This window comes from Papaver somniferum, chromosome 3 (assembly GCF_003573695.1).
Source record: "Papaver somniferum cultivar HN1 chromosome 3, ASM357369v1, whole genome shotgun sequence".
Lineage (NCBI taxonomy): Eukaryota > Viridiplantae > Streptophyta > Magnoliopsida > Ranunculales > Papaveraceae > Papaver > Papaver somniferum.
In genome coordinates this window covers 161149747-161221835 of record NC_039360.1, presented here as the reverse complement: position 1 = coordinate 161221835, position 72089 = coordinate 161149747, and the positions used below count along the sequence as shown (strand labels likewise).

At 36.4% G+C, this 72089-nt stretch overlaps 3 protein-coding genes and 1 pseudogene across 3 annotated transcripts in view; 2 read left to right on the top strand and 2 right to left on the bottom strand.

Moving 5' to 3' along the window:
* LOC113357845 (macro domain-containing protein VPA0103-like) overlaps window positions 1–1814 on the top strand; it is a 3201-nt gene extending 1387 nt beyond the window's left edge. Inside the window, exons 5-7 of the mRNA XM_026601336.1 lie at window positions 79–153; window positions 782–851; window positions 1204–1814. Coding sequence (XP_026457121.1) covers window positions 79–153; window positions 782–851; window positions 1204–1272 — 214 coding nt within the window. The 3' untranslated portion in view covers window positions 1273–1814. The remainder of the gene's footprint in view (window positions 1–78; window positions 154–781; window positions 852–1203) is intronic.
* Window positions 1815–2804: 990 nt separating this feature from the next.
* On the bottom strand, window positions 2805–3566 carry LOC113361782. The gene is made up of 2 exons (XM_026604912.1): window positions 3438–3566; window positions 2805–3183 (listed from the first exon to the last, which is right to left on the bottom strand). Exons 1-2 carry the CDS (start codon window positions 3502–3504, stop codon window positions 2915–2917), a joined length of 336 nt encoding a protein of 111 aa, XP_026460697.1. The 5' UTR covers window positions 3505–3566; the 3' UTR covers window positions 2805–2914.
* A 1729-nt stretch (window positions 3567–5295) lies between these two features.
* On the bottom strand, window positions 5296–5925 carry LOC113360246. The gene has a single exon (XM_026603776.1). It carries the CDS (start codon window positions 5923–5925, stop codon window positions 5296–5298), a length of 630 nt encoding a protein of 209 aa, XP_026459561.1.
* Window positions 5926–13502: 7577 nt separating this feature from the next.
* LOC113360244 lies at window positions 13503–21206 on the top strand (annotated as a pseudogene).
* Window positions 21207–72089: the final 50883 nt, after the last annotated feature.

Genomic DNA, 72089 nt, shown 5'->3' with positions numbered 1-72089 from the left:
CTTTTGCTGTGCTTTGTTTATATTTCTTTATTTTTGGCTGTAGTTTCTAATGGCAATTCGTAACTTAATTTGTTGCAGAAACTGCATAAAGCTTGCAAAAGAGAGCAACATAGATTATATTGCTTTTCCTGCCATATCTTGTGGTGTTTATGGGTAAGTTTCATATGAGCACTTAAATGTTGTGTTGCTGATATTGTATATAATATAGCTCATTCAATATGTAGTGGTGTAGTAATGGGCCTAACAGTTGATAACGATTTTTATGAAGTACATTTGAATTCTCTTTTGTTGAGCAAAACCAGAAGAAAGTTGTGAATTCTTATGGATAAAATGTTTGAATTTTGGCTGCTCTTTTCTCCTTCAAGGTCATCCAAACGACGGAAATACTTTTTAGAGCTAAAATTTTATGAAGTACTGTTTTTGAGAGCTTGAATTCTTATGAAGGTACTGTTTTGAGAGCTAAAAGTTCTTGTGACGGAACTGCTTTTGAGTACATCTAACACTGTTAAGTTGAATGGAATTTTATTATCGGTAAAACAAATCCCTGGTAACTCCAACTAAATGACTCAGTCACCTTACTTGAGCTGTTGAACAGGCTATGTTTTATAGGCTTGTAGCTATGTGTCCTTCAGTTCTCAAGTCTTAGTATCGAGGTGAAAGCAGTTCAACAAACATTTGAACATTGTTGCACTCCTGTTATAATCTTTTACATGAACATTTTTGCACTCCTTTTATAATCTTTTACATATTTTCTCCTAATAAAGTGTCATTCTCTATTTAGTTATCCATATGAAGAAGCTGCTACAATTGCCATATCCACTGTAATGGAATCAGATGGCGACTTTAACGGGGTAATGTTTGTTGTTGGTGTTTGTTTCGCGCATTAAAGTTCTTCAATCATATGTCATCTGATTTTTCTGTTCGAGATTGACTTTCCCTATGTGACATGCTCAATGGATTGTGGTAAAATTATAATCGGAAAGAAAGTTGCTTTTATCATAGTTTAGGGCATTGCAGCTTGCTATTGCTATCTGAAACATATACTAAAAACATCACAGCATGTGAAATTGAACATGGATCTCCATCTTGGAAGAGGCATTTCCTTGCGATTTTTGTTTGGGGAGCATGTAGTTTAACAAGTTTCTATCCCCCTCTTCTTGAACTGCACATGTTACTCATCAAACTCTTTCTGTTTGATTGTAGGTGCATTTTGTTCTATTTGAAGATGACGTTTACAATGCTTGGTTGGAGAAGGCAAATGTATTGCTTTAGTTGCTGGACACACCCAACAGTTTATTAAGTTAGATAGAGCTGTAGGAGTAATGTTATGTAATGTGTGGTGAACCTTTGTACGACATGAAATTAGTTGATTAAGGTAGACAGATTTGTAGGAGTAATGTCGAAAATGCTACTTATACACCAAAACTATACCCCGCTTGCGTGTCAAATTTTGGTTGGTCCATTCCTTAAAAGGGACCCCTGTTTTTTCTGGTGGGGTTGGGTGGGGAAGCGATGAACGGTGGAGATTGCTGCCACATTGGGGTGTATCTATCCGGTGCATGAATCCAGTAGATATGTAGCAGCTTCGGAGTAATGTTATGCAATGTACATAGGGGTGTATCTATCCGGTGTATGAATCCGGTAGATTTGTAGGAGCTTCGGAGTAATGTTATGCAATGTGCAGGTAACCTTTGTGCGGCATGAAATCAGTTGACTTTAACTAGTACAAAATTTTCATTATCCGTTTCTTTCATATGTAACAATTGGACCAGTTCCCATCCTTTTTCATATATAACAATTGGACCAGTTCCCATCCTTGGTTGCTTGCCTAAGTTTGACACCAAAGCTTACATGTTATGGCGCGTCTGGATGCTCATCTAGAAGTAAAAGCAAGTAGTTATGTTGGAAGCTACAATAGATAATTCGATCTCTGTGGAGAGGATGTATTTCTGCTGGGATAACGAAGAGGACGCAGCAGTGATATTGAATGTTGAGAAATCAAGCCACTAGATACGGAAAACGGGCAGACGCGGTTGAAAATAGATCAAAAAAAGAGCAAATGCTACGGCCATGATGAAGAATAAATACAAAGGCACGAGGAATGTCCAGAAACAACAGATGCAGCAACTTGATGATAACTGGGCATGGGTATTTCCGGACTCAACGATGAATCTGGCAAAGGCTTGGGCTAATAACTGCTTGTCTTGCAATGGTAAAGTGGTTTGAGAATTTATTCCAGCTGTTGTTGTTTGGGTATTGTGGAGAGAAAGGAACTGCGGAATTTTTGAGGAATATTGCTTCAAAACAGAGAAAGACCTTTGCTCTGATGCTAAATCTCTTGTTTTAACTTGGGCAGCTAGTTCAGGTAATAGGAGTGCATAATTGGAATCCTTTTTTTTGCTTAATTTTCGTTTTTTCTCATTCATCTTTTTTTTTTACTACCTCTGTCAGTGACAAATTTTTTAAGCAATACGTATACCGATACCGATATCTTAAAAAGGATAATGAGCGAATTGTAAGAAGACTTATTTTGATTGAAATTGTTAAAAAGATTTTCAATCACATTATTCGAACAAGCTTACAATAAAATTGAACACAGTACATACATCACCCAAGCCAAATCAAATCAAAACAACAATTACACAATTCAAAAGAAAAAGAAAAAAAAAAGGAACAACACAATCACAAACTCCTAGTGTACCCCCTAAAAGGGACACCATCCAAACCGTCCCCTCACAAACTCTCACTAAGCACAGCCCTCTGCAAATTCCGTCGGGTAAGGCCTACTATTATGTGAGTGGGCGGTTTCTAAGGTGTTTGCTTCAGACGGTTGGCTCAGAACTGTAACACAATACAAATCACTTTATGCAATGGATTATAGGTAGGGTGGGATGTATAGGAGGAATACATATTGCTATGGCGCTAGATCATCCAAATCAATTCTAGCAAGTTCGTACAAAGGATCGGGAACACAACACTGGCACAACTTACCGTTGCATTTACCTCTACCATCTAGTTCATCATTACCATATAGTCCATTTTTACCACAAAAACGGTTACAGTAGCGTTCACAAGCAGGTACGTTTTGAAACGTGTATCTTTTTGTTAAGCTACCACCTACGTTTGTAGTTTGGCACTGTATGTCTTCCTGCGCAGATACCAACTCCAGTGCAGATACCATCTCTGAACATGGACAAGTATATAGAGGTTAAATTCGGTTTTTAACTAATAATAGTATTAGGTTTTTGTCAGATGGAAAAACGCCAAATAATATTTGAGAGATGCTTCTCCATTAAAGTAATACTACTCATAAATACAGTTTTCATTTTTAAAAATCAACATTCATCTCCATTTACGCTAAAAAAAAACAAAAAAAAAAACAGGATATACGTAAAAAAATACAAATCAAAGCAAAAGAATCACAAGTATATACTTACTTGGAGCAAAAGATGACATGATAATCAAAACAATCAAGGAGCAATGTAAAATACTGATCTTGGCCATGACTGATCAGAAAAATGGTATATCTTCTTCTTCTTCTTTAAATATTTGTGGATGGTCTAGATTTTTATGGTGGAGTACTAAAAGTATAACATCTGTTTATAGGCACCATAATAATACAGATTAATCAAGAAATAGTCCTAATATTCTAAATTAATTACTGTATTATCTACCAGCTACAAATTAGCTACACTGGTAATGATTCAATATACCATGACATGCACCCCTTTATCATGACTTGGATACCTTAATCTGAGTGGAGTGCACGTCCTGTAATAACATTCGACTGGTTTGGCAGGTGTGTCATACAACATCAATTTGTTACTTGAAATTGCCAGCCAAAGTTCTCTAAGAATTAATAAAAAAATGAGTTCTGCCCGGCCAACACTTATCTTAGATGTAAGAATACTAGAAACCCATGGATAACAATGACACACATATCTTATGTGTTTAGAGAGGGGTGGAGCTAGAAATTCTATAAGCGGAAGCAAAATATTATCAGGGTGCAAGATAATAAAAATGGACTTGAAAGCTTAAAATCTTTGCAAATTTAGACTTTGGAGCCAGTTTGGCAGGGTGTGCAGTTGGACACCCCTTTTTTTAACTGCCTCCGCCACTGACAGTTGAGACCAGATCTCATGAATCTTAGAAAATGAATTTCTAACCACTTCTTGGTCTTCACAAAAACCACTGTTGCCGGGAAGCTGTGACTATAATTGATGTGAGCTATAGTCGGTTTAGTAAAACTAGTCTCCGATACGGTAATCAACACACCGCGTGTATTAAGGTTGAAGTTCACATGATTTACTTGAGATACAAATTATGCATTCCATAAATTATTACAAGCTTGTGGGTCTCTTATGCAAGTTGTGGTGTCAATTTGGAGAAAGCTTCAACCCTCCAAAGTAAGTAGATTCATGGGTATCAGAATTTAAAGTAAACTCCATTCATTTTTGTGCCTCTATCACGCGATAATGGCAATCAAAGTCTACTGAAACAAATTTGTTTTGGCAGGACTTGTACCATTGTGTCTAGGATATTTAGAAATAAAATGGTTGGAGTTCAAATTTTCCTAACTGTATAGGAAGTCAGGAAAAATTACGGTTGGGAAAACCATGAAGATTAACAACCTACAAGAAAATTCAGATTTTTTTCTTTCAAAATCTAGTGTTTGGTCAGGTTTCATAACCGTAAATGTTATATACAACATATTCTCCCCACCGTAAATAAATTTTACGGTTGGAATTCCATAATTTTCGCAATGTAGAATTGGTTTACGGTTGGGAAATGATGATTTCCCAACAATATTCAGTTCTGAAAATGATTTTTAAATCTAATTTAATCAAATCTAACTTGTTTATGCAATCGAAAGACTTAAAAAGGGATGGATTTTCAGCTTCTTGCTGAATTGAAGTTATCACTGGCCGAAAATCGATGATTAAACATCGTTGAAGAAAAAATATGAAAAAAGGAGACGAAGGAGGAGAAAATAGGAACAAGAAGAGGTTTCATTTTTTGTTTGGTTTGGGTTTAGTTACTATTTTTTGATTTAATTTTGATAATGAAATTAGTTATGAAAGGGTATTTTTGTATTTATGATATAGATTGGGTCCCCTTATCCATAATTAAGATTTTTAAATCCGTAAGTGCCCTCAAAGCCAAATGCATGCAGCTCTGTAATACGCTTTAATTTTTATTTTTTTTATTTTTGCTAAAAGAGAACAACAAAAACAACTCAAAGAAAAGAGATATCGTCTTGTTACATATTAGAATGGTGTGATAAAGCATATTTAGCTAGAGTAGGACTACATTATTCCCATCTCTTGTGATAAACGTAAATTTTACCTCCGTCAGTTTTCTAGTCTGAGCTTGGATCCGGAGGATTGGCTCGCGAAGTCTCCAAGGGATGTTGGCGTGTTCCTTAGTCAGCATTTTGATCACTTTCTCAGCATCACTTTTAATTATAACTCTTTGCAGGCCCATTACTTCTGAGAATTCAACTGCCAGGAGAACAGCTCTTGTTTCTACTTCAATAGGACTCAAGACTTCACGAGACTTTGTGCCACAACCTTTAAAAGAAGCATCGGGATCTCTTGCAACAACTGCCCAGCCTGCGTTGAAATTATCATAGGCTGCATCCACATTCAGTTTGGTCCAATTAGCTTTAGGGAGTTTCCACTCAGTAGCACTTGCGCTATGTTGATTGGTGTATGTTTGCAATTCCTCCTCCGGAAGTACAGGGGAAGAATAGTTAAACCAAAAAACAGCTTCTTTGATGATGCTTTGGATGGAGTGATTCCGACAATTGAAGATTTTATCATTTATGTTCTTCCATAGAGCCCACATAAGACAACTGCCCATTTTAAACACTTCATAATTCCCTTTCTCAGCAAGCCAACCAGCTATAATTTGTTTGCAGCTCATGTGTTTTGTAGTTCTATGTTCTGAATCCTAGAGGTGAGCCGAAGAAAGCTGTGATAGCCACAGGGCAGTTAAAGAAGATGTGCTCGAGGTCTTCAATTGCAGAGTTGCAAAATCTGCACCCTTGGTTTATACCTGTGATATGTTTCCCTAGGTTCTTGAGACTGGCTAGGCCCTCATGAAGCACTCTCCAAATGAATACAAGAATTTTAGGGGCTAAATCTTTTATGTTCCAAAATCTTTTCCATGGGAAAGTGTCATTATGCGTACTTGAGGTGCTTGGTTCTTTTTCTTTAATGGTTTTTATAAAAGATTTGCAAGAGAACGTACCATTTGGATGGGGTTTCCACGGTATCTGGTCTTCAATGGATTGATCTACATCTGGTAGGTATGTGTTCAGAATATGAGTAGCTGAGTGACCTTGGAATAGGTGGGTAATGATCTCTTCATTATATCTTGTAGGTTCTTGCAGAATTAGGTCTTCGACTTTGCTACTGTTTCCCAGGGAGATGTTTTCTTTCGGATCAGGTACACTGTTGACATGATTGCGAAGCCATGGATCTTTTGTGATATGAATTCTGTCACATTTTCCAATACTCCATATGCAGTTGTCTTTGACATCTTCTCTGCAAGTAATGATGGCTTTCCAGGTAGACGAGCTTCTTGTATTTGCATAAGATTCCCAGAAAGAGATGTCCCTGAAATATTTGGCTTTCATGATTGCACCCCAAGTACAGTTCTGATCACCAATTAGTCTCCAGACCAATTTTACGATTTGGGCTCGATTGAGATGGGTTAGAGACCTTATTCCTAATCCACCATTTTCTTTCTCATCAAGAAACCTGCTCCAGTTTATAAAGTGAGTCTTTCTTGTGTTGTGATTATGCCCCCACCAGAAGTTACGGATGATTCTGTCAAGGCGCGCAATGACCTTCTTTGGTAGGAGGGAGTTAGCCATATAATACGGTGGAATGAGACCCAACACATGTTTTATCAGCACCATTCTTCCTGCGTGATTGAGATGTATCCTTTTCCAACCTGCGAGCCTGCTAAGAAACTTTTCTTCAGAAAATCGAAGGATTTTACTCTGTGGGATGACTTTAGGAGTTGAAATCCTAGATATTTATTATTAGTTTTCATTTGGGACACTCCCAAGGTCTCAGCGACAACCTTTCTTCTTTCTTCTTTGACACCTTTACTGAACAGGATCGACGATTTCTCGAGGTTTGCTTGCTGACCAGAATATCTAGCATACACAGTTAATACATCTCGTAGACTCTGAATGGTTCTATCATCAAGAGTGCCGAAGAAAAATAAGCCGTCAAGGAACATTAGATGAGATATGGATGGGGCCCATCTGTTAACTCTATAGACATTGTAGATGCAACTTGCTTCCATCTTTATTACCAACCAAGATAAGCTCTGAGCACAGAGAATAAAAAGGTAAGGTGAGAGAGGGCATCCCTGTCTCAGCCCTCTCCCCTTAACAAAATGCCCTTCAGGGATACCATTAACCAAAATGGAGAAAGTGGCAGTTGTTATACAGTTCATAATGAGATTGTAAGTGTCGCCAGTTATTCCGTAAGCTCTAAGACACTGACCTAGGAAGGACCAAGAGACTCTATCATAAGCTTTGCTTATATCGATTTTAAGCGCGAAGGCACCTAGGACAGAATTAGACTGACTCATAGAATGAATAAGTTCTTTGGCCGTTAAGATGTTATCAAGGATTAACCTTCCCGGCACAAAGGCAGACTGAAATTTATCTACAAGCCTATCGAGCATAGGTTTTAGTCGATGTGCAATAATTTTAACCACAGCCTTATAAAGAATATTACATAATCCAATGGGTCTATACTCAACAGCGCTAGAGGGATTTTTAACTTTAGGTATAAGGACTAGATTCGTATGATACAGACCGTTGGGGAGATTAGAGGAAGCAAAACAGTGTTTAACAAGAGAGGTTACCTCAGTTCCAATTTTGTCCCAACATTTTTTGTAGAATACATGGGGCATACCATCCGGTCCCGTAGATTTAAGTGAACCCATGCTCTTGAGAACTTTCCAGATTTCTTCCTGAGTTGGGATTGAGTTTAGAGCTTTGCTGTCGTACTCAGTGATCTTGTGGTTCAAAACGAAGTTGACAGCTACCATGTGGTCTTGCGGGTCTTTCTTGAAGTTGCTAGAGAAATGATGAATGACCATCTTCGAGATATTGTCATGGACAGAGACCCAGCTGTTGTTACTGTTTTGAAGAGCTTCTATTGAATTCTTCCTTCTTCTTTGTTTAACTGACATATGGAAGACTTGAGTATTTCTGTCTACATTAGGGATCCAGGTATTCTTGTTTCTTTGGTGCCAGAATTTTCTTTCCACTTCCATTAACTCTTCAATCTTCGCCTTTAAACTGTTCTCTTCACTTCTAATATCCCTAGTATGGGCTAATTTCTGCAACTCAAGAAGTTCTTTCTTAGCGTCTTCAACAGTCGTGGTGACATTACCAAAAGTTTTCTTGCCCCAAGCAGCTAGACTATCCCCTGTTTCCTTAATCTTCTCCAGTGTGTTACGGCAAGAATTTTCCCAACCCTTCTGAACTTCATCATTAAATTCAGGGTGATCGGTCCAGAAAAACTCGAATCTGTTACATATTCTATGAAGATTAAGATAGATTGGTGAGTGATCACTACCAAGTCTCGGTAAATGAAATACAGCGGCCTCCGGAAAACTCAGCCACCAGTTTGGAGAACATAACACCCTGTCAAGTATTGCATAGATGGGAGTTGACACAATAGCACTATTGGTCCAAGTAAAAGCTGGTCCGCAATAACCCATGTCGATTATGCCCTTGTCTTGAATCAAATTGTTGAATTCTCTATTGTGGTTATTATTACCATATCTACCACCACTTTTTTCCTTCATAGATTTTATAGAATTAAGATCACCAATGATGCAGTAAGAGTCAAATAAACTTTCAATGTAGCTAGATAAGGAAGACCAGAAACTGTTTCTTTCACTCCTAACAGTGGGACCATATACACATAATAGCTCCCATGTTATCATCAGAGTTTGACTAACTTGGCAGTGGATGAGATTGATATTGTTTCATGGCATGCCCAAATAACCCACGATAATAACATAATCTGGGTAGTTTCTCATATCTAAATTGAGCAATACGTATTTTCTTCGAAGCAAGTGTAACCTTCATCTCTTTTGGCAGGGGTTTTGTGATATCAATTTTCACTCTTACTCTTGCATATCTTCCCCATTTGGCAGCATCTTCTTCTGACATTTCTTGAGGGGTTCCGAATTTCTTTACCATACCCTAGTTTTTCTTTGTGTTTAACATACTAATCGGTAGTCCATGGATTTGTATCCAAAACCAAACATATTTGAATTCATATTCTTCTGGCAGGAGGTCTCCATCACATCTTTCTAGCACCATCAATTCATTATTCAAAGCCCAGGGGGAGCTTTTCAATGTGGCCTCCATATCACACAGATTCTCAAATCTAGCTTTTGTAGATGTTACTCCCTAGATCTGAGATGGAGAACTCACCAGATGTTCTCCAGGATTTTACCAACATCTCTTTCAGGATGAACAATGCATACCCTCTCCCTGGAACTAGTTTGGACACTAAACATCTTTTCCAGTCTTGTATTCTTTCCTGTTGAGTGTCTTCCTCTTCGTACGTTAGGTCATTATTGTTTTCCAGTAGGTTTGACATCCTGTTGATTATATCTTCAAAATCTTGTGTCTGTGATGATGAAGTAGCCATTAGGTAGGTAAAAGTAGATTAAATGGGGAGAAAGAGGTACAGAATGTTGTTTGCAGGATAAAAAATCTGAGGTGGTTTTGAAAGTGACCACACAGGAGGTGAAGTACAAAGATTTAAAAACCAGATATTAGAAAAGAAGAATGATCACAAGGATGAGATCAATAAAGGACGTAAGAATCAACTGAAAGAAGCTCAGAAGAAGAATCTCCAAAGAGGAGAGGTCAAAATGTTTAACCAATGGTCAAAACATCGCGGCTTTAAGAAAAAAGCACTATTTTGCTCTGGGAATTTATATCCCAAAATTGTTCAAGTCGTTGACTGAAGCACGAAACTAGGGCTGCACAAGACCCGCCCACGATACCCAAACCCACCCGTACCCGCTAAATCCGTGGGTTTTTAATCCATACCCGCCCGTTGTGGGTGCGGGGTTGGTTATGAAAAAAAAAACCGCTGTCTGTGGGTGCGAGATTGGTTTAAGCTAATACCCGCCCATACCCGCCCAAAAAACCCGCAGATTATATACCATTAGATAAAACTAATCCTAGTCGTCCATTATGAAACCCTAATACTAGTAGATAGGATAACTGATAACCCTCATTCACTTTCTACACTCTTCTCTCTGTTCGACCTCTCCTCTTCTTCCTCCTCAGTTCTTCTTCTTCACCTACGAACGACAATTACCAGAAATCTTCACCAGAAATCGACAACAACAACTTCGAATCTTCACCGGAAATCGACAACAATCGAAAAATCAACAGATTCAACACTTAATCTTCATCTGTGAACTTCCTAGATATGAATATTTTGGGGGTTTTGGTTTTTTTTTTTCTCACTTAATCAAGGAGAATAGAAGTTACTCTAAATACTTGAATATAAAGCGGGTTTAAACCCGTTTAAACCCATACCCGCCCAACCCGTAGCCGGCGGGTAACAAAACCCGCCCGCTGTTTGTGGGTGCGGGGTTGGTTATGAAAAAAAAAATCGCAATCTATGGGTGCGAGGTTGGTTTTAGCTTATACCCGCCCATACCCGCCCATGTGCAGCCCTACACGAAACGTTTCCAACTTGAAGCACCATCTAGCGGTTTGGGCCTTCGCAGGCTGTAAGCGCCGGTACGGGATATGAATAGGGGAACTTAGGCGCAGGCCCAAAAAAAAAAGTTCTTACCGTCAGGCCCACAATTAATTTCTGATACAGTCGCACCCATAATTATTTAAAAATATTGAAAACGTACTGAAAGACTCTATTACACTTCATCGTTTTTTGGCATAATTTTTTTTCTTCTCCGCCGGTTTCTTTCCCTATTCCTCCATTAATCTCTGTAACGGATCTGCAAAGATTTTTTCACTATCATTTAAAGAAATAAATCATTTAAAATCGATGATTCAAAGAAGTAAATCATTTTTGACTAAACCCTAGAATACATTTCAACAAAAATGAATGAAACAAACGAAGAAGAAAAAATCAAGTAGAAGAAACAGAAAAAAAGTTATGCAGCTAAATTTTAACTGCATAACAAGTTATGCAGAAGTAATAATATGTTGCATAACTTGTTATACAGTTAAAAACTAGTTTATAACATGTTATGCAGAAATAATAATATGCATAATGTATTATGCATCTAAACAAAAATGATGCATAACCAGAAAAGTGAAAACAATAATGCATAAGACATTATGCAGCTAAAACAAAATAATGCATAATGTCTAAAAAACCCTAGAAAATCAATTTCATACTCTAAAAAAAAAACCTAGAAACTACTTACAGTTTACAAATCCTAGAAACAACATTTCGAAAAAATGAACGAAACACAAACAAAATGTGCATAACAAGTTATGTATAATAGGTCATGTGTTTTACTTTTAAATAACAAATGTTACGCAGGAAAAATAGTGTGCATAACTGCTTATGCAGTAAAATCAACTATGCATAACTGCGTAGCTTATTATGCATAACTGGTTATGCAGTAAAATCAATTATGCAGAACTGCATAACTTATTATGCATAACTGCTTATGCAGTAAAAACAACTATGCATAACTGCGTAACTTATCATGCATAACTTGTTATGCAATAAAAGCAAACATGCTGAACTGTGTAGCTTACTATGCATAGCTGGTTATGCAGTAAAATCAACTATGCAGAACTGCATAACTTATTATGCATAACTTGTTATGCAGTAAAGACAACTATGCATAACTGCGTAACTTATCATGCATAACTTGTTATGCAGTAAAATCAACTATGCATAAATGCGTAGCTTATTATGCATAACTGCTTATGCAGTAAAATCAACTATGCATAACTGCGTAGCTTATTATGCATAACTGGTTATGCAGTAAAATCAACTATGCAGAACTGCATAACTTATTATGCATAACTGCTTATGCAGTAAAAACAACTATGCATAACTTGTTATGCAATAAAAGCAAACATGCTGAATTGTGTAGCTTACTATGCATAACTGGTTATGCAGTAAAATAAACTATGCAGAACTGCGTAACTTATCATGCATAACTGGTTATTCAGTAAAGACAACTATGCATAACTGGTTATTCAGTAAAGACAACTATGCATAACTGCGTAGCTTATCATGCATAACTTGTTATGCAGTAAAATCAACTATACATAACTGCGTAGCTTATCATGCATAACTGGTTAAGCAGTAAAATCAACTATGCATAACTGCGTAGCTTATTATGCATAACTTCTTATGCAGTAAAATCAACTATGCATAACTGCGTAGCTTATCATGCATAACTGGTTATGCAGTAAAAACAACTATGCTGAACTCCGTAACTTATCATGCATAACTGGTTATGCAGTAAAAGCAAACATGCTGAACTGCATAACTTATCATGCATAACTGGTTATGCAGTAAAAGCAAACATGCTGAACTGCATAACTTATTATGCATAACTGCTTATGCAGTAAAATCAACTATGCATAACTGCGTAGCTTATTATGCATAACTGGTTATGCAGTAAAATCAACTATGCAGAACTGCATAACTTATTATGCATAACTGCTTATGCAGTAAAAACATCTATGCATAACTGCGTAACTTTGACTGCATGACAAGTTATGCATTGTTTAGAGTATCTGCATAACCTGTTATGCATATAAAGTTATGCCTTCCCTGATGAATGTTATTAAATCATGTTGCAGTTTCAGGAGAACTTTTAGAGATGAGTACAGTGCAATGGAGTTGGAACTCTGTGAAATCGAAACTAAAAGATTGAATCGAAAAGATCTACATTGATCGTAAATTCAAAAACAAGCTTAAAATATCTAAAAATAGATTCGAAAACCTAAATTAAACTCTGTAATTAGAATAATATATCATAATCTTAAAGAAACTAAAACCTAGAATCGAATCAAGATTAAACAAGATCAGAATCCAAGTTAAACAAGATCAGAATCAAAGATAAAACGAACGAACCTGATCTTGAATTTCAGATTATCTTTGTTGAGTAAATTGAATCTCTCAATCAGCTCCTTCTCAACTCTCGATAATTCAATACTTCAGCTCTCGCTCCGGCTCTATCTCAATCTCTCAGAACAAAATCTCAAAACATAAAGTGAGGTTAAACTTGGAAATAAAATAAAAAGAAAACTGAATTTTGAAAATTTTGGGTCTACTACGAATTTTTGACGGGAAAATGGGTGCGCGCCTGAACTTTTCTTTCAGTGGGTTTGACAGTGGTGGAAGTTGAGAAAATGGGTTTGTCTGTAGTTTTCACATATGAATAAGACCATAAGTCAACCGTAGTCCACTCCCTGGCTCTTTAACCATTTTCGAGTCATGTCACTGAATATGATGAGGGCAATGGTCATATCGGCACGAACTTATCGACCAAAAACAAACCCTATAAATTGGTTTCAAATTGAACAGACACAAAATCGCCACCTGAGAACTTCAATTTCATCAGCAGATTCAGCACCGATCACACTCAACTCAGTATTTACACTCTCCTCCAGCTTCTCCTCCGCTTCACTTTTCACTGCACACTCAATGGCGTCTAACGGTGGGGAGCCGATGATGGTAGTAAGGTTTTCAAAATCTATTCATCAAGTAGTCTCAAAATTCAAAGAGGTGATATCACAAAGTGGTCTATCAATGGTACTTCTGATGCCATAGTGAGTTTTCTTATTTTTCTCTCTTGTAGATCCATAAACTTGATTTCTTTTCGAGTTGCATCTGTAATTTCTAGGGTTTTGGCCACAAATTTACTGATTTCACGGGTTTATATCTAGTGGGTTTAATGGCCTAGTGGTGGTGTTGGTGGTCAGACTGTAATCCCCACTCTAGAGGTGGTGATGCTGGTGCAGGGGGGTGAAGGTGGTAGATTTGTGACCAAAAATTTAAACCTTGTTATTTGTGAAGGTGGTGGTCAGAATTGTAGACCTCAATCTGGAGGTTGTGGGATTGGTTGAAATGTTAACCTGATTGTAGAGGTGGTGGTGGTGGATAATAAGTGCTTCCTGTTAAAGATAATAGTTAATTTGTGATGTGTTAATCTAGATGGGCTTACACGATTAAACAAGATAATTCACCTACACTAACAAAAGCCCAGTACAACATTCTAGAGAATTCTCTCTAGACTATTCCAAGTCTAGTCGGTCCACAATCTCTAGAGAATTCTTTCTTTAGATTTCTCTTTTTTGGTTGGTCTCATGTAAAGAAGTCTCTAGTGTGTCCTAGTTAGTGGGTCATTGATCCTATAAATAGGCAGTCGATGGGTCGTTTGGGATCATATCAAAAAACCTCAAGTGAGTTGAGAGCTACTAAGAGTGAGAGATAGTTAGTAAGAGCCAAAGTGCCTCTTTGTAAACAACTAGTGTAAGCCAAAGTTGCTGCACAAGCCTCTTGTAATATTTTCATTTTCATATTAGTCAAAGCCTCACTTTCCAATTAACAAACCTATCATTTCCTAAAATCATTTCCATAAACTCATCACAATTTCGCATTGCACCAACAAATTTGGTATCAGAGCCAACCTAGCCCAGTAATCCTAAAACTCTATCCATGGCAATTAACCAAAGTATTCAAGGTTTCAATTATCCCAAAAGTCTAATTCCAATTTTTGATGGTGAGAGATATGATTATTGGAGTCTACAGATGAAGACATTATTCATTTCACAAGACCTATGGGATTTTGTAGAAGAAGGTTATAAAGTACCAGAGTCATCAGAAACTCTGTCGTCATGGACGGACGCAGAGAAAAAGGAGTGTAAGGAAAATAAGAAGAAAGATGCTAAAGCACTACTGTTTCTACAACAGGGCGTAAGAAAAGCTATTTTTCCTCGAATTTCGGTGGCGAAAACTTCAAAGGAGGCCTGAATATTCTCAAAGTAGCATTCCAAGGATCAGAAAAGGTAATCTCCATTAAACTACAAAATTTATGGCGAGATTTTGATAATTTACTTATGAAAGAAAATGAAACTATCCAGAACTTCTTCTCAAGAGTTACTGGCATAGTAAATCAAATCTGTAGTTATGGAGATACCGTTGAAAATAAAAGAGTGGTAGAACAGATATTAAGAAGCTTACCATTCAAATTTGATCATATCGTCGTTGCTATTGAGGATTCAAAAGATTTATCGACTCTCTCACTACATGAATTAATGGGTTCACTCGAGGCGCACGAGAAAAGAATAAATAGGTTCGCGGAGCAGACGTTGGAGTAGACGTTTCAATCCAAAATAAATTTCAGTGAAAAGAAAAATACGGTAGCCAGAAAAGAAATCTTCAGAGGGGGATCATCATCCAACTCGCAGTACGAGAAAGGGTCGACATCAAACCAAGGGCCCAAAAATTACTACCGTGGACGTGGAAAAGGAAAAGGAGGTTATAAAAACAACAACAACCAAAGGTATGGAAGAAATTACTCCTCAAATCTCCATTGTAATGTCTGCAAAAAGTTTGGCCATGCAACCGAAAATTGCAAATATAAGTGCACCAAGTGTGATAAATTAAATCACATGGAAAAATATTGTTGGCTTAATGAAGCCAATTATTCCGAGAAAAATGATTCCCAAAATCAAGTGTTTTATTCCTGCCTCACCTCGCAACAAGAAGCGCAAGGTATATGGTACGTCGACAGCGGATGCAGCATCCATATGATAGGAAACAAAGAATATTTCGTAAAATTGGAGGAGCAAGAGATTCCACCGGTCAAACTTGGAGATGGAAAGTTCCAGAATGTTGAAGGAAGAGGAGTCATATCCATACGTACAACGTCAGGTAAAACAAGATACATATCTGATGTTCTTTATGTTCCTGGCCTAGATCAAAATTTATTAAGTGTTGGACAACTTATAAGAAAGGGGTACTCACTACATTTCGAATACGGAGAATGCACAATTTATGATAAAATTAACAAGCAATTGGTGGCAAAAGTAAAAATATCAGGAAATTTTGTCTTTCCTCTATCTATGCCATCAATTGTGCAATGAGTACCAATCAGATAGATGAATGCAAGCTATGGCATTTGAGATACGGGCATCTCAACTACAGATCCTTGAAGGTTCTAAAATCTAAGAACATGGTAATTGGTCTTCCTAATATAAGCAGTGGAGATAAAATATGTGAAGGTTGTATTCTTGTGAAGTTTCATAGACTTCCATTTATAAAAAAATCGTGGAGAGCAAGAAGGCCCCTCGAATTGGTGCACGCCGATATTTGCGGTCCGACAAGAACAACCTCACTCAACAACAGAAGATATTTTCTTTTATTCGTTGATGATTATACAAGGATGATGTGGGCGTACATTCTCGAGCAAAAGTTCGAGGCATTCACTAAATTCCTAGAGTTCAAGGAGTTGGCAGAGAAGCAAAGTGGTCATCAACAAAAGGTTTTCCGTACAGACCGTGGTGGAGAATTTACTTCTAATGAATTTATCAACTATTGCAAAAAAAACGGCATTAAGAAGGAGCTTACCGTTCGATACACTCCACAACAAAACGACATCGCGGAAAGGAAAAATCGTACGATTATGGAAATGGCTCGGAGTATGCTAAATGCAAGGAAGCTACCCAACAGCTACTGGGCGGAAGCAGTCATCACGGCGGTTTACATACTTAATCGCTCGCCAACAAAAGAAGTCATCAACAAAACTCCATATGAAGCTTGGCATAACAAAAAGCCCGAGGTAACTTCTTTCATAATTTTCGGTTGCGTAGCATACTCACATATTCCATCCCAACATAGAGAAAAGTTCGATGAAAAAGGAGAAAAGCTTATATTCATCGGATACAGCGAAGAGTTTAAAGCCTATAGACTTCTAAAGCCACAAACAAAGGAACTGGTAATCTCAAGAGATGTTATCTTCGATGAATTCAAAGCCTGGGATTGGAATGATGAACCAGACAACTACGAGTTTCCACTACTCATCGAAGACGAGCCAGATCAGCCACATCAAGAAGAAAGTACTCCACCAGCAAGCCCGAGATCTCCTAGTCCAACACAACAAAGTCCAAATTCATCGGAAGCAAGTGCCCTACCGAGAAAGGTGCGTTCTATAAGAGATATTTATGATATATCTAATTTTGCATTTATAACACTAGAACCTCAAAGATATGAGGAAGCGTCAAAAGAAGAAAAATGGAGACATGCCATGGACGAAGAAATGCGAGTAATCGAAAAAAATAAGACATGGGAGCTTGTTAATCAGCCAATTGACAAAGAAATAATTGGTCTGAAATGGGTCTACAAGACAAAATATAATGAAGATGGGTCAATTCAAAAGCACAAGTCAAGGCTAGTTGCAAAAGGATATTCCCAGCAACCAGGAATTGACTACAGCGAGACATTCGCCCCAGTCGCTCGCATGGAAACAATCCGGATGGTGTTAGATTTTGAAACTCAATTAAAAATGAAGGTCTACCAATTGGACGTAAATTCAGCGTTCCTAAACGGAGAACTTGAAGAAGAGGTGTCCATTGAACAACCTCAAGGATATGTCCGAAAAGGTAAAGAAAATATGGTCTATCGTCTCCGCAAAGCACTGCACGGTCTTAAGCAAGCACCGTGTGCATGGAACAACAAAATCGATAAGTATTTCCGAGACAATGGATTTGAGAACAGTCCAAGTGAGACATCACTCTACATCAGAAAACAAGGTACGAATTTTCTAATTGTCTTTCTCTACGTTGATGATTTAATTTATGCAAGTACAAATCAAGAGATGGCCGAAAAATTTAAGAAGGAGATGATGAAAGAATATGAGATGACAGACTTAGGACTTATGCGATATTTTCTTGGGATTCAAGTAAAACAATCTCGAGAAGAAATATTCATTTCTCAAGAAAAATATGCGGAAGACTTACTGAAAAGGTTCAACATGATGGATTGCAAACCAATTGCAACTCCAATGGGTACCAATGAGAAATTGGTAAAAAATGATGGAGCGACAAAAGTCGACCCAACCTTATTCAGAAGTCTAGTAGGCTCACTGATCTACTTAACAAATAAAAGGATAGACATTGTCAATGCAACCAGCATTGTTTCTCGGTTTATGAGCGAGCCAAGCAAGTTACACTATGCCGCCGCAAAAAGAATTCTTCGATATATCAAGGGAACAAAATATTTTGGCATCAAGTATACAAGAGAAAAAGATAATGATTTGATTGGCTTCACAGATAGCGATTGGGCAGGTTCTATTGAAGACCGAAAAAGCACATCAGGCTATGTTTTCTGTATGGGCACAAAAGTTATCTCTTGGAGTTCTAAAAATCAAAGAACGGTGGCACTATCGTCAGTCGAAGCAGAGTACATAGCATCAACAAGTGCAGCATGTGAAGCAGTATGGTTGAGAAGAATAATTACCGACTTACAACAAAAATAAAAGAAGCCGACAACTATCTATTGTGACAATATGTCTACAATTGCAATGACAAAAAATCCAGTTTTCCACGGACGGACGAAGCATATAGAGCTACGACACCACTTCATCAGAGAGTTGGTCGAAAACAAAGAAATTGAGCTCCAATTCTGTCTGACAGATGAACAAAATGCCGACATTTTCACGAAAACAATCACGGTAGATAAATCCAATCATTTTAGAGACCGTCTCAACATCACAAATTAAGAGGGGGTGTTAAAGATAATAGTTAATTTGTGATGTGTTAATCTAGATGGGCTTACACGGTTAAACAAGATAATTCACCTACACTAACAAAAGCCCAGTACAACATTCTAGAGAATTCTCTCTAGACTATTCCAAGCCTAGTCGGTCCACAATCTCTAGAGAAGAGAATTCTTTCTCTAGATTTCTCCTTTTTGGTTGGTCTCATGTAAAGAAGTCTCTAGTGTGTCCTAGTTAGTGGGTCATTGATCCTATAAATAGGCAGTCGATGGGTCATTTGGGATCATATCAAAAAACCTCAAGTGAGTTGAGAGCTACTAAGAGTGAGAGTTGGTTAGTAAGAGCCAAAATGCCTCTTTGTAAACAACCAGTGTAAGCCAAAGTTGCTACACAAACCTATTATAATATCTTCATTTTCATATTAATCAAAGCCTCACTTTCCAATTAACCAACCTCTCATTTCCTAAAATCATTTCCATAAACTCATCACAATTCCGCATTGCGCCAACACTTCCAAGGTAGCAAATTTTAAGTATTTGGTGGTGGTGGAGGTGGTGGTGGTGATCAGATTAGTTGAATTTGTTCTGAAATTTCTGTGACATTTTATATCCAATGAATTGATTGGCTTGCATTGTCCACGTGGAGTTGTTCTGTGATGATTACTTAAAGACCCTTATCTTGTAACAGGTAAATGCAGCTAATGAACGGATGCTTGGAGGTGGTGGTGTTGATGGAGGTAAACACACACTAAACCCATGACAACAAAGGTTTTAGTTTCTTTGTAGTTTATGTTTATGAGACACGAATGGATATTGGTTAGCTTGATTATCTCATACTTGTTAGAAATGTCTTTGGTTAGCGATACTTAGAGCTGCAGGACCAGAACTACGATCAGCGTGTTTTACCGTTGCAGAGGTTCGTCCTGGAATTCGCTGCCCAAAAGGAGAAGCCAGAATTACTCCGTAGGTGTACCTAACATAAGATTTAATTTAAACCTTTAAGCATGAACTCAAGTTTATTCCTATTCGTGTAGGCTAAAAAGTTAATAACATTTGTGCAGAGCATTTAAGTTGCCCGTTTCCCATGTGATTTACACTGTTGCTCCTATTTACGATATTGATAATCACCCATAAGTTACTTTAAGAAATGCCTACAGGTATGTCTATATTGATCCGGGAAAATTGAACACATGGATATTCAATGTTTGCTTTTGTAATGCATTGGTTGATTTTTCTGTAACTTTCGTGCGGTTTTTAATGGAAGTGTTTAACTCAATTTGTTGCAGAAACTGCATAAAGCTTGCAAAACAAAACAGCATAGATTATATTGCTTTTCCTGCCATATCTTGTGGTGTTTATGGGTAAGTTTCACATGAGCACTTAAATGTTGTGTTGCTGACATTATACATATCACATTCAATATGTAGTGGTGTAGTAACGGGCCTAAAAGTTGATAACGATTTTTATGAAGTACATTTAAAATCTCTTTTGTTGAGCAAAACCAGAAGAAAGTTGTGAATTCTTATGGATAAAATGTTTGAATTTTGGCCTGTCCTTTCACCATTAAGGTCTGCCAAACTATATTTTATCATTAGTGTCATGATGGAGTAGTTTTGAAAGCTGGAATTTGTATCAGGGTACTTTTTTTGAGTGCGAATATTGTTAAGTTGAATGGAAAATCATTATTGATAAAACTAATCCGTAGTAACTTCAACTAAACGACTCAATCATATACTTCCACAGGATTTGTTCTATAGGCTTGTAGCAGTGTATCCTTGAGTTCCGAAGTCTTAGTTGCGAGGAGAAAGCAGTTCAATAATACCGATAATTTTTGTTCTCCTTTTACTCTGTTATATATTTTCTCCTAATTAAGCGTCATTTTCTATTTAGTTATCCATATGAAGAAGCTGCCACAATTGCAATATCTACTATGATGGAATCAGATGGTGAATTCAAAGAGGTAATGTCTGTTGGTGTTTGCTCCGTGGATTAAAGCTCATTGATCATTTGACAGCTGATTTTTCTGTACATGAGATTGACTTTCCTTAAGTGACATGCTCAATGAATTGTGGTAAAAACATAGTCTTGCAGCTAGTCATAGTTTAAGGCATTGCAGGTGCAGCTTGCAGTTGGCTTGCAGCTAATCATAGTTGGCTTTTGTCATAGTTTAAGGCATTGCAGCTTGCTGTTGCTGTATGAAAAGAATACTAAAACATCACAGGATATGAAATTGCCATCTTGGAAGCATTTCCTTGCGATTTCTGGTTGAAAAACATCTAGTTTAACAAATTTCTATCCCTCCCTTCTTGAGCTACACATATTATTCATCTAACTCGTTCTGTTTGTTTGTAGGTGCATTTTGTCCTATTTGAAGATGACGTTTACGATGCTTGGTTGGAGAAGGCGAATGTGTTGCTTTAGTTTCTGCAGTTGGTTAAAGTAGACAGAGTAGTAGAATTAGTGTTATGCAATGTGCGATTTGACAAAATTAGTCATGGCATGTATATTATGGAGAATAGATATATTCTTATTAGTGAATCAAATGGTTACAAAACAACCTGTTCTTATATGCGTGAACAGATGAAAATAAGGAAACAAAATAAACAAGATATTACAACATAAAGAGAATATACATGCCTAATGAAAACAATATATACTATCAAATAAAATCAAAATAATATCTCAAATAATATCTCAACAAGATAATATCTTGGAGATAATATTTCTAACACCCCCTCTCAAACTCATGATGGTGCAAAGCACATATTCAGTTTGGAAGCCAAGAACTTCAGACGAGTAGAAGGTAAAGTCTTAGTAAAAATGTCTGCTAGCTGCAATTCTGAAGAAACATGGGGCAATGAGATTGTCAAGTGTTTGAAGTGATGACAAACAAAGTGACAGTCAATCTCAATGTGTTTTGTACGCTCATGGAACACATCATTGTGGGCAATATGAATAGCAGCCTTGTTATCACAGGAGAGTGGAGTTGGCTCAGATGATAAAACTCCCATATCTTGAAGAAGCCACCATAACCAGACAATTTCTGAAGTAGTGTGAGCCAGAGCTCGATATTCATCTTCAGCACTAGAGCGAGATACAACAAATTGTTTCTTACTATGCCAAGAGATTAATGAGTTACCCAAAAATAGGCAATATCCAGTGGTTGATCGTCGATCAGTAACATCACCTGCCCAATCAGAGTCGGAGTATGCACGAAGACGAAGATCCGAATTACTTGAGAAGTGTAAACCTTGATATAAAGTACCTTTGATGTATCGCAAAATTCGAAGGACAGCAGCATAGTGTGTTGATCTTGGATATGACATAAACTGGCTTACAGTATGGACTGCATAGCTAATATCTGGTCGTGTAATAGTAAGATAGTTAAGACTCCCTACAAGCTGACGGTATAGTGTAGGATTAGATAATGCTTTCCCTTCGAAACTGTTGAGCTTAACATTCAGTTCTAGAGGTGTATCAACAGTCTTGCTATCAGTTAACCCTGCACGTTGAAGAATGTCAGTTGCATACTTAACTTGAGAAATAAAATAACCATTAAAGGATTTATCGACTTCTATCCCAAGAAAGTATCTCAAGAGACCAAGATCTTTCATCTCAAAGCAAGAAAATAGATGACGCTTCAAAGAAAGGATTTCCTTTAAGTCACTGCCAGTAATGATCATGTCATCGACATACAGAAGGAGAATAACCATTCCTTTCTCTGTTTTTCGAGTAAACATGGCTGAGTCATATGCACTCTGACTATATCCATACTGAAGAATAGCATTTGAGAATTTTTCAAACCAAGCACGAGGTGCTTGTTTGAGACCATATAATTCTTTGTTAAGTTTGCATACTTGATTTGGAGCATGATGTAATCCAGGTGGTGGTTGCATATAAACTTCTTCTTGAAGCTCTCCATGGAGGAAGGCATTCTTGACGTCCATTTGGTGAAGATCCCAATTTTGAGTAGAAGCAACATCAATGAGAGTACGCACTGTAGTCATGCGAGCAAAAGAAACAAATGTCTCTTCATAGTCAATTCCATATTCTTGTGTGTACCCTTGAGCCACTAAACGAGATTTACATCGTTCTATTTTTCCTTCTGAATTTGTCTTTATCTTGTAAACCCACTTGCTACCAACAACTGACTTTCCAGGAGGTATTTGCTACCAACAACTGACTTTCCAGGAGGTATTTGCTACCAACTACTGACTTTCCAGAATTGTATTTTCTCCCAGAAGGTTACATGTCTAGAGATACGCAATCTTCTACTTTCTAGATCATAACAGCGATAACCCTTTTGTTCTATTCCATATCCTAAGAACCCACAAATAGTATTCTTTTTACCTAGTTTTTTACGTTCTCGTTCAGTAAGAAGAACAAAACATGTTGAGACAAAGACACGAAGTTCAGAGTAATTTGGCGGCTTACCATAAAGACTTTCATATGGAGATATTCCTCCTATAACAGCAGTAGGAATACGATTGATGGTGTACACTGCTGTAAGAACAGATTCTCCCCAAAAGTTAGAGGGAACAAAAGCAGAGAGAAGTTGAGTTCTTGCTGTCTCAATAATATGACGATGTTTTCTTTCTGCAACTCCATTTTGCTATGGAGTTTCAGTGCAAGACAATTGAAGTTGTGTACCTTCGGATTTGAGAAAATCTCTAAAAGGATTTGAGATGTATTCGCTTCCCTGATCTGCACGAAAGGTTTTGATAGTTTTTCCAAACTGAGTTTTAATCATCCTAGAAAAATCCGAGTATAGTTTTAGAAAATCTGCTCTTGAGTTGAATAAGTATATCCATGTGAAGCGAGTATAATCATCAATAAAAATCACATAGTATAATGCTCCTCCCTTGGATGGAATGGGATATTTTCCCTAAACATCAGAATGAATTAGATCAAAGGGTGCAGTGGATAAAGTAATGATGTTAATGAAGGAAAGAGCTGGTTGTTTTCCCAACTTACATGCAACGCAATGAGGTTATTTTTCTACTTGAATAGACCCTAATAAACCTTTATTATTCATATAGGTAAGACGAGAAAAAGAAACATGTCCTAGCTTGGAATGCCAAAACATAAATGGAGAAATAGTTGAAGGCAGAATATGAGCAGATGAAACAACTTTTTTATTCATAAATTGCTGAGGAATGATAATACTTTCAAGGAGATAAAGTCGACCAACTCTACGGCCTATCCCAACTATCTTCCCTGTCTTGGAATCCTGTATCACACAACCAGAAGGAAAGAACAAAATATTAAGTCCTTGATCACACAATTGCCCAATGGATATAAGATTCATTCTAATCTTTGGAACAAGAAGCACATTAGGTACATATATCTTATTTGTAACCTTAACTTGGCCGATGTGAGTAGCAGATATTGCTGATCCATCTGCGGTATGGATATTAGGTGTAACAATGGGATGTTTATTCTCAAATAGAGTTGAATCAAATGTAATATATTTTGATGCCCCTGAATCAAGAAACCAGCCATTTGAAGAATACATGATGGAGCTGAGAGAGCAGTAGCTGCTGAGTGATTATTACCATGTGCTTGTCTAAGCATCTCCTGAATATCAGCTAGACTGGTTTGTGTGACTGCTGCTGATTCTGAACTTTTCTCAACTGCTGGTGTGGCTAATAATGATGGAGAAGGATTATATGATGATGTAGCTGCATGCTGCCTTCTTCTTTCTCTCATATTCCTAGATGAAGGTGATGTACAGTTTCCTACAGTGTGTCCAGGTTCTTTGCAGTAATTGCAATGAAGCTGTGAAGTTGAACTTTGATACATATCTTATGTTGTTGTGTTAGGTGGCACAGTACAATTTTTGGATATATGTCCAGGTTTCTTGCAGTTATAACACACAGTTTGAGTTGTATCACGATGATATTTTTGAGAACTAAAATGATTTTTAAAGCTTGTTCGAGAAGGTACTGCTAGTACGGTGGGAATATCGGGTTTAATGCGTTTCCTAGTTTCTTCAGTGATAAGTTCAGAAAGTGCAGTCTCTACAGTTGGTAGGGGTGATCTATGAAGAATTGATGCTCTAACAGTTTCAAATTCATCTCTTAGTGCCATTAAAAGATGAACTAATCGTGATTCTTCCCTATATTTCTCCCATATTTCAATATTTGTTGTCCAGTTAGGCTCCATAAGAGATAACTGATTCCATATGACAGACATCTCAGAATGAAAATCAGAAATAGATTGATCATGTTGTTGTTTCAGAGATCTGATATCTTGTTCAAGCTTATAACGTTGAGCAAAGTTGATTTGGGTATACCTTTTTGAGAGAAAATCCCATGCATCCTTGGCAGTTTCGAATCTGGTATGTTGCATGCTTATAGAGGTTATTACTGTGTTGCTTATCCATGTGAATATCTTATGGTTGTTGATCTCTCAGGTTTCCATGCTTTCTCTTGCGGGCTCTTTATCCTTTTCTGTTACAGTTGTATCAGCAGCGTTTGGACGTTTAGCTGTGCCATCCATATACTTCCACATTAATTTTCCTTTGAGAAAACTTCTCATAAGAAAGGACCAATGATTATAATTTGTTCCATCAAATTTTGTAGTGATGGGTTGATAGTCTTCTCGTGACATCTTGAGGAGAAGATAAAGATGAAGATTTGCGGTTAGGATTTCTATAGTCTGTTATTCATAAGATAAATAGCGAAGACAAGTTGATTGATCAGTGCAAGGTTTTTGATATTTCAGAGTTTATGTTGCAGCGGAAGATGGTTTCTTAGATCTTGCCAGGCTCTGATGCCATGACAAAATTAGTCATGGCATGTATATTCTGGAGAATAGATATATTCTTATTAATGAATCAAATGGTTACAAAATAACCTGTTCTTATATGCGTGAACAGATGAAAATAAGGAAACAAGATAAACAAGATATTACAACATAAAGAGAATATACATGCCTAATGAAAACAATATATACTATCAAATAAAATCAAATAATATCTCAAATAATATCTCAACAAGATAATATCTTGGAGATAATATTTCTAACACGATTAACCTTTGTATGGCGTGAAATTTGTTGACTTGATTACGTTGGAAAGAAAAAACATGATTTGTGTTCTTAGAAGGTGAATAATAGAGCAACTCTGGTACAAATTTTGATTCTTGGTTTCTTTCATACATTAAAAGTGGACCAGTTTCAGTTTTTGGTTGCTTAGAGCAACTGCAGTGGTGCGAGTATAACCAAAGACCAAAGAGGAAAAAAAAGACCAAAATTTGGGTTTAGTCTGGTGTGTGACGCTACTTGTGGAAGACTAAATTTGGTGGAGCGTACACTATATGTTCGTCTGGTGTGGGGCGTGGACTATACGTCCGCCTGGTGTGGGGGAGATTCAAAAATGAAAAAATAAAAATAAAAAAAATAATGGGGCGGAGGTATAATGCCCGGCCCATACAAAATAAAATAAAAAAAATGGGGCGGAGGTATAAAACATGCCTGGTGTGGGGCGTGGAATTTACGTACGCCTGGTGTGGGGCGTAGATTATATACCCGCCTGGTGGTGGGGCGTGAATTCTACGTTCGCTCGACTATATATAGGTTTGGTCTTGGTCCCAGACCAAATATAGTATGGAATTTGATTTTGGTCGGGCTTTTAGTCTTTACTCCGTCCCGTTGTGTCTCGTCTCTGGACCATATATTTGGGTTTTAGTCGTCCATTGTTGACGCTCTTAGGTGAGTTCCACACCAAAGCTTACATATTACTCTATAGTCTATTGTTTGCTTCTTTTGCAGTACCGAAATTCCAGATTGAAGAATACAAAGTTCTTTGTTGTGTATTAACGGTGTTATGTACCATTATATGTCTTAGTTTAATTGGGGGCCCCAAAAAGCAATTAGGGGCCTCACACTACAGAACACAAAGGGTCATAAAATAGTAATTGGTAGTTATCCTTTATCCCAATATTTTTTAAATGTCTAAACTACTCCTAAATCATTAGTGTTAATTAAGTTTTTAATTAGTTTAGTTAGATTAAAATCAGATTTAGGGATAAATTTTTGATAAAAGAAAAATTGTGTTTTTGTGTTGTGGAGAAGGAGAAGTTGAGCTTTTTGGGGAAAAGTTAGGGTTATTTGAAATGAGTGATTCTAGTGGAGGAAATGATGTTGGTGAAGCTTCAAATAACAAACATGATTATGTTGATGGTGAGATTATCTTGCATTCCCATTTGGATTGGATGTATGATGAAGACATGTTAGTAGAGGAAGCCATGAATAATGGTGCAAATGAAGATCCCCTTGCTTAAAATGAAGGAACCAACCCTCAAAATGAGAAACCCGAAGCTCAAAACAATCAGGTAAACATCTTATATCCTTCGATTTGTTTGTTTGTTGCTCTAAGTGGTCGAATCATCCACACTGTGGAACAACTCGGTGTAAGGGTCGTCATAGTCGGGGGGGTCTATACCCAAACGACTCTCTAATGTCGTCACTTTATTGACACTACCAATGACGACTCAAACCTGCAACTTTTCCAGGTTATGAAAAATCGTTATGGTAGTGTAATAAACATTAACGACCCTTTTTAGCTAGGTCACTTAGAGTCGTTATGTTGTTTTCTTTACACAAAAACGACTCTAAAACCAAAACTCTCTGTAAAATACAACACTTAGGGTCGTCATTCATGTAGTCATATGAAATGACGATTCTTAAATACACAATGACGATTCTAGTGAATTAAGATAATGATCCTTCCATTTATTTAGACAACAAGGTAGTTTTAGGTCATATATTGTCGTTGAGTTTATACAAAAGGGTTGTCAGAGTAGGATCGTCATTTGGTTCTATAATACATTGACTACTCAATTCTAGGGAAAAAAAATCTTAAAACTCAGAAAAAGGGTCGTTATCTCCTACACCTTAGACATCAACGATTTTTCATACAAGTAACATGCAGATGAAAAATCGTTAAGGTATATAACTATCGAGATTGACGACCCTTATTTTGTAACTGTTATTTTTCAGTTAGAAACCGAATTTTACAAATAAAACTCAAATTAAACCTAAATAGGAAGTATATTAGTAAGTTTTAGTTCACTTACTTTCTAATTGGGTGAAGAAAAAATAATCTTGGAGTCGTGATGAAGAGGCGAGAAAGAAGATAGAACTGATTTTTTTTTTTTTGGTTTAGAAATGAAAATGAATTGGGGCTTAGGGTTAAGGATTAACAGGTTTTTTATTTTTATTATGAGTGAGGGAAAAATAGACCTTTCACTAAATTTTGGAAACCCCTATAATTTATGGTGTGGGTATAAATTGGTCAGGGCCCTAATTGTTTTTTGGGCCCCCAATTAAACGAGGTTATATATGTATTGAAATTGATTGAGAAATTCTGATTATTGTTGATTCAATATACGATATTCAAACTAGATAAACACAAATCGGGTCAAAATCGCGTCACAGTGTACAAAATAAAAATAAGAACAGGGAATATACGAATACGAGATTGATTATCTGAAAAATTTAGCTAACCTAGGATAATATCAAACTATCATATCAACCCTCCCTCGATTTATTTTACAAATGATATGCACGTCTAAATTTGGTACACTACCTATAAATTTCATTTATTAAGACAGTTTATTTATTTATTTTAAGCATTAAGACAGTTATATTAACTGAAAGTCTTCTCCTCGGTTTCGTTTTCATTTGTACAATTATATTAACTAAGGCAAACATTTGGTCGGCCCAACTCTCAACCTGCCGGTTTAGTATTGTATTGTGTCCGGAGACCGGACTAGTGTAACCAGTGCTATACACCGGGTATAGTAGGAATTGGTCATTTGGTGAGGCAGGATTTCGTGTCGCATCCGTCACAAAAAAGATCCCAATTAGTAATTCCGGTGCATAGTAAAAATATTCATTATCATTTAGTAGATTAACTGTGGGAACCAAATTTACTAATTACATAGTATTATTCAAATTAAGTTTCGGAGATAAAGAAATACTTTTAAACACAAATTGGATATATTTGCGGTTTATTTCTCTTAATTGATGTTTACTTACGATTGATGTCTTTGTTTATACTAGGATTTTGATTATCTTGTATTCTGACGTTTTGTTAATTTCGTAAAGAAACATTTAATGGTTATTATAATTTAAATAAATTTATATTTTTTTTCCCAAATCTATGCACATATATACCCTTTTTATTAGTGGTTGCAAATATGAGAAAACAGTGATTTTTACTTTCAACCGTCCGATAAAGATTAGGGTGCTAATGCTTCCCAGTTTTTAGGGGCGTATGGTCACACATTCAAACAACTCATAATAAGAAAACTGTCACTCGGCCTGATGATTCCCATGCTCCCTTTCTTAAACGGAGTAGGGGTTTGATCCAACGAGCTCGTAATTGCTAGTATTTAGGAGCCACTAACTAACCACTATATTAACCCATAACTTATAACAGTAACAACGTTATCAATAATAATAATTTTATTGATAAGCGTAATTCAGTAAGGGACACAATACAATAATGAAGCCAAATCAAAAAATATTAGAGAAGATTAACGTAATACAACTGTCCCTGGATGCAAGAGGTTTTTTTTCTTTTCTTTTTTTTTAGGATGCATTAGGTACTTACGTATGATATGATTATCAAATGATCATATATAAATATATGAAGCATCCAGAGAAGTAACGGAACCGGCCCCAAAAGACCCAATAGGTGATCTAAGGAAAAGAATCACCGCCAACAAATTCAAGAGCGCAACACTGGCAAAAGCGGTCCACGCATTTATATTGCACAATTAGATCAAAGATTCCCTCAGCAGTGGGGTTGCAAACATAGGGACATTTTTTTGAGCACGTATCATCATCAGCATAGCTTGTTGCTCCGACGGGAGAAAGGCAGATCAATGCAGACTCCATCTCTGAAATTTTTATACATGCAATTATTAGTTGATGATTTAATTCGGATACAGATAGTAAATTTTTGTTGAAGTTGAACAGTCCCAGATTTTGCATAACCATTAATGGCTGATGAGACAAAACACAGCAAATAGGAATTGGTAGATATAACAAATTATGTAGTAAACGGATGATATTAACAAGGTCGTGTATACTTACTTGGTGCAAGGGATGACATGACAATCAAAACAATGAAGGAGCAAACAAAAATACTGATCTTGGCCATGATTCAGTTGTGAATGGTCTCTCTGCTTGTTTAACTTTTTCTTTTTGTGAAATGTGAGATCATGATCAAGTACTAAAATTAACATCTATTTATAGATTGTAATACATATTAATTATTATGAAATAGTTTAATTAATTATTTGCCAACTGCAGATTAGCTTGCCACGATATGATATTGATTTTATATATTCTGAAATCCACCTTGCAATATTTTGTGTGGAGGGCACGTCCTATAAAACCCTAGACTGGTTTCCAAGGTGTTTCAGGTGTGTCATAGTTAATTGAAATTTCCACCAAGCAAATCTGTAAGAATCTACTTTTAGGGATTAAATAATCCTTTAATTAACAAAAGAAGGGAGGAGGTAGTGAGGTACAGTATTTTCAGGTGTAGCACGTTAGTGGCGTCGAGCCTTCCCTTTGTTATGACAAAAAGTCCGTGTGAACCGTCAAAAAAAACTATGGCAAAATCACATTCTCGTAAACACTGCAGTGGGCCTCACGAAAGTGCCTCTTGCTAACTCCGAGTGGGCGGAGCTCAGGGAGCGGTTTTACCGTTGTCGTTTGGCAGTTCATAAAGAACCACTACTATTTTAAATTCGAAAACAGTATCAGGGGGTTGTATAACACTTCTAAATAGGTATAGGTTATTCCTTTATTCATTTAAAATATAGAAAGTAAACTAATAACTCTCATAATTTACAATTTAATTTTTATTTTGTGTTTTTGGTAATTCAATTTTCATTACTGGAAATCATGATTACATGGATCCCAAGTACATCAAATTAAAAAATTGACAAGAAACAACACGCTTGCAGCGGTACATGACTGAAAAAATCCGACAAAAAAAAGAAAAGAAATTCCAAATACTGACCTAATACAAGAATGCAAGAACCGATTGAATCAGAGAGAAGATGATCTTTATAATATTTATGGACCATTTGGTAAATCATCTTCCTGATGAAGTAATGCTCCAATGACATTGAAGTAATCTGCAAATTTGTTAACCGTAGAATGCAGAGTAGCCAGAACCTGGCAATGCACTTGAACAAGTATATAATCAAGCTCAAGTAACCATTAAAATAAAAGAGAATCACCATGAAGGTGAAGAAAAGAAACCGTACCGGTAAAGAAAGCAAAATTAAAACCTTAATAAGAAAAAATCCTTTTGTTCTAAAACTAAAACTCAAAAGAACTAAGAACTTGGTGAGAAGATGAAATTGAGTTTGTTTTTTTCTCTGGAGAAGTGGAGAGAGACAGGGGAGATGAAAGAGTCACCAGACAATTTAATTTAATAAGCATAACAAAATTAATTTAAAAAATTTATTTTTCAAATTACTCGTCAAAAATTTGATTATGCAACCACTAAAACGATGTTTATTCCTTTAAAATGATATTAAAAAAAGAAGAAGATGTACAACACGTTATGCAATCAATAATATTTTATTTTTTTTGTCGACCCTCCCCACCGTGAAAGCGGTGCTTTAGTAGAAGATTCAAAGACTATGATAAATACAAGACTGATTCAGACCTGCTAAAAGATGCAAAAGCTTTGGTATTATCTTTGGCAACTGCCTTTTGATAAGGGTTCATTCAAATTTTTCTCATATTGTCCTCAACAGGACCTTGTGTTTTTGTAATTAGCTACCTTTAGCCACTTTTTTCTTTCCCCACCTCTGGTAGAACGTGTATATTCTTCTTTTTTTATGAAATTATTCGTTTGTATCTTAATTATCCGACTTTCTTGGCTGGTTTGAAGCTCGCCGGTAGACTAGTAAATAGTACGTTGTTGGAGCTTAGCTTGTTAGGTTTCCACCGATTTCTTGCAATAATATATTTTATCCAATAAGGTTTAAAAAAAGTAAAAAATGATACTAATTTTAAATTAATCTCCTTCCAGATTCCACATATCATGGCACTCTTCCGTTTTGGTGTCTAATAAATTAAATACTAGCTTTTGTTGTGTATTAGCAGTGTTATGTACTAAGATATATGTACTGAAATTGATCGAGAATCTCTGATCATGAATGATTTAACATACAATTCGATAAAAACAAATCATGTCAAAATTGTGTCACTGTGTACAATTTAAATAAGAACAAGGAATATACGCATATTAGATTGATTATCTGGAAATTTTGGCCAACCTAGGATAATATCAAACTATCATATCATTGATGTCAAACCTCTCTCGATCTATCCCTTTTACGAATGCTATGCACGTCTAAATTTGGTACACTTCCTATAAATTCCCCCTTGGGAACTTCAACGATCACACACTTTGCACATAACTCAGCTAAACTCTCCAGCACCACTTCTTCTGTCTTCACTACACTTCCAATGGCATCTAACGGTACTGGAGGAAATCGCAAGGATGGTAGGAAGACTTTCAAAATTTCTTCATCAAGTAGTCTAAAAAGAATACCAAGGGGTGATATCAATGATGGTCTGTTAATGGTACTTCGTATGCCATTGTGAGTAAAAATTCGGTTATACATTGTCCTGTTGGGACCATTCTGTAATGAATTTTCGATGACCGTTTTCATCTGACAGGTAAATACAGCTAACGAAAAGAAGCTTGGAGGTTGTGGTCTTGATGGAGGTAAAATTTAAACCCATGACATGATTTAGTTTCCTCGGTTCATTCCTACCAGTTAGCTAGATTGTCTCATACTTGTTGCAAATGTTTTTTGTTAGTGATACATGTAGTTGAGGTCAAAGATCAGAGAGTTTTCATTAACTAAACTTAAATTACACAGGAGAGACTCAACAATATGAATAAAATATCTGACAATTGGCGGTAACTAAAGAAACCTTAAATTACACAGAGGAGAGACTCAACAATATGAATAAAATATCTGACAATTGACGGTAACTAAAGAAACCCTCAATAGCTGGCAAACACTCATAAGGTCAACGAATGAGCCAATCAAATAGAGAAACATGTACTCTGTTAGTTACATAAATAATTCAAACAAGAGGAACTCAGACAGAGCAGTAAATGTGACTCAGACAAATAAAATAAAAAGACATTTCAATTACCCTCCCACAAGCAAAAGTGGTTTTAGAACTTTGAGATTGGACTTCAGAAATTCAAACTTTGGAGCTGCTAATCCTTCGGTGAAGACATCACCAACCTGAGCACCGGTAGAGATATATTGAACTTGGAGAGATTTATTAATATTTTAGAATCATTTTAAAAGAAAAAATAATTGCATGAATATTAATTAGAGTTTATAACTTAATTGGTCAATGGTGAAATCCAAGTTTTGGTGCTTTTTCTTTAAAATTTTGAAACAACTTTATTTGAGTATTTTAGTTTAAATTTAAATCTAAAAAAGACCCTTTTTTTACCACTATCACTATAATCACTTTTGAAAAAAAAAAACCACCAATTTTTGGCGCCGCCGACGCGGATTCGTGTTTAGGTAGCATTTTTAGATTTATTTTTTTATTATTATTATTTTCATTTGTTCCTCTTTACGTTTCTTTGGGTATGTCTTTGATTTGCAAGTTTGAAGTTGGATACTAAGGACTTGGAACAAAGCTAAAAGCTAAAAGAAAAAAATAAAGAAGACAAATAATTTTATTTTTCTAGGATTTAGTTTTCGTATTTTATTTTATTTTTATTCTTTTTTTTAGAATTGTATTAGAAAATATTTTGTAATTTTCTTTTTGTTTTTGCACTTTATTTTTGGACTTGAGACTGTGAACTTTGAACATTTTATTCTTATTTTTTTTACCCTACGGAAGGGTATCCTTAAATACAAACTTTTTGCAGGGAAGAAGGACGACGATTACGATATCGTCTCGGCCCCTCGGGTTCGCACACTGACACCGGAGTCAGTGGCCCGAGTCGACCACAGCGGTTCTTCGCCCGTCTGGTACGGGAGGTAAGTCTTTCGAATCACCCGCGAATCTCCTGTAAGCGGGTTTACTGTCTACCTTAAGGTGAATATTTGTTGAGGACTGAATCGGCTGTTTTAATTTCCTAGTAAAGGGCAAGAACTGGCCATATAAGATACGGATTCGGATTTCATCACCGTTCTCTTCTTTCCCGCCTTAGGAAAACGAAACCAAACGCGAACCTAAGCCTAAAATTTTGACTAGAAAGAGACCTATAGGGTAACGAGCTTAACAAGAAAGTCATTCGAAAAATATTGGTTACTCTTTTAAGCATACTTCAAAGTTCTTGATGGTTTCTGTGAGTTGAATGCGTGACTGCGCCGCTTTGTAATACCGGTGAGGCTTTGGGTATCAAAGCTCCACTGAGCTTCCCTCGCCTCGATTCAACTTACTTTAACTCAGATTGATTCCAGAAGGGTTTGCTTAAATTGTAACGAATTCCCTTTCGAAGGATTAGAAGCTGGTCTAGAAACAATCTAAGTGGAGCCATCATGCTTTTTGTTTGCTAGAAATTTTTGGGTTTGATTTTGTGGAGTCGGCCTGCTGTGTGTTTGCTTAGAACCTCCCTTTCCTATGATTTTTGTTTGTGTATGCCAAAAGCGCTCGAGTCCTTTACAAAGCGTGCTTGGAAAAGAGATAATTTTGGCCGTTTGATTAGTAACGATCCTAAAAGATCTTCTTGTGGAAGCGGGGAGCTCGAAGACTCTTCTTTTGAGATCCCCGTTTTTGGAAACTTCAGTTTTGATAATCTGTCTCTTCGTGAGGAAAGTACCCCTAGTACTTATGTTGTGCCACCGATGACAACTTTGAAAGATTACATGTTCTCAACTAGGTCCAACCGAGCTTCGTGCATTAAATTGCCAGCCACTACGGCTAATTTCGAGATAAAACCTAGTATTCTTCAGATGATCCCTATATTATTAGGAAAAGATGATGAGAACCCTTATTTTCATATTAGGTACTTCAAAGAAATTTGTGGGACAATTAGAATAAAAGACCTTACTGATGAAGTCTTGAAACTTAAAATGTTTCATTTTTCCTTGAGAGATAAAGCCAAGACCTGGCTGAACAACCTACCATCTGAATCCATTGAAACATGGCAGGAACTTATTGCTGCTTTCTATATGAAATTCTACCCTAAGCATAAAACTGCAGCTGTTAGGCAGAAAATTAGTGCTAGTGTGCAACAAGAGGGAGAGTCTCTTTATAGGTTTTTAGAGCGATTCAATGATCTCCTATCTCAGTGTCCTCACCATGGATTTGATAATATGAAACTCGTACAAATTATTTATGATGGTTTAGACTATTCGACCAAAGCCATGGTTGAGTCTATGTGCGCTGGTGAGTTCACTAGTAAAAATGCTGATGATGCTTTTACCTTCTTAGGAGCTATCGCTGAAAAATCCCAACAGTGGGAATCTTGTATTGAACCCCCTAAAAGACTCTTAGTCAATAGAAGTAGCACCAATGTGGTAGATACAAGTTTTGGTTCAGATGCTAAGTTTGCTGCTTTATCTAGAAGGTTAGAAGCTTTGGAAATGGGCCAGTCTAAAAATAGGTCCCTTGTTGAACCTGATGATAGGAATAGAGTCTCTCAAGTCTCTAGTTGTGGAGTAGAACCCAATAACTCGTTTTGGGAAGGTAAGGTTAGTGAAGAACAAGCCAATGCTGTCTATAACAACGCTAGGTTTGAAAATCGCCAGAAGTTTGACCCATACTCAGAGACCTACAACCCTGATTGGAGAAACCATCCTAATTTCTCTTGGTCTAAGGGCCAGAGTCAAGGCCAGTCTATCAATTCTCAGCCTCCCCCAGGTTTTGTTTTTAAGAACTCTTCAGGTCAAACCCAGTTTCAGAACACTTCTGAGAAAAAGATCTCTACCTTAGAAGAAACTCTCACTATATTAGCAAATAACCATGACATGCTATCAAAAAACCACCTTAGCTTTCAACAAGAAACTAGGCAGGAGTTGAAGAATAATTCCCAGAGTCTTGCCAAATTAGAACTTCAAGTAGGACAAATATCTAAGTTTATAAGTGAGAGAGAAGATGGAAGGTTCCCTAGTCGTACTGATCCTAACCCCAAAGGAGAGAAATCGTACAATCATGTGAATGCTGTCACAACCCTTAGGAGTGGAAAGAAAGTTGACAACAAGGTTGCGATGCCTGATAGTGAACATGCTGTAGTTCACCCGTCTGAGCCAGAGAATGAAGAACTGATAGAGTTTCTAAAGAGACCAATGAGGGTCCTGTTGAACCTGACTTTGTTCCCAGAGCCCCATTCCCACAACTGCTAGTTCCGACTAAGAGGGAGTCCAACTTTAATGATATATTGGAAGTTTTTAAGTAGGTTAATATCAACCTTCCATTATTAGATGCAATTAAGCAGATTCCCTCTTATGCCAAGTTCCTTAAGGAGTTATGTACGCGAAAGAGTAAGATCAGTGTACAGAAGAAAGCCTTCATAGCTAGTCATGTGAGTTCTATTATTCAGAATACCACTACTACTAAGTATAAAGACCAGGGTCCCCTACCATTTCTTGTACAATAGGTAAGTACCGTGTTGAGAAAGCGTTGCTTGACTTAGGATCCAGTGTGAACTTACTACCATACCATGTGTACCTTAAGCTAGGACTTGGTGAGATGAAACCTGCCCAGATGACACTTCAGTTAGCTGATAGGTCCGTTAAAATTCCTCGTGGTGTGATGGAGGATGTTCTTATTGAGGTCGACAAGTTTATTTATCCAGTGGATTTTGTTATCCTAGATACCCAACCTGTCCCTGACCCAGAGAACCAAATGCTAGTGATTTTAGGTCGCCCGTTTTTAACTACATCCAATGCGATCATTAATTGTCGAAATGGTATTATGAATTTATCTTTTGGTAATATGACCATTGAGCTGAACATTTTTAATATTAGTAAGCTACCCTATGAACTAGATGATTCATGCATAGCAGAGGTGAACATGACAGAAACATTAGTCGAGGAGTCATTACCAAATACTTTGTTAGAATATCCATTAGCGAAATGCCTAGCTCACTTTGGGATTGATTTTGATGATGATAATGTGATTAATGAGGTGAATGCTTTGTTAGATTCAACCCCTTTGTTAGATACTAGTAATGGATGGAAACCTAAGTTCGAACCACTACCAGTTTCTAAGTCTACCGTAGTTCCTTCTGAACAGCCTCCTAAGTTGTCCTAAAACCATTGCCAGATACCCTGAAGTATGTGTTTTTATGCCCGTCCGAGACTTTACCTGTGATTGTTTCTTACGACTTGGATAGAGATCAGGAAAGTAGGCTAGTAATCGTCCTTCAAAACAACAAGAAAGCTTTAGGGTGGACCATAGCAGACATTAAGGGTATAAGTCCTACTTTTTGTATGCATCTGATTTATTTAGAGGAAGATAGCAAACTTTCTAGGGAGATGCAACGTCGACTAAACCCTAATATGAAAGAAGTAGTTCGAACTGAGGTTCTTAAGCTGTTAGATGCATGCATTATCTACCCCATTTCAGAAAGTAAGTGGGTCAGCCCCGTTCATATTGTTCCCAAGAAATCTGGTATTACTGTAGTCCAGAATGATAACAATGAGTTAATCCCAACCCGAGTGACCATGGGTTGACGTGTTTGTATTGACTATAGGAAATTGAACAAGGTCACCAGGAAAGACCACTTTCCCCGTCCTTTCATCGACCAAATGATAGAGAGATTAGCTGAACGTAGTCACTATTGTTTCTTAGATGGCTACTCTGGCTATAATCAGATTGTTATTGCTCCAGAAGACCACGACAAAACCACTTTTACCTGTCCCTTTGGTACCTTTGCATATAGACGAATGCCTTTTGGGCTTTGTAATGCCCTGCGACTTTTCAACGTTGTATGATGAGCATATTTTCTGACATGGTAGAACGATTCTTAGAGGTATTTATGGATGACTTTTCAGTGTTTGGTTTGTCTTTCGATGAGTGCTTGCATCATTTGTCATTAGTTTTGACTAGGTGTAAGGAGAAAAATTTAGTGCTTAATTGGGAGAAATGTCATTTCATGGTTCGTTCAGGAATTGTTTTAGGGCATATTGTATCTTCTAAGGGTATAGAGGTAGATAAAGCAAAAGTTGACCTTATTAAAACTTTACAGGTCCCAAAAACCGTAAGAGATATTAGGTCATTCTTAGGGCATGCAAGTTTTTATCGTCGATTCATTAAGGATTTTAGCTTAATTTCTAGACCTCTTTGCCATTTGCTTGCAAAAGATGTTAAGTTTGTCTTTGATGATGCTTGTTTAGAGGCTTTTGAGAAGCTTAAAACTTTACTCACTACTGTCACCTTGGTATGCGAATATAGTAAACTATACCACTACAGAGAAGGAACTTTTAGCCATCGTGTTTGCTCTAGACAAGTTTAGACCTTATCTCTTAGGTTCTAAGAAAGTAATCTATACTGACCATGCTTCTTTGAAATACCTTTTATCTAAGAAGGATACCAAACCTAGATTGATTAGAAGGATCCTATTGTTGCAAGAATTTTCTCCAGACATTAGAGACAAAAAGGGCGCAAAAAATGTAGTAGCAGATCACTTGTCTAGGCTAGTTGTTAGTTCCCCTAATGACTCCCTTCCTATAAGGGATAGCTTTCCTGATGAACAACTGTTCCTTGTTACCCAATCACCTTGGTATGCGAATATAGTAAACTATATTGTTACCGGTCGAATGCCCCAACATTGGGGTAAACAAGATCGTTCTAGGTTTTTAGCCGAGGTTAAGCACTTATTTTGGGATGATCCTTAGTTTTTTAAGTATTGTCCAGACCAGATTATTAGGAGATGTATACCGGAGAGTGACCAGTCCAGTATTATTTCCTTCTGTCATGATCATGCTTGTGGAGGTCACTTTAGTGCTAAGAAGACTGCTGCTAAGATATTGCAGTGTGGATTCTATTGGCCTTCGTTGTTTAAAGACTCTCACAGTTACTGTGTTACTTGTGAGCGATGCCAGAAATTAAGAACCATTTCTCGTAGGAACATGATGCCCTTGAACCCTATTTTAGTTATTGAGGTCTTTGATGTGTGGGGTATTGACTTTATGGGTCCGTTTCCTAATATTTTTGGTAACCTTTATATCCTTGTCGTTGTAGACTATGTCTCTAAGTGGATTGAAGCGGTTGCGTGTAAAACCAACGACCATAGGGTTGTGATCGAGTTCTTTAAAGAAAATATACTTACACGTTTTGGTACACCGCGAGCTATAATTAGTGATGGAGGGTCGCACTTTTGTAATGGACCTTTTAGGCTTTTGATGAAGAAATATGGTATTACACATAAGGTAGCTACCCCGTATCATCCAAAAACTAGTGGTCAGGTAGAGGTTTCCAATAAGAAAATTAAACGTATTTTAGAAAAAACAGTTAACCCTAATAGGAAAGACTGGTCGTCGAGGCTTACTGATGCCTTATGGGATTACCATACTGCGTTTAAAACACCCATTGGAATGTCACATTATCGTTTAGTATCTGGAAAGGCATGTCACCTTCCTGTTGAGTTAGAGCATAGATCCTATTGGGCTATTAAGCAGGTTAGTTTTTCACTTGACAAGGCAGGAGCTCACAGAAAGTTCCAGCTCAATGAGTTGGACGAGATTCGTAGAGATGCATACGATATTGCTAAGGAGTATAAGAACAAAATGAAACTTGTGCATGATAAGAATATTTTACGAAAGTCATTTTTTCCAGGTCAAAAAGTTCTTCTGTATGACACTCGTTTGCATCTATTTCCCGGGAAGTTGCGCTCTCGATGGACCGGTCCTTTTATGGTCCGTGCTGTTTTTCCTCACGTCGCTGTTGAGATTGAGACACCAGATGGTAGTAGTTCTTCGAAGGTTAACGGTCAGAGATTGGAGCCCTTTTTAGAGCCTTTTCCTATAGGTGACGTTGAGGAGGTCTCTCTGGAGGACCATGTTTACCGTGATTGACCATCAAGGCGGTTTGTATGTTGTATAATATTTTTGTGGTTTTTGGTTCAACTCCACCCAGGTACTATCTTTCCGAACTTCTCTATTTACTGATTCCTCATGTTATTTACATTTTTGATAATGTTCTTTCATTAGAAACATCGAGGACAATGTTAGATTTAAGTTATGGGGTGGGGAAGAAACACTTTTTGGCTTTTAGTTGCAATAAATAAACTCCAGAATCCATTCTTTAAAATCACAAAAAATGGAAGATATAATTAGTACTTAGAGCACCTCCAACAGAAGGCTTGAAGTTCCTATTTATTCGGCCACCTAGGATTTTCTTAGTTTTTCGCAAAAAATTCATCTCCAACGGGAATGTGGGGAGTGAATGTAGGGTTGACGTGTACGTCAGTTATCAAGACATCCTCTAACCCATCCTCTGGTTTTAGAAGTTGTTGTAGAGGATGTGAAGAATCCAAGTCATCCCAAATTTTCTTAAAACTACGATGAAATCGATGTTGTTTTTTCCATAGTTATACTCTACTCTGATTAAAAGAAGATGAACCGTACATCTCATACAAAAAGAGGAAGATAGGTATGTAAGAATCCCAATTTAATTTCTTTTAATCTCTGCGAATAAAGAGAGAAAAAATGGGCTAGCTTATCTAATAATTTGATAAAAACAAAGAGAGAAAAGATAGGTTTTTAATACATATATGCATCTGGTCAATAGATTTAATTTAATCACAATTGTTTCTCTGCTACAAAGCGATATAAGTTGTATGTAACGAGTTTGAAAATTCTTAAACTCTAATCTCCAAAATTTTCTGTTGTATACGGATATCGGTCAATTAAAGGATAACAAATACACTATTACTTTCACCTTCAAAAGCCCTCCGTTGGAGATGATTATCTAGATGGTGTTAAGGATGTCGTCACTTAACACCCATACCGGAGGTCCCGTTGGAGATGCTCTTAAATAACGAGTCAAGGACCCAACTCAAAATTTGGAATCAGACCTTGGACGCACATTCCTTTTCTAAGTCGGAATTTGCGATACTAAGGTACAAGTAAGAGCCTTCCTAAACTCATCAACTTTCCCAACTCATCAAAAACTCGATCCCCTGCTATAAATATATACATATACTAGACTAGCTACTTGGTTCACGGTCTAGCAATCATAGATTTCCAGAAAATGGAGGATGAAGCATTCACCAACCAAAGTTTGAGTTATAAAGATATTAAGGTACACATCAATAATAGGGCGCTGGATAATTCGGTATTTGCTATTACTAAAGAAATACACCAAATTGACTATGTTGGGACTGTCTAGGTTTAAACGAGGACTTTGTTCTGAAACAATCGTACCATCGCTGCTGACAAACGATGGAATTCTTCGTCATGGGATTAATGTCGAAGTATATGATAGTAAATTAAGGAAATATGACATGGTGCTTCGAGGTTTTGGTGAGAATCCAACGATAATTAACCTTCATTGTTGGAATGAGTTGCGTCTATATAATGATTTTGCAGCGGGAATGAAGGTTGAAATATCAGTTTATCGTGATACCGTGACTAGGAAACTCTGTTTTGCTATCTACAAGATTTCAGAATAGAAGAGAAGGGGGGTTTCTTGGCTTCTTGCGGGGAAGGGGTTGAAGATTAATTATGCTGGCTTTTTCATTAGTTTTTTTTTTATTGAATTTCAAGTGATTTTCTTTCTAATTCTTTTCTATATTTGTATGTTTCGATCCATTTTTCTGGCTGTATGAGATTGAATGGAGTGAACATTGGATTAGTATCAGTTTGCAGTTAGTTCTGAAGTGACAATTGTAATTATTCTCAAACAAAAAAGGAGCAAATCTGATAAGCTAAAAGGAAAAAAAATGTTTGGTGCGTAGCACAGGAACAAATCTAATTGTAATTATTCTCAAACAAAAAAGGAGTGCAAATCTGATAATCCAGGCAACATAAGATATAATTTTCTGTGCTTAAAACACTATTAATGCATTAGATAAACATCTGGAGTCCGACAGTTATATGCTATCGCATAAAAAACAGTTATGCATGTAAACTATGAACACAAAAGAAAATAATAAGAACATGTTTTTCTTCACGAGCAATTGGATGGTTTCAATGTCATGTTGCGTAGCATTTTTTCCTGTCGAACTTGAAAATTGGATGGTTTCAATGTCACGAGCAATCAGGTCTTCTTGTTTCCTCACAACCGACTCAATTATCTCCGTATCTTCTTTCCCATAATTAATTCTTTTAATGAAACTAAGGCATCCTTGGCCTCAATCTCTTCCGGCTGACGAATCACAGCTTTCTGCCTTCTTAAATTCAATCGACTCCATCATTTTCGTATCTTGTTCCCCTAATTCTTTCAGGGAAACTAAAGTGTCCTTGTGAGGAAAGATTTCACGAATCCATTCTTTAAAATCTGTAAGCATTTTGGAGGTAGAAGCTTTTGGGTCGAAAATATTGAGATAATCACCGACGTGAAATAAAACGCCCTCGCTCTAGTAACGGCTACCAATTGGTCTTCTTCAAGCCTAAACTTTTAATCCAACCGAACGACCAATGCTCTCTTGTTCTTTCACATCACTCTTTATTCTAATAGCCATATATCAAAGCATCTATTGGTTTCGTATCCTTCGGCAGCTAGCCAAACAGCAAAATACAAAACCCATCTAAAACTCTTATGTTGTTAAAATCCCAATTACCGTTTGGTGGCAAAGGAGGCGGTCAAAGATGTTCAAAAAAATTTTCTTACAGCCAAATCAAAAGTAAAAATCTTCTCTATACTTCCGACAATCCAATATAGAGCTCCATTCGCAAAGATACCTTGTTTCAAATAATTTAGCCCGAAATCGATACTGAATTTTCCAAGGTTTGTCCATCCGTCGCCTCTACCTAGTGGTATATATGGACTTATATTGTCTTCTCTCCAAGAAGGACACATGTATTCCTACAACTTTGTATTCATTTGTCGTAGAAACATAACCAAACACGCAAGTCCAACTAGGGCACCAATGGTATCAAAAAATTGTATTTTAGGAAGCATGATATGTTCTCTAGTGATGGGGTTACAAATACATATAGATGGGCGTCCATCAAGACATATTAGACCATTACACGAACCAACACGGTAAAACGGAGTTTTAAATTAAATCTTCTAATTCTCTCAATGGGTGTTGTTGATTCGTGATTCTGATTATATTTAAATTCTTGAGCATTGATGCGTTTGGTCGATACAAGAAAATCCAACTTACTAGAATCATCATGATTAATACGATATAAGTGCAACCAGGAGAAAGATGGATGATGAATAAAATTATTCCAAATCTTTCATACTAATTTGGGATCATGAACGAATTCGGCTTGTACTTGACTAAAAATGTCTAACTGGATTTCCAATGGTAAAAGATTGTTAAAGTAATCCATCAAACCCTTTTAATCTACATGGAGAGAAAACAAGTTTTTTTCAGCAAATACGTTAAAAATATATACATATATGTACATATATATACAAAAGATATGTTGACTGCGTAGTTCTCCCGATCTTTTATCCTGCCTCGAATACAAATTGGTCCCACAACTGCCCTTTATCCATCAAGATATTGGAGAGTTTAGATCTCTAACATTCATTCCTCTTGCGGGAGACTTTGGGAGAGAAAAGTGCGGTAAGTCTAGCACTTCCGTGTATATATAAATTAAGAAACAAACATTAAAAATCACTTCATCATGCCGACGCCACGGTACTAATGTGGTTGAATCAATGAATGATGGTACTATACGCGAGTTTGAAACCCTACACCAAATTCTTTACCAGTCAAAAAAAAAAGAAAACTTCCTCCTAACCCTATCAAAAAGATTAATTACTCTAAAGTCTACTTACGGAATGGAAAATTGGGACACTACCAACTTCAAATAGTCTCTTCAATGTTATTAATTGTGCAAAGGTTCCGCAATTTAGACATGTTTTCAGCTACTATGATACCTTTGGGAGCTCCGCAATTTGGTCGTCTAGGGGAGAAGATCACAAGAACCGAGGTGTAACTTTCATGAAAAAATAGTCGGTCATTGAAGATTAATTTTCACCATTTGTTATATGTTCATTTTCTTAGCATGTCGTTTGACGTTCATTATATAGAACATGTTCGGTATCAGTTTATCTGGACGGAAAGATTGAAAGGAAAAATAAGCGAAAAATACACAACCACGTTTAGGATGTTTGAGGAAACTAAAAATAGATACTAATTATCTAGTAGAGCAATAGGGTCTAAGTAATCATGGGTCAGTCGGATGGTCCATACACCATGCGATGTCCATAACTACTAGGAAATGATGATATTTCAAATCAAAGAATTAGAGTTGATTTATAATAAACTATGCAAATTTGATGATGCGGTGCTTCAGAGTTTTTTTAGAGAAAACGAATTTTAATAATGGTTGGAAGGAATTTAATGAAGGTTTGATTTAAGGCATGAAGGTTGTAATATATGTTTTTCACCATTTTGTAAATCGAAACTCTCTTTTTACTATCTACGAAATTCATCAAGAATATAGGAGGAAACAGAAGAAGGTGAAGAAAAGTGGAAAGTAATCAAGATTTAAGTCTTCTTTTGATTGAATGTTTTATTAATTTTATTTTTAATTGCTCCTAGACCTAAGTATTGAACATAGTAGTATTTTTGTTGTCCTGCATGCTTGTGTTTTAATTTTTTTTGTTTCAATCCTTTTTTGGTGATCTGGATTGAAGAAAACTCTTTACATGCCAACCGTTCAAAAACACTCCTAAACGGCTTATTTCACATACACATCTTTTACTTTATGGGTCTCATTTTTTTTTTGTCAGTGGCCAAGGTTTGAGTTACGAAAAAATAAACGCACAAATCTGACTATTCATAAGGTTGTTCGCCATTTCTCTAGATCCTCATATCTCTGATTCTTTTTTGTTTATGTTTAGTGTTGTGGTTTCCTTGAAAGGCAGTAGAAAATCCGATCACAAGGAGGGTGTGTGTTTACATGTTACCGTCAATAGTTGTGTTTCCATGTAAATTTACAAATGTATGGTCTCTGTAAACATCAATAAACAATGCTTCACGCATACATGGATGTATCAAATGTTTTATGGCATATGCTTATAAAACTTAGGTGATTGTGTTAGTTCCCAATTGAAAAAAGTTCACTTCCATAAGAATAACCTAACTTCTAAATTTTAGCGTCTAAGATGTTGGTGGAACTTGAATTGGAAAAAAAAAAACTTTCTTAATCTTCTTGGCTTCAAGAATTGTAATCGGTATATGTAAACTCCTTGGATTTCTCAAATTTCCCTTCTCAATGCTTTAGGGGTGGGTATAACGTTGAGCTATATGACAACCAAACTAGATACGACGCTTCACAGTTGGGATAATGATTATGTAATGAGTGCTTGGAAAGAATTTCATCATTATAATGGTTTGATTTATGGGATAAAAGTTCAAATATCTGCTTTCCACATTGTTGCCACTTGGAAACTTTGTTTTGTTGTAAGAGAGGGTAAATAAAATGGGTAAAGACTAATCATGCTTTGATATTTTTTTAATCGAATGTTTCATTAAATTTAATTTTCAAATCTCATGGACCTATCAAGTGTTAAACACACCTTTTGTAGTTTTTGTAGTTTCAATCCATTTTTGGTTGTATGAGATTGAAGAGAGTAAGCTCTGCTAGGTACTCTCAATCTGCAACGAAATCAAGTTTTGGTTGTGTTTTTTTCTCTGTTCTAGGGGTCGCATGTGTATAAATAAACAGACTATTAAATTTTTGGTTCTAACTTTGAAGCATCTAGAGCCGGAATTGATAAGATAGTATGATCTCACCTACGATGAAACTGTCCTGATCTATCATTTTTTTGCTGAGGTGATCAGCTAGAAAAACAATGATGATGTTATGAAGAAAGATGATATGTGTTCAGGAACTTAGTCTCCACATCAGATATGGATCGCGCCGATGGGTGAGTTAAAATGTTTCTCATCATTGTGCATCAGTATATGAGAAGTTGTTGTAAGCAACTGTTCAGGGTTAAACATTTTGCATGCATTTCATGTTTTTTCTCATGTTCTTTTTCTTGATGTCAATTTCACACTACACATGTAGTTCCAGGAAATCCTACAACACACCCCATTAACTATTATGATTATGATTTTTAGATCTAAACTTATTTGATATGAAAATAAAGATAAAGATAACGGAAACATAAAATAGGACACAAGATTTACGTGGTTCGATTAATTTGATCTACATCCACGGGGTTAGGTTTCACTATGATTATTGAATTACATATGGATTACATTGGGACTCCATTAATGAATATTTGGAGCTCCCGTTTTTACGGAGGAAGAAGAAGGAGATTATACTAATAACCATAATTCCGCTTTCTCTCTCATTCCTTTCTCTTTATATAGGATATTACATAGTGGATGACAGCTCATATTTCCTTTTATTTCGGATCCACCGTGCGGCATTACCCCACAACCTTATATTAATCTCGCATACTTGATAACCTATGTGATACTTTGCCCCTACATTTTGCCTCTTCTTTCTTGAATATCGTTTGAAGAGCGATCTTCAAGGAAAAATCCACTTTGTTGTAGTTGTTGGAGTAGTCTTTGATCTTTGTTGATGAAGGAACTACGCGAAAGAATACTGGGTTTGAAAAGTACGTACTTGCCTCTATTCTTTTGTGAAGTTCCGAAGATTTGAGAAGTATATATGAGGTATCATTTCTTGAAGTATGCGAAGTATGAAGTATCCTTGAAGAAATATAAGAACTCTGAAGTATCCTTGAACAAGTATAAGAAGTACTAATCCTCTAAATATAAGAAGTATTCATCCTTGAATGCGAATAAGAAGTATTGCTCCATGTTCTATGCCTCATGCTATGTTAGCTTTGTCATGAATGAAAATTCTTGTTATTCATGAATGAGCGTCTTCTTTGGAAATGATTCTGGCTGAAAAGATAAAGAACAAAAAATGTTTTCTTGATAATCCATAGTTGCCTCTGTTTTTTATCTATGAGGGAAGAACTCTTGAGAAAGTGTTGGTTGAGCGAATTGATCTTCACATTTTTCTTCTTTGGGTATAATTTCTTCAAATTGCTTATGCGAAATAATTGAGCGAAAACACTTATTTGATGAAATGTGTATGCGATGTAATGCTTATGCAATGCTTATTCCATGAATGCGTATGTGATGCTTTTATGTAACGTATAAATAATGTTGAGTTTCTTACCTTTGTTCTTTGTCCATCCTTAGTTCATCGGATCGTATTATATTGTTACTTCTTTTTCCTTATTTCTTTGGCTTTGTCTCAATCACTTTTACTATGCGATCTTCTTCGTATCCTATCCGCTCTTTATCAATTCCTGCGAAACAATATTAACTTGTGTTCTATTTTTCTCATGAGGTCTCATTTTTCCTAATGATTTCTTTTCTCATGTGCGAACTTATTTTTGCTACTTCTTTTTCGGATATCCTGCAAAAAAAATATTTAGTTAAATAAACATATTTTTCTTTTCTCTGGAGGTTTTATTGGCCTTCATAAGTAAAGGTCTTATTGTTGCCTCTGGCTGAAAAATTGCAGTCGGTCTTTACATTTTCATGCAATGATCCATTGATCTTGCCTTAATATCTCTTGTATTATTGCCTCTTCAGGATTCTTTTCATGCGACAGGCCTAGATACTCCCATGAGTAGAAGCCCCGTGACATTGTCGTCTTTTGACACAATTTAGCTCCCTAATGGATGGTGTCGTCCTTATCTTCCCCCTGGTTGCCCCTTCAAGGAATCTTACCTCTATCGGGTTAATATTATGGCTCTTACCATCCGGTATTTCAACAACCAGTTGATTTCGCAGCCTCTTATACCTTCACCGATAAGGTTCATGGTTACGAGACCGCATCCTAAGTGGGGTATCTTCGGACCGAGTGCATCATAGTCAGGACTTTTCAAGAGTGGTAAAGAATATCCAACGCCCCCCGCACTCTTGACTCAACCGTGTATACCTCGGCGCCCTAATCGAGTTTCTACACTCCTTACGAGAGACTTTCTCACCTTAGACTCTCAATCTAAGATTTTTCACTTAGACTAAAAATTTAAGGCACCTCTCCCGGATGGGCATCATCGTTTTTTTCTCACCCCAAATCTCCATGACTCAAGTTCCGGGGTCGGTGTAGCCTTTCCTTGAGTCATGCTTTCGAGGTTTCTCCGACTATGACATGCGATAGGTCTTACTTCTTTTCCTCTTGCATGTATGCGATTTGGGTTGCATGCCACATTCGGATTCCTTGCCAATCTGGTTTTTATTTCTGATGCCTTTTGTTAAGGTCTTACTTTTGCCTTTTTCTTCTTTTGCTTTTCTTTGTTGTTGTAGCGCTCTATTTCTCTTGATATCTATTTGTTGTTGTTGGTTCCTCTTGGTGCGTTGATTTCTCCCTTTTGATTTGCTAACATGTTGTGAGTTTCTCTTAGTATGCTTTACTGGGCTTGAACATGAAATGGCGTGCTTTGGGAAGATGGGCCTCTTTTGCAAATATGCGATATTATCGCACAGCAACAAGAAATTAAGTGAGAGGAGAGAATCATCCAACGTGCTGTGGCACGAACTCAATGAGCTTAACCAAATGTGTCGTCCGTTGCTTGATGTATAACCTCATTTTGTTCTCCTGTTATAATATCTTTGTCTTTATAATATCTTCTCCCTTGATATTCCAAAATTTTGCGAGCGATTCGCACAGCTTATCATTTTGTTCTCCTGTTAGCAGTATCTCCTTCCTATCTTAACTATTTGACGGAGTCCTTCATGCTGATGGGTATCATTCGCACACGTTATCATCTTGTTGCCACTCTTTGCATAAAATTTTTCTTCATGCTTTTTCTCTCCTCCTCCCAAGTTAGTGACCTAGTGATCTCCTGTAACTTTTTCCTTTGTTTTTATTATTTGTTCGTTCTTATAGTTGTCTTTGCTGGTGCATTCATTCCTTAGTTTCGTTCATGATACTGTATTGCTTTCGCCCTGCAAACCTGTATAAAATGTATATTATTTGTCCCTAAAAACTTGCAAAGTTCTTTTTTCGTCATACTTTTCAAATTATCCTTCTCCAACGTATATAGATCCCTTTTAATTTGTTGGTTTTTTTTTAGCTTTGCCTGAACATCGTTTTCATACCGGAGGCTTGCAATCATCCTTTTTCTCATGTTAGATGTCATCGTTGGGTGGTTAATTTGTGCCCTGCTCTTATCCTCGATTCCATTCAATCATATCTACGCGCATGCGAAGTGTGGAGAATGGCTCTAGAATACAGCTAGTATACATTTTGTTGGACTAGGTGAGCTTTGTTAACCCTTTGTTTATGCAGCACCTGGCCACATGCCTCTTTAAGTTCGTCTCTTTGCTAGTAATTTCAAGTTTATTACTCCGGCGTCGCTTATGCACCTGCATTTCATTCCTAGATTAGCAAAAGTCAAGAGTTTGATAAGAATACTTCCCTCTTGGGTTGTGTTGTTCTTGGGTTTTGAATTGTTTAGTTGAATGTGTAACCGTTCCTAACTCCATCGGTTATATTTATCGAAATCGTAAGTTGGTTTGGTTACACTGCATCCTTCGTCTTCGCGTAAAAGCAAGTTCTTTCTTTCGCTCCTGTGTTGTTGTCTCTTTGTTTTTGCTAATTGCTTTTTTCCTTTTCCAATTCATTCGCTCTGGAAAGTTTCTGCCAACTTAAATCAAACACACAAAGGTTAGTTAAGCTTAATGCCATATCTTCCCTTTACTTCAACTTAGAAAAGGAATTTGGTGAATATCTTCCACACATAACCTGTGGAGATATGCTTCTTATTTATATTAGGAAAGATAATAGATTTGTTACAGATTTAGAATATATCCTAACAAACATAAGAAGAATTCAAAACTGTTTAAAGTCCTAGTTTGTAGCCTATGGACTAGAGTTATTGAGAGTCTTTGGGAAGACTTGGTGTGTTATCTTAGTCACGTACTAACACTTCATCTTTAGAATTTATATCTCTGCCGGGGTTCTTTCGCGTAACAACGATTCTCTCCTCCAGCTATCAATCATTTTTTTTTATTAAAGAATTTTTTGCCTGTTATTCTAACTTTCCTCTATTAGCTGCAAAGATTTCTCTGCGAAGTTAGCAGACCCCTTCTTTCACAAAACTTTGCTCTACGGTCTGAACTGTTCTTCTCTGTGCGTCCTTAAGCTTATCTCTGTAGAAGTTGAATTCTCTTGTGCGAATTTATCGCAGAATCCAGTCTTTTTCTTGTTATTCCATACTTCTCATGATAGAATTGTTGTTCTTTGGTGAGCTTTAATATGGTGCTTTAGCTTCGCATGATATATTCTTCCCTTTGCTCCGCTTCTGGTGTCTTCTTTGCAATTATTTCTTTTCCTCTGTTTGATCATTCCTTCCTTTTATGGGAAGTTACATCATCATCTCTGAGTTGAGTTTTCTTTAAAATTAAAATAAGAAAAGGTTCTGTCCTTTGAAAATCGATATAGGCTCCTTTGTTTTTCTGCTTCTGCGTCTTTATTTGAATCCAGCCGCTGATGTTGCTCTAACATCTCCGTGTCTCTGCTTTCCTTTGATATCTCTGAGTTATTTGTATATCTTTTCTCCTGCGAAGCTGTTCGCCTGATGCTGTTGTCTCGTACGTACTTTGCCTCTAGCTTTATTGGATACTTTATTCTATCGCACGAAGGTCGGGTTCTAACTAGTCATTTGCTGATGATGCCTTCGCAGAGACTCCATTTTATACTTCTTGTTGGCTGTTTACGTATATGAAGCTTGTCTTCGCATGAGAATTCATTTTCACCTAAGTTGTTGATGTCCATAAATTTGCAATATCTCTTTTCTTCTTCACGCAATGTAACATCATCTTATATCCTATTTCTTCGCATTCTCTCGCAGATTAACCAAGTTCTTCTTTTACTTCGTTTACTATAATATAACAAATCAAACGGGTTAAACAGACACAATTTTTAAACTAACTTCTCTAAATCAGAGAGCGATGAGTTTCGCATAGTGCTGAATCCTCTAAATTAACTGAATTTTTTGACAATTAATGATTTTTCATCTCCGTTTTCGACCTGCCAACTCCTTTCTCTTCTGCGAATATATCTCCCTTGGATTTGTCGAGAATGCTCTTCGTATCAGTTGAGAATTCTTTGATTGATGCGGTCATTTTGCTGCAAACTAAATTGTAAAATCACAAAGCAATTAGATCTGTTTCTTGGTGTTCTTCTTGTAAATCAAGTCGAAATTGCAGGAACTAATGTTTTAAGAATTGGTTAAAATAGGTTTAGAAAACGCGATTTGCTTGTTTCAAATCTGTAAGCAAAACTTGTTTTAATTTAAGAATTCAAAAGAAATATGAATTTTTCTTGAAAACAAATTTCAATAGATATGAAATTTTTTTTCCAAGATTTTGTTGTAAATCATCAGATCTAAATAGTAAGAGTAAAATTAGAGAGATAAAGAAGAGGATTTATCCTTCTGATGCTAATTGTGGATGGAGTTGGTAGTTTTTTTCAGCTTCTGTTTTTTCACTTGAGCGGCTATATCTCTTTGTCTTCACCGATCTAAACTCCGCACTATGTTTTTCTTCGTGAATCGCCTTATTTCAACAAAACTTACTTTATTGCCTTTGAAACCCTTATATCTAGTAGAATCTCTCATTATCAGTAGTTAATTTCTTGATTCTCTTCATACCAACAAGAAGAAGGTAGTGTTTCTAGCGCCAAAATGTAGTTTGATTCTCCTACAACACAACCCATTAACTATTATGATTATGATTTCTAGATATAAACTTATTTGATATGAAAATAAAGATAAAAGATAACGGAAACATAAAATGGGACACAAGATTTACGTGGTTCGATCAATTTGATCTACATCCACGGGGTTAGGTTTCACTATGATTATTGAATTACATATGGATTACATTGGGTCTCTATTAATGAATATTTGGAGCTCCCGTTTTTATGGAGGAAGAAGAAAGAGATTATACTAAACCATAATATCGCTTTCTCTCTCTTCCTTTCTCTTTAATAGGATATTACATAGGAATGACAGCTCATATTTCCTTTTATTTCGGATCCATCTTGCGACATTACCGCACAGCCTTATATTAATCTCGCACACTTGATAACCTATGCGATACTTTGCCCCTACAAAACATATAACTTTTTGAATTTATGTTTATATTTTTGATGCATCTGGGGCCGCCTCCCCGTGCTATCCTGGTCCATGAAGATTCAGAACTGGTGTCTTACAATAATTGAGCAACAAATCCTGACACACAATTAACAAATCTTACATTAGGTAGTCAAGGTGTGAAGAAATTCCAATACATTTCGAGTCCATACATTTCTTGGTTTAGGATAACCCCTATGGTCTTCTAATCTAGCAGTTAGATTGACCATCCTTGTCATCTAGGGAAACCTACTAAGTCCTATGGGATGGTTAATCTAACAGCTAGATAAGAAGACCACGTCGGCGGGACCACCATCTAGCGTTGAACGGTTCAGCTCTCAGCGTTGTTTGGTTCAGCGTTTTAAATCTCAGCCGTTAGTGAAAATCTTACATTAGGGTGGTCAAGGTGTGAAGAAATTCCAATACATTTCGAGTCCCTAGATTTCTTGGTTTAGGCTAACCCCTATGGTCTTCTAATCTAGTAGTTAGATTGGCCATCCACGTCATCTAGGGAAACCTCCTAAGTCATATGGGATGGTTAATCTAGCAGTTAGATAAGAAGACCACGTCGGCGGGACCACCATCTAGCATTGATTCAGCGTTTTAAATCTCAGCCGTCAGTTCAAAAAACATTCTCCCAGCGCTGAATCGTTCAGCGTTCAGATCACTTTTTCAGCGCTGTTTGGTTCACCGTTTCAATCTCCCTGCTAGTTGAACTTCGAGCAAATGCTACGAGAGATACCTAGCAAGTGCAAGTGTTAACTTTTAAACCACACTTTTTCTTTGATTTGCAACACTTTTTGGTCAATCTAGCAGTTCAATCTAGCCTATAGGGATTAGTCTAAGGTTTATTTCTAAGTTAGGAAACAAACAAAGAGTTTTTAGAACTTCAGCACTTTACTTAAAAAAAATTAGAACAACCTAATCATTTCCAAGGCTCATGATTTGACGGATTGACAAGACTTAGAGCACCTCCAACAGAAGGCTTGAAGTTCCTATTTATTCGGCCACCTAGGATTTTTTAGTTTTTCGCAAAAAATTCATCTCCAACGGGACTGTGGGGAGTGAATGTGAGGTTGACGTGTACATCAGTTATCAAGACATTCTCTAACCCATCCTCTGGTTTTAGAGGTTGTTGTAGAGGATGTGAAAATCCAAGTCATCCCAAATTTTCTTAAAACTACGATGAAATCGATGTTGTTTTTTCCATATTTACTCTACTCTGATTAAAAGAAGATGAACCGTACATCTCATACAAAAGAGGAAGATAGGTATGTAAAAATCCCAATTTAATTTCTTTTAATCTCTGCGAATAAAGAGAGAAAAAATGGGCTAGCTTATCTAACAATTTGATAAAAACAAAGAGAGAAAAGATAGGTTTTTAATACATATATGCATCTGGTAATAGATTTAATTTAATCACAATTGTTTCTCTGCTACAAAGCGATATAAGTTGTATGTAAAGAGTTTGAAAATTCTTAAACTCTAATCTCCAAATTTTCTGTTGTATACGGATATCGGTCAATTAAAGGATAACAAATACACTATTACTTTCACCTTCAAAAGCCCTCCGTTGGAGATGAATATCTCCAACTCCCTGTAAATTTGGAAAATCTACGTAAGGATGTCGTCACTTAACACCCATACCGGAGGTCCCGTTGGAGATGCTCTTAACTAACGAGTCAAGGACCCAACTCAAAATTTGGAATCAGACCTTGGACGCACATTCCTTTTCTAAGTCGGAATTTGCGATACTAAGGTACAAGTAAGAGCCTTCCTAAACTCATCAACTTTCCCAACTCATCAAAAACTCGATCCCCTGCTATAAATATATACATATACTAGACTAGCTACTTGGTTCACGGTCTAGCAATCATAGATTTCCAGAAAATGGAGGATGAAGCATTCACCAACCAAAGTTTGAGTTATAAAGATATTAAGGTACACATCAATAATAGGGCGCTGGATAATTCGGTATTTGCTATTACTAAAGAAATACACCAAATTGACTATGTTGGGGACTGTCTAGGTTTAAACGAGGACTTTGTTCTGAAACAAATCGTACCATCGCTGCTGACAAACGATGGAATTCTTCGTCATGGGATTAATGTCGAAGTATATGATAGTAAATTAAGGAAATATGACATGGTGCTTCGAGGTTTTGGTGAGAATCCAACGATAATTAACCTTCATTGTTGGAATGAGTTGCGTCTATATAATGATTTTGCAGCGGGAATGAAGGTTGAAATATCAGTTTATCGTGATACCGTGACTAGGAAACTCTGTTTTGCTATCTACAAGATTTCAGAATAGAAGAGAAGGGGGGTTCTTGGCTTCTTGCGGGGAAGGGGTTGAAGATTAATTATGCTGGCTTTTTCATTAGTTTTTTTTTTATTGAATTTCAAGTGATTTTCTTTCTAATTCTTTTCTATATTTGTATGTTTCGATCCATTTTTCTGGCTGTATGAGATTGAATGGAGTGAACATTGGATTAGTATCAGTTTGCAGTTAGTTCTGAAGTGACAATTGTAATTATTCTCAAACAAAAAAGGAGCAAATCTGATAAGCTAAAAGGAAAAAAAATGTTTGGTGCGTAGCACAGGAACAAATCTAATTGTAATTATTCTCAAACAAAAAAGGAGTGCAAATCTGATAATCCAGGCAACATAAGATATAATTTTCTGTGCTTAAAACACTATTAATGCATTAGATAAACATCTGGAGTCCGACAGTTATATGCTATCGCATAAAAAACAGTTATGCATGTAAACTATGAACACAAAAGAAAATAATAAGAACATGTTTTTCTTCACGAGCAATTGGATGGTTTCAATGTCATGTTGCGTAGCATTTTTTCCTGTCGAACTTGAAAATTGGATGGTTTCAATGTCACGAGCAATCAGGTCTTCTTGTTTCCTCACAACCGACTCAATTATCTCCGTATCTTCTTTCCCATAATTAATTCTTTTAATGAAACTAAGGCATCCTTGGCCTCAATCTCTTCCGGCTGACGAATCACAGCTTTCTGCCTTCTTAAATTCAATCGACTCCATCATTTTCGTATCTTGTTCCCCTAATTCTTTCAGGGAAACTAAAGTGTCCTTGTGAGGAAAGATTTCACGAATCCATTCTTTAAAATCTGTAAGCATTTTGGAGGTAGAAGCTTTTGGGTCGAAAATATTGAGATAATCACCGACGTGAAATAAAACGCCCTCGCTCTTAGTAACGGCTACCAATTGGTCTTCTTCAAGCCTAAACTTTTTAATCCAACCGAACGACCAATGCTCCTCTTGTTCTTTCACATCACTCTTTTATTCTAATAGCCATATATCAAAGCATCTATTGCTTTCGTATCCTTCGGCAGCTAGCCAAACAGCAAAATACAAAACCCATCTAAAACTCTTATGTTGTTAAAATCCCAATTACCGTTTGGTGGCAAAGGAGGCGGTGAAAGATGTTCACAAAATTTTTCTTCAGCCAAATCAAAAGTAAAAATCTTCTCTATACTTCCGACAATCCAATATAGAGCTCCATTCGCAAAGATACCTTGTTTCAAATAATTTAGCCCGAAATCGATACTGAATTTTCCAAGGTTTGTCCATCCGTCGCCTCTACCTAGTGTGTATATATGGACTTATATTGTCTTCCTCTCCAAGAAGGACACATGTATTCCTACAACTTTGTATTCATTTGTCGTAGAAACATAACCAAACACGCAAGTCCAACTAGGGCACCAATGGTATCAAAAAATTGTATTTTAGGAAGCATGATATGTTCTCTAGTGATGGGGTTACAAATACATATAGATGGGCGTCCATCAAGACATATTAGACCATTACACGAACCAACACGGTAAAACGGAGTTTTTAAATTAAATCTTCTAATTCTCTCAATGGGTGTTGTTGATTCGTGATTCTGATTATATTTAAATTCTTGAGCATTGATGCGTTTGGTCGATACAAGAAAATCCAACTTACTAGAATCATCATGATTAATACGATATAAGTGCAACCAGGAGAAAGATGGATGATGAATAAAATTATTCCAAATCTTTCATACTAATTTGGGATCATGAACGAATTCGGCTTGTACTTGACTAAAAATGTCTAACTGGATTTCCAATGGTAAAAGATTGTTAAAGTAATCCATCAAACCCTTTTAATCTACATGGAGAGAAAAACAAGTTTTTTTCAGCAAATACGTTAAAAATATATACATATATATGTACATATATATACAAAAATGATATGTTGACTGCGTAGTTCTCCCGATCTTTTATCCTGCCTCGAATACAAATTGGTCCCACAACTGCCCTTTATCCATCAAGATATTGGAGAGTTTAGATCTCTAACATTCATTCCTCTTGCGGGAGACTTTGGGAGAGAAAAGTGCGGTAAGTCTAGCACTTCCGTGTATATATAAATTAAGAAACAAACATTAAAAATCACTTCATCATGCCGACGCCACGGTACTAATGTGGTTGAATCAATGAATGATGGTACTATACGCGAGTTTGAAACCCTACACCAAATTCTTTACCAGTCAAAAAAAAAAGAAAACTTCCTCCTAACCCTATCAAAAAGATTAATTACTCTAAAGTCTACTTACGGAATGGAAAATTGGGACACTACCAACTTCAAATAGTCTCTTCAATGTTATTAATTGTGCAAAGGTTCCGCAATTTAGACATGTTTTCAGCTACTATGATACCTTTGGGAGCTCCGCAATTTGGTCGTCTAGGAGGAGAAGATCACAAGAACCGAGGTGTAACTTTCATGAAAAAATAGTCGATCATTGAAGATTAATTTTGCACCATTTGTTATATGTTCATTTTCTTAGCATGTCGTTTGACATTCATTATATAGAACATGTTCGGTATCAGTTTATCTGGACGGAAAGATTGAAAGGAAAAATAAGCGAAAAATACACAACCACGTTAGTAGGATGTTTGAGGAAACTAAAAATAGATACTAATTATCTAGTAGAGCAATAGGGTCTAAGTAATCATGGGTCAGTCGGATGGTCCATACACCATGCGATGTCCATAACTACTAGGAAATGATGATATTTCAAATCAAAGAATTAGAGTTGATTTATAATAAACTATGCAAATTTGATGATGCGGTGCTTCAGAGTTTTTTTTAGAGAAAACGAATCTTTATAATAATGGTTGGAAGGAATTTAATGAAGGTTTGATTTAAGGCATGAAGGTTGTAATATATGTTTTTCACCATTTTGTAAATCGAAACTCTCTTTTTACTATCTACGAAATTCATCAAGAATATAGGAGGGAACAGAAGAAGGTGAAGAAAAGTGGAAAGTAATCAAGATTTAAGTCTTCTTTTGATTGAATGTTTTATTACATTTTATTTTTAATTGCTCCTAGACCTAAGTATTGAACATAGCTAGTATATTTTTGTTGTCCTGCATGCTTGTGTATTTTAATTTTTTTTGTTTCAATCCTTTTTTGGTGATCTGGATTGAAGAAAACTCTTTACATGCCACCGTTCAAAAAACACTCCTAAACGGCTTATTTCACATACACATCTTTTACTTTATGGGTCTCATTTTTTTTTTGTCAGTGGCCAAGGTTTGAGTTACGAAAAAATAAACGCACAAATCTGACTATTCATAAGGTTGTTCGCCATTTCTCTAGATCCTCATATCTCTGATTCTTTTTTGTTTATGTTTAGTGTTGTGGTTTCCTTGAAAGGCAGTAGAAAATCCGATCACAAGGGGGTGTGTGTTTACATGTTACCGTCAATAGTTGTGTTTCCATGTAAATTTACAAATGTATGGTCTCTGTAAACATCAATAAACAATGCTTCACGCATACATGGATGTATCAAATGTTTTATGGCATATGCTTATAAAACTTAGGTGATTGTGTTAGTTCCCAATTGAAAAAAGTTCACTTCCATAAGAATAACCTAACTTCTAAATTTTAGCGTCTAAGATGTTGGTGGAACTTGAATTGGAAAAAAAGAACTTTCTTAATCTTCTTGGCTTCAAGAATTGTAATCGGTATATGTGAACTCCTTGGATTTCTCAAATTTCCCTTCTCAATGCTTTAGGGGTGGGTATAACGTTGAGCTATATGACAACCAAACTAGATACGACGCTTCACAGTTGGGATAATGATTATGTAATGAGTGCTTGGAAAGAATTTCATCATTATAATGGTTTGATTTATGGGATAAAAGTTCAAATATCTGCTTTCCTCATTGTTGCCACTTGGAAACTTTGTTTTGTTGTAAAGAGGGTAAATAAAATGGGTAAAGACTAATCATGTTTTGATATTTTTTTAATCGAATGTTTCATTAAATTTAATTTTCAAATCTCATGGACCTATCAAGTGTTAAACACACCTTTTGTAGTTTTTGTAGTTTCAATCCATTTTTGGTTGTATGAGATTGAAGAGAGTAAGCTCTGCTAGGTACTCTCAATCTGCAACGAAATCAAGTTTTGGTTGTGTTTTTTTCTCTGTTCTAGGGGTCGCACGTGTATAAATAAACAGACTATTAAATTTTCGGTTCTAACTTTGAAGCATCTAGAGCCGGAATTGATAAGATAGTCTGATCTCACCTACGATGAAACTGTCCTGATCTATCATTTTTTTGCTGAGGTGATCAGCTAGAAAAACAATGATGATGTTATGAAGAAAGATGATATGTGTTCAGGAACTTAGTCTCCACATCGGATATGGATCGCGCCGATGGGTGAGTTAAAGTGTTTCTCATCATTGTGCATCAGTATATGAGAAGTTGTTGTAAGCAACTGTTCAGGGTTAAACATTTTGCATGCATTTCATGTTTTTTCTCATGTTCTTTTTCTTGATGTCAATTTCACACTACACATGTAGTTCCAGGAAATCCTACAACACACCCCATTAACTATTATGATTATGATTTTTAGATCTAAACTTATTTGATATGAAAATAAAGATAAAGATAACGGAAACATAAAATAGGACACAAGATTTACGTGGTTCGATTAATTTGATCTACATCCACGGGGTTAGGTTTCACTATGATTATTGAATTACATATGGATTACATTGGGACTCCATTAATGAATATTTGGAGCTCCCGTTTTTACGGAGGAAGAAGAAGGAGATTATACTAATAACCATAATTCCGCTTTCTCTCTCATTCCTTTCTCTTTATATAGGATATTACATAGTGGATGACAGCTCATATTTCCTTTTATTTCGGATCCACCGTGCGGCATTACCCCACACCCTTATATTAATCTCGCATACTTGATAACCTATGTGATACTTTGCCCCTACATTTTGCCTCTTCTTTCTTGAATATCGTTTGAAGAGCGATCTTCAAGGAAAAATCCACTTTGTTGTAGTTGTTGGAGTAGTCTTTGATCTTTGTTGATGAAGGAACTACGCGAAAGAATACTGGATTTGAAAAGTACGTACTTGCCTCTATTCTTTTGTGAAGTTCCGAAGATTTGAGAAGTATATATGAGGTATCATTTCTTGAAGTATGCGAAGTATGAAGTATCCTTGAAGAAATATAAGAACTCTGAAGTATCCTTGAACAAGTATAAGAAGTACTAATCCTCTAAATATAAGAAGTATTCATCCTTGAATGCGAATAAGAAGTATTGCTCCGTGTTCTCTGCCTCATGCTATGTTAGCTTTGTCATGAATGAAAATTCTTGTTATTCATGAATGAGCGTCTTCTTTGGAAATGATTCTGGCTGAGAAGATAAAGAACAAAAAATGTTTTCTTGATAATCCATAGTTGCCTCTGTTTTTTATCTATGAGGGAAGAACTCTTGAGAAAGTGTTGGTTGAGCGAATTGATCTTCACATTTTTCTTCTTTGGGTATAATTTCTTCAAATTGCTTATGCGAAATAATTGAGCGAAAACACTTATTTGATGAAATGTGTATGCGATGTAATGCTTATGCAATGCTTATTCCATGAATGCGTATGTGATGCTTTTATGTAACGTATAAATAATGTTGAGTTTCTTACCTTTGTTCTTTGTCCATCCTTAGTTCATCGGATCGTATTGTATTGTTACTTCTTTTTCCTTATTTCTTTGGCTTTGTCTCAATCACTTTTACTATGCGATCTTCTTCGTATCTTATCCGCTCTTTATCAATTCCTGCGAAACAATATTAACTTGTGTTCTATTTTTCTCATGAGGTCTCATTTTTCCTAATGATTTCTTTTCTCATGTGCGAACTTATTTTTGCTACTTCTTTTTCGGATATCCTGCAAAACAAATATTTAGTTAAATAAACATATTTTTCTTTTCTCTGGAGGTTTTGTTGTCCTTCATAAGTAAAGGTCTTATTGTTGCCTCTGGCTGAAAAATTGCAGGCGGTCTTTACATTTTCATGCAATGATCCATTGATCTTGCCTTAATATCTCTTGTATTATTGCCTCTTCAGGATTCTTTTCATGCGACAGGCCTAGATACTCCCATGAGTAGAAGCCCCGTGACATTGTCGTCTTTTGACACAATTTAGCTCCCTAATGGATGGTGCCGTCCTTATCTTCCCCCTGGTTGCCCCTTCAAGGAATCTTACCTCTATTGGGTTAATATTATGGCTCTTACCATCCGGTATTTCAACAACCAGTTGATTTCGCAGCGTCTTATACCTTCATCGATAAGGTTCATGGTTACGAGACCGCATCCTAAGTGGGGTATCTTCGGACCGAGTGCATCATAGTCAGGACTTTTCAAGAGTGGTAAAGAATATCCAACGCCCCCCGCACTCTTGACTCAACCGTGTATGCCTCGGCGCCCTAATCGAGTTTCTACACTCCTTAGGAGAGACTTTCTCACCTTAGACTCTCAATCTAAGATTTTTCACTTAGACTAAAAATTTAAGGCACCTCTCCCGGATGGGCATCATCGTTTTTTTCTCACCCAAATCTCCATGACTCAAGTTCCGGGGTCGGTGTAGCCTTTCCTTGAGTCATGCTTTCGAGGTTTCTCCGACTATGACATGCGATAGGTCTTACTTCTTTTCCTCTTGCATGTATGCGATTTGGGTTGCACGCCACATTCGGATTCCTTGCCAATCTGGTTTTTATTTCTGATGCCTTTTGTTAAGGTCTTACTTTTGTCTTTTTCTTCTTTTGCTTTTCTTTGTTGTTGTAGCGCTCTATTTCTCTTGATATCTATTTGTTGTCGTTGGTTCCTCTTGGTGCGTTGATTTCTCCCTTTTGATTTGCTAACATGTTGTGAGTTTCTCTTAGTATGCTTTACTGGGCTTGAACATGAAATGGCGTGCTTTGGGAAGATGGGCCTCTTTTGCAAATATGCGATATTATCGCACAGCAACAAGAAATTAAGTGAGAGGAGAGAATCATCCAACGTGCTGTGGCACGAACTCAATGAGCTTAACCAAATGTGTCGTCCGTTGCTTGATGTATAACCTCATTTTGTTCTCCTGTTATAATATCTTTGTCTTTATAATATCTTCTCCCTTGATATTCCAAAATTTTGCGAGCGATTCGCACAGCTTATCATTTTGTTCTCCTGTTAGCAGTATCTCCTTCCTATCTTAACTATTTGACGGAGTCCTTCATGCTGATGGGTATCATTCGCACACGTTATCATCTTGTTGCCACTCTTTGCATAAAATTTTTCTTCATGCTTTTTCTCTTCTCCTCCCAAGTTAGTGACCTAGTGATCTCCTGTAACTTTTTCCTTTGTTTTTATTATTTGTTCGTTCTTATAGTTGTCTTTGCTGGTGCATTCATTCCTTAGTTTCGTTCATGATACTGTATTGCTTTCGCCCTGCAAACATGTATAAAATGTATATTATTTGTCCCTAAAAACTTGCAAAGTTCTTTTTTCGTCATACTTTTCAAATTATCCTTCTCCAACGTATATAGATCCCTTTTAATTTGTTGGTTTTTTTTAGCTTTGCCTGAACATCGTTTTCATACCGGAGGCTTGCAATCATCCTTTTTCTCATGTTAGATGTCATCGTTGGGTGGTTAATTTGTGCCCTGCTCTTATCCTCGATTCCATTCAATCATATCTACGCGCATGCGAAGTGTGGAGAATGGCTCTAGAATACAGCTAGTATACATTTTGTTGGACTAGGTGAGCTTTGTTAACCCTTTGTTTATGCAGCACCTGGCCACATGCCTCTTTAAGTTCGTCTCTTTGCTAGTAATTTCAAGTTTATTACTCCGGCGTCGCTTATGCACCTGCATTTCATTCCTAGATTAGCAAAAGTCAAGAGTTTGATAAGAATACTTCCCTCTTGGGTTGTGTTGTTCTTGGGTTTTGAATTGTTTAGTTGAATGTGTAACCGTTCCTAACTCCATCGGTTATATTTATCGAAATCGTAAGTTGGTTTGGTTACACTGCATCCTTCGTCTTCGCGTAAAAGCAAGTTCTTTCTTTCGCTCCTGTGTTGTTGTCTCTTTGTTTTTGCTAATTGCTTTTTTCCTTTTCCAATTCATTCGCTCTGGAAAGTTTCTGCCAACTTAAATCAAACACACAAAGGTTAGTTAAGCTTAATGCCATATCTTCCCTTTACTTCATCTTTAGAATTTATATCTCTGCCGGGGTTCTTTCGCGTAACAACGATTCTCTCCTCCAGCTATCAATCATTTTTTTTTATTAAAGAATTTTTTGCCTGTTATTCTAACTTTCCTCTATTAGCTGCAAAGATTTCTCTGCGAAGTTAGCAGACCCCTTCTTTCACAAAACTTTGCTCTACGGTCTGAACTGTTCTTCTCTGTGCGTCCTTAAGCTTATCTCTGTAGAAGTTGAATTCTCTTGTGCGAATTTATCGCAGAATCCAGTTTTTCTTGTTATTCCATACTTCTCATGATAAGAATTGTTGTTCTTTGGTGAGCTTTAATATGGTGCTTTAGCTTCGCATGATATATTCTTCCCTTTGCTCCGCTTCTGGTGTTCTTCTTTGCAATTATTTCTTCTTCTTTTCCTCTGTTTGATCATTCCTTCCTTTTATGGGAAGTTACATCATCATCTCTGAGTTGAGTTTTCTTTAAAATTAAAATAAGAAAAGGTTCTGTCCTTTGAAAATCGATATAGGCTCCTTTGTTTTTCTGCTTCTGCGTCTTTATTTGAATCCAGCCGCTGATGTTGCTCTAACATCTCCGTGTCTCTGCTTTCCTTTGATATCTCTGAGTTATTTGTATATCTTTTCTCCTGCGAAGCTGTTCGCCTGATGCTGTTGTCTCGTACTTCCCTTTGCCTCTAGCTTTATTGGATACTTTATTCTATCGCACGAAGGTCGGGTTCTAACTAGTCATTTGCTGATGATGCCTTCGCAGAGACTCCATTTTATACTTCTTGTTGGCTGTTTACGTATATGAAGCTTGTCTTCGCATGAGAATTCATTTTCACCTAAGTTGTTGATGTCCATAAATTTGCAATATCTCTTTTCTTCTTCACGCAATGTAACATCATCTTATATCCTATTTCTTCGCATTCTCTCGCAGATTAACCAAGTTCTCTTTTACTTCGTTTACTATAATATAACAAATCAAACGGGTTAACAGACACAATTTTTAAACTAACTTCTCTAAATAAGAGAGCGATGAGTTTCGCATAGTGCTGAATCCTCTAAATTAACTGAATTTTTTACAATTAATGATTTCTATCTCCGTTTTCGACTGCCAACTCCTTTCTCTTCTGCGAAATTATATCCCTGGATCCTTTGGATTTGTCGAGAATGCTCTTCGTAATCAGTTGAGAATTCTTTGATTGATGCGGTCATTTGCTGCAAACTAAATTGTAAAATCACAAAGCAATTAGATCTGTTTCTTGGTGTTCTTCTTGTAAATCAAGTCGAAATTGCAGGAAACTAATGTTTTAAGAATTGGTTAAAATAGGTTTAGAAAACGCGATTTGCTTGTTTCAAATCTGTAAGCAAAACTTGTTTTAATTTAAGAATTCAAAAGAAATATGAATTTTTCTTGAAAACAAATTTCAATAGATATGAAATTTTTTTTCCAAGATTTTGTTGTAAATCATCAGATCTAAATAGTAAGAGTAAAATTAGAGAGATAAAGAAGAGGATTTCCTTCTGATGCTAATTGTGGATGGAGTTGGTAGTTTTCAGCTTCTGTTTTTTCACTTGAGCGGCTATATCTCTTTGTCTTCACCGATCTAAACTCCGCACTATGTTTTTCTTCGTGAATCGCCTTATTTCAACAAAACTTACTTTATTGCCTTTGAAACCCTTATATCTAGTAGAATCTCTCATTATCAGTAGTTAATTTCTTTGATTCTCCTTCATACCAACAAGAAGAAGGTAGTGTTTCTAGCGCCAAAATGTAGTGTTTCTTTGATTCTCCTACAACACAACCCATTAACTATTATGATTATGATTTCTAGATATAAACTTATTTGATATGAAATAAAGATAAAAGATAACGGAAACATAAAATGGGACACAAGATTTACGTGGTTCGATCAATTTGATCTACATCCACGGGGTTAGGTTTCACTATGATTATTGAATTACATATGGATTACATTGGGTCTCTATTAATGAATATTTGGAGCTCCCGTTTTTATGGAGGAAGAAGAAAGAGATTATACTAATAACCATAATATCGCTTTCTCTCTCCTTCCTTTTCTTTATATAGGATATTACATAGTGAATGACAGCTCATATTTCCTTTTATTTCGGATCCATCTTGCGACATTACCGCACAGCCTTATATTAATCTCGCACACTTGATAACCTATGCGATACTTTGCCCCTACAAAACATATAAGACTTTGAATTTATGTTTATATTTTTGATGCATCTGGGGCCGCATCCACCGTGCTATCCTGGTCACATGAAAGATTCAGAACTGGTGTCTTACAATAAATTGAGCAACAAAATCCTGACACACCAATTAACAAAATCTTACATTAGGGTAGTCAAGGTGTGAAGAAATTCCAATACATTTCGAGTCCACATTTCTTGGTTTAGGAACCCCTATGGTCTTCTAATCTAGCAGTTAGATTGACCATCCTTGTCATCTAGGGAAACCTACTAAGTCCTATGGGATGGTTAATCTAACAGCTAGATAAGAAGACCACGTCGGCGGACCACCATCTAGCGTTGAACGGTTCAGCTCTCAGCGTTGTTTGGTTCAGCGTTTTAAATCTCAGCCGTTAGTGAAAATCTTACATTAGGGTGGTCAAGGTGTGAAGAAATTCCAATACATTTCGAGTCCCTAGATTTCTTGGTTTAGGCTAACCCCTATGGTCTTCTAATCTAGTAGTTAGATTGGCCATCCACGTCATCTAGGGAAACCTCCTAAGTCATATGGGATGGTTAATCTAGCAGTTAGATAAGAAGACCACGTCGGCGGGACCACCATCTAGCATTGATTCAGCGTTTTAAATCTCAGCCGTCAGTTCAAAAAACATTCTCCCAGCGCTGAATCGTTCAGCGTTCAGATCACTTTTTCAGCGCTGTTTGGTTCACCGTTTCAATCTCCCTGCTAGTTGAACTTCGAGCAAATGCTACGAGAGATACCTAGCAAGTGCAAGTGTTAACTTTTAAACCACACTTTTTCTTTGATTTGCAACACTTTTTGGTCAATCTAGCAGTTCAATCTAGCCTATAGGGATTAGTCTAAGGTTTATTTCTAAGTTAGGAAACAAACAAAGAGTTTTTAGAACTTCAGCACTTTACTTAAAAAAAAATTAGAACAACCTAATCATTTCCAAGGCTCATGATTTGACGGATTGACAAGACTTAGAGCACCTCCAACAGAAGGCTTGAAGTTCCTATTTATTCGGCCACCTAGGATTTTTTTAGTTTTTCGCAAAAAATTCATCTCCAACGGGACTGTGGGGAGTGAATGTGAGGTTGACGTGTACATCAGTTATCAAGACATTCTCTAACCCATCCTCTGGTTTTAGAGGTTGTTGTAGAGGATGTGAAAAATCCAAGTCATCCCAAATTTTCTTAAAACTACGATGAAATCGATGTTGTTTTTTCCATATTTATACTCTACTCTGATTAAAAGAAGATGAACCGTACATCTCATACAAAAAGAGGAAGATAGGTATGTAAAAATCCCAATTTAATTTCTTTTAATCTCTGCGAATAAAGAGAGAAAAAATGGGCTAGCTTATCTAACAATTTGATAAAAACAAAGAGAGAAAAGATAGGTTTTTAATACATATATGCATCTGGTAAATAGATTTAATTTAATCACAATTGTTTCTCTGCTACAAAGCGATATAAGTTGTATGTAAAGAGTTTGAAAATTCTTAAACTCTAATCTCCAAATTTTCTGTTGTATACGGATATCGGTCAATTAAAGGATAACAAATACACTATTACTTTCACCTTCAAAAGCCCTCCGTTGGAGATGAATATCTCCAACTCCCTGTAAATTTGGAAAATCTACGTAAGGATGTCGTCACTTAACACCCATACCGGAGGTCCCGTTGGAGATGCTCTTAACTAACGAGTCAAGGACCCAACTCAAAATTTGGAATCAGACCTTGGACGCACATTCCTTTTCTAAGTCGGAATTTGCGATACTAAGGTACAAGTAAGAGCCTTCCTAAACTCATCAACTTTCCCAACTCATCAAAAACTCGATCCCCTGCTATATATATACATATACTAGACTAGCTACTTGGTTCACGGTCTAGCAATCATAGATTTCCAGAAAATGGAGGATGAAGCATTCACCAACCAAAGTTTGAGTTATAAAGATATTAAGGTACACATCAATAATAGGGCGCTGGATAATTCGGTATTTGCTATTACTAAAGAAATACACCAAATTGACTATGTTGGGGACTGTCTAGGTTTAAACGAGGACTTTGTTCTGAAACAAATCGTACCATCGCTGCTGACAAACGATGGAATTCTTCGTCATGGGATTAATGTCGAAGTATATGATAGTAAATTAAGGAAATATGACATGGTGCTTCGATGTTTTGGTGAGAATCCAACGATAATTAACCTTCATTGTTGGAATGAGTTGCGTCTATATAATGATTTTGCAGCGGGAATGAAGGTTGAAATATCAGTTTATCGTGATACCGTGACTAGGAAACTCTGTTTTGCTATCTACAAGATTTCAGAATAGAAGAGAAGGGGGGTTCTTGGCTTCTTGCGGGGAAGGGGTTGAAGATTAATTATGCTGGCTTTTTCATTAGTTTTTTTTTTATTGAATTTCAAGTGATTTTCTTTCTAATTCTTTTCTATATTTGTATGTTTCGATCCATTTTTCTGGCTGTATGAGATTGAATGGAGTGAACATTGGATTAGTATCAGTTTGCAGTTAGTTCTGAAGTGACAATTGTAATTATTCTCAAACAAAAAAGGAGCAAATCTGATAAGCTAAAAGGAAAAAAAATGTTTGGTGCGTAGCACAGGAACAAATCTAATTGTAATTATTCTCAAACAAAAAAGGAGTGCAAATCTGATAATCCAGGCAACATAAGATATAATTTTCTGTGCTTAAAACACTATTAATGCATTAGATAAACATCTGGAGTCCGACAGTTATACTATCGCATAAAAAACAGTTATGCATGTAAACTATGAACACAAAAGAAATAATAAGAACATGTTTTTCTTCACGAGCAATTGGATGGTTTCAATGTCATGTTGCGTAGCATTTTTCCTGTCGAACTTGAAAATTGGATGGTTTCAATGTCACGAGCAATCAGGTCTTCTTGTTTCCTCACAACCGACTCAATTATCTCCGTATCTTCTTTCCCATAATTAATTCTTTTAATGAAACTAAGGCATCCTTGGCCTCAATCTCTTCCGGCTGACGAATCACAGCTTTCTGCCTTCTTAAATTCAATCGACTCCATCATTTTCGTATCTTGTTCCCCTAATTCTTTCAGGGAAACTAAAGTGTCCTTGTGAGGAAAGATTTCACGAATCCATTCTTTAAAATCTGTAAGCATTTTGGAGGTAGAAGCTTTTGGGTCGAAAATATTGAGATAATCACCGACGTGAAATAAAACGCCCTCGCTCTTAGTAACGGCTACCAATTGGTCTTCTTCAAGCCTAAACTTTTTAATCCAACCGAACGACCAATGCTCCTCTTGTTCTTTCACATCACTCTTTTATTCTAATAGCCATATATCAAAGCATCTATTGCTTTCGTATCCTTCGGCAGCTAGCCAAACAGCAAAATACAAAACCCATCTAAAAACTCTTATGTTGTTAAAATCCCAATTACCGTTTGGTGGCAAAGGAGGCGGTGAAAGATGTTCACAAAATTTTTCTTCAGCCAAATCAAAAGTAAAAATCTTCTCTATACTTCCGACAATCCAATATAGAGCTCCATTCGCAAAGATACCTTGTTTCAAATAATTTAGCCCGAAATCGATACTGAATTTTCCAAGGTTTGTCCATCCGTCGCCTCTACCTAGTGTGTATATGGACTTATATTGTCTTCCTCTCCAAGAAGGACACATGTATTCCTACAACTTTGTATTCATTTGTCGTAGAAACATAACCAAACACGCAAGTCCAACTAGGGCACCAATGGTATCAAAAAATTGTATTTTAGGAAGCATGATATGTTCTCTAGTGATGGGGTTACAAATACATATAGATGGGCGTCCATCAAGACATATTAGACCATTACACGAACCAACACGGTAAAACGGAGTTTTTAAATTAAATCTTCTAATTCTCTCAATGGGTGTTGTTGATTCGTGATTCTGATTATATTTAAATTCTTGAGCATTGATGCGTTTGGTCGATACAAGAAAATCCAACTTACTAGAATCATCATGATTAATACGATATAAGTGCAACCAGGAGAAAGATGGATGATGAATAAAATTATTCCAAATCTTTCATACTAATTTGGGATCATGAACGAATTCGGCTTGTACTTGACTAAAAATGTCTAACTGGATTTCCAATGGTAAAAGATTGTTAAAGTAATCCATCAAACCCTTTTAATCTACATGGAGAGAAAAACAAGTTTTTTTCAGCAAATACGTTAAAAATATATACATATATATGTACATATATATACAAAAATGATATGTTGACTGCGTAGTTCTCCCGATCTTTTATCCTGCCTCGAATACAAATTGGTCCCACAACTGCCCTTTATCCATCAAGATATTGGAGAGTTTAGATCTCTAACATTCATTCCTCTTGCGGGAGACTTTGGGAGAAAACTTCCTCCTAACCCTACACCAAATTCTTTACCAGTCAAAAAAAAAAAAGAAAACTTCCTCCTAACCCTATCAAAAAGATTAATTACTCTAAAGTCTACTTACGGAATGGAAAATTGGGACACTACCAACTTCAAATAGTCTCTTCAATGTTATTAATTGTGCAAAGGTTCCGCAATTTAGACATGTTTTCACCTACTATGATACCTTTGGGAGCTCCGCAATTTGGTCGTCTAGGAGGAGAAGATCACAAGAACCGAGGTGTAACTTTCATGAAAAAATAGTCGGTCATTGAAGATTAATTTTTCACCATTTGTTATATGTTCATTTTCTTAGCATGTCGTTTGACGTTCATTATATAGAACATGTTCGGTATCAGTTTATCTGGACGGAAAGATTGAAAGGAAAAATAAGCGAAAAATACACAACCACGTTACTAGGATGTTTGAGGAAACTAAAAATAGATACTAATTATCTAGTAGAGCAATAGGGTCTAAGTAATCATGGGTCAGTCGGATGGTCCATACACCATGCGATGTCCATAACTACTAGGAAATGATGATATTTCAAATCAAAGAATTAGAGTTGATTTATAATAAACTATGCAAATTTGATGATGCGGTGCTTCAGAGTTTGTTTAGAGAAAACGAATCTTTATAATAATGGTTGGAAGGAATTTAATGAAGGTTTGATTTAAGGCATGAAGGTTGTAATATATGTTTTTCACCATTTTGTAAATCGAAACTCTCTTTTTACTATCTACGAAATTCATCAAGAATATAGGAGGAAACAGAAGAAGGTGAAGAAAAGTGGAAAGATTAATCAAGATTTAAGTCTTCTTTTGATTGAATGTTTTATTAAATTTTATTTTTAATTGCTCCTAGACCTAAGTATTGAACATAGTTAGTATATTTTTGTTGTCCTGCATGCTTGTGTGTTTTAATTTTTTTTGTTTCAATCCTTTTTTGGTGATCTGGATTGAAGAAAACTCTTTACATGCCAACGTTCAAAAAACACTCCTAAACGGCTTATTTCACATACACATCTTTTACTTTATGGGTCTCATATTTTTTTTTGTCAGTGGCCAAGGTTTGAGTTACGAAAAAATAAACGCAAAAATCTGACTATTCATAAGGTTGTTCGCCATTTCTCTAGATCCTCATATCTCTGATTCTTTTTTGTTTATGTTTAGTGTTGTGGTTTCCTTGAAAGGCAGTAGAAAATCCGATCACAAGGAGGGTGTGTGTTTACATGTTACCGTCAATAGTTGTGTTTCCATGTAAATTTACAAATGTATGGTCTCTGTAAACATCAATAAACAATGCTTCACGCATACATGGATGTATCAAATGTTTTATGGCATATGCTTATAAAACTTAGGTGATTGTGTTAGTTCCCAATTGAAAAAAGTTCACTTCCATAAGAATAACCTAACTTCTAAATTTTAGCGTCTAAGATGTTGGTGGAACTTGAATTGGAAAAAAAGAACTTTCTTAATCTTCTTGGCTTCAAGAATTGTAATCGGTATATGTGAACTCCTTGGATTTCTCAAATTTCCCTTCTCAATGCTTTAGGGGTGGGTATAACGTTGAGCTATATGACAACCAAACTAGATACGACGCTTCACAGTTGGGATAATGATTATGTAATGAGTGCTTGGAAAGAATTTCATCATTATAATGGTTTGATTTATGGGATAAAAGTTCAAATATCTGCTTTCCTCATTGTTGCCACTTGGAAACTTTGTTTTGTTGTAAGAGAGGGTAAATAAAATGGGTAAAGACTAATCATGTTTTGATATTTTTTTAATCGAATGTTTCATTAAATTTAATTTTCAAATCTCATGGACCTATCAAGTGTTAAACACACCTTTTGTAGTTTTTGTAGTTTCAATCCATTTTTGGTTGTATGAGATTGAAGAGAGTAAGCTCTGCTAGGTACTCTCAATCTGCAACGAAATCAAGTTTTGGTTGTGTTTTTTTCTCTGTTCTAGGGGTCGCACGTGTATAAATAAACAGACTATTAAATTTTCGGTTCTAACTTTGAAGCATCTAGAGCCGGAATTGATAAGATAGTCTGATCTCACCTACGATGAAACTGTCCTGATCTATCATTTTTTTGCTGAGGTGATCAGCTAGAAAAACAATGATGATGTTATGAAGAAAGATGATATGTGTTCAGGAACTTAGTCTCCACATCGGATATGGATCGCGCCGATGGGTGAGTTAAAGTGTTTCTCATCATTGTGCATCAGTATATGAGAAGTTGTTGTAAGCAACTGTTCAGGGTTAAACATTTTGCATGCATTTCATGTTTTTTCTCATGTTCTTTTTCTTGATGTCAATTTCACACTACACATGTAGTTCCAGGAAATCCTACAACACACCCCATTAACTATTATGATTATGATTTTTAGATCTAAACTTATTTGATATGAAAATAAAGATAAAGATAACGGAAACATAAAATAGGACACAAGATTTACGTGGTTCGATTAATTTGATCTACATCCACGGGGTTAGGTTTCACTATGATTATTGAATTACATATGGATTACATTGGGACTCCATTAATGAATATTTGGAGCTCCCGTTTTTACGGAGGAAGAAGAAGGAGATTATACTAATAACCATAATTCCGCTTTCTCTCTCATTCCTTTCTCTTTATATAGGATATTACATAGTGGATGACAGCTCATATTTCCTTTTATTTCGGATCCACCGTGCGGCATTACCCCACACCCTTATATTAATCTCGCATACTTGATAACCTATGTGATACTTTGCCCCTACATTTTGCCTCTTCTTTCTTGAATATCGTTTGAAGAGCGATCTTCAAGGAAAAATCCACTTTGTTGTAGTTGTTGGAGTAGTCTTTGATCTTT

Bases quoted from the DNA above. Each gene is read 5' to 3' on its own strand.
- LOC113361782 (XM_026604912.1), bottom strand. From the start codon at position 3,504: ATGGCCAAGATCAGTATTTTACATTGCTCCTTGATTGTTTTGATTATC. The intron at 3,184-3,437 runs GTAAGTATATAC...GTCCATGTTCAG, and splicing joins CATGTCATCTTTTGCTCCAA to AGATGGTATCTGCACTGGAG.
- LOC113360246 (XM_026603776.1), bottom strand. From the start codon at position 5,925: ATGAGCTGCAAACAAATTATAGCTGGTTGGCTTGCTGAGAAAGGGAAT.